General features: G+C 32.4%; 4 protein-coding genes, 1 long non-coding RNA gene and 2 pseudogenes across 5 annotated transcripts; 3 read left to right on the forward strand and 4 right to left on the reverse strand.

The window, feature by feature from the left end:
• Positions 1–8,152: 8,152 nt before the first annotated feature.
• LOC134274377 (uncharacterized) lies at positions 8,153–10,062 on the forward strand (annotated as a pseudogene).
• A 1,610-nt stretch (positions 10,063–11,672) lies between these two features.
• LOC134274378 (uncharacterized) lies at positions 11,673–13,976 on the reverse strand (annotated as a pseudogene).
• Positions 13,977–14,039: 63 nt separating this feature from the next.
• Positions 14,040–31,380, reverse strand: LOC134274379 (uncharacterized). The gene is made up of 9 exons (XM_062756661.1): positions 31,281–31,380; positions 26,438–26,632; positions 24,876–24,983; positions 24,325–24,391; positions 23,990–24,213; positions 19,975–20,028; positions 18,666–18,725; positions 14,390–14,512; positions 14,040–14,233 (listed from the first exon to the last, which is right to left on the reverse strand). The coding sequence occupies exons 2-9, from the start codon at positions 26,628–26,630 to the stop codon at positions 14,040–14,042; spliced, it is 1,023 nt and encodes a 340-aa protein (XP_062612645.1). The 5' UTR covers positions 26,631–26,632; positions 31,281–31,380.
• A 3,069-nt stretch (positions 31,381–34,449) lies between these two features.
• Positions 34,450–36,420, reverse strand: LOC134274371 (uncharacterized). The gene is made up of 4 exons (XM_062756656.1): positions 35,953–36,420; positions 35,681–35,811; positions 35,398–35,587; positions 34,450–35,285 (listed from the first exon to the last, which is right to left on the reverse strand). The coding sequence occupies exons 1-4, from the start codon at positions 36,308–36,310 to the stop codon at positions 34,648–34,650; spliced, it is 1,317 nt and encodes a 438-aa protein (XP_062612640.1). The 5' UTR covers positions 36,311–36,420; the 3' UTR covers positions 34,450–34,647.
• A 5,095-nt stretch (positions 36,421–41,515) lies between these two features.
• On the forward strand, positions 41,516–41,950 carry LOC134274380 (profilin-1-like). Its single transcript, XM_062756662.1, has one exon. The coding sequence runs from the start codon at positions 41,516–41,518 to the stop codon at positions 41,948–41,950; it is 435 nt and encodes a 144-aa protein (XP_062612646.1).
• A 6,024-nt stretch (positions 41,951–47,974) lies between these two features.
• Positions 47,975–54,513, reverse strand: LOC134274381 (mucin-5AC-like). The gene is made up of 5 exons (XM_062756663.1): positions 54,193–54,513; positions 51,579–51,672; positions 50,292–51,161; positions 49,905–50,078; positions 47,975–48,204 (listed from the first exon to the last, which is right to left on the reverse strand). Exons 1-5 carry the CDS (start codon positions 54,511–54,513, stop codon positions 47,975–47,977), a joined length of 1,689 nt encoding a protein of 562 aa, XP_062612647.1.
• An 11,762-nt stretch (positions 54,514–66,275) lies between these two features.
• On the forward strand, positions 66,276–71,248 carry LOC134274372 (uncharacterized). The gene is made up of 2 exons (XR_009993599.1): positions 66,276–66,689; positions 71,003–71,248. It is a non-coding gene; the product is annotated as an uncharacterized LOC134274372 (long non-coding RNA).
• The last annotated feature ends 841 nt before the right edge of the window (positions 71,249–72,089 follow it).

Consider the following 72,089-nt stretch of genomic DNA (forward strand, 5'->3'; position numbering starts at 1 on the left):
ATGGTGGCTTCTATCATTTCCATGCCTTTTTCTCATTTTTAGCTCACCTGAGCCGAAGGCTCAAGTGAGCTTTTCTGATCAAAATTTGTCCGTTGTCTGTCGTTGTTGTCGTCGTCGTCGTAGTCGTTGTCGTTGTAAACTTTTCACATTTTCATCTTCTTCTCAAGAACCACTGGGCCAATTTCAACCACACTTGGTACAATGTATCCTTGGGTGACGGGGATTCAAGTTTGTTCAAATGAAGGGCCAAGACCTCTTCCCAGGGGAGATAATTATGAATTAGAGAAAAATTAATGGCATTTTAAAAAAATTTTCTTCTGAAGAATCACTGGGCCAGGAAAAATGAAACTCATGTGGAATCATCCTCAGGTAGTGTAAATTTAAGTTTGTTCAAATCATGACCCCCGGGGGTAGGGTGGGGCCAAAATGGCCTATTTAAGTTTTACATAGGAATATATTGAAAAAATCTTTACAAATCTTCTTCTCAAGAACCACTGGGCCAGGAAAGATGAAACTCGTGTGAAATCATCCTCAGGTAGTGTAGATTTAAATTTGTACACAGAATAACCCACGGGGGGTAGGGTGGGGCCAAAATGGCCGATCAAAGTTTTACGTAGGAATATATAGAAAAAATCTTTACAAATATTCTTTTCAAGAACCACTGGGCCAGGAAAGATCGAGACAGAAAAGATAAAACTCATGTGAAATCATCCTTAGGTAGTTTAGATTCAATTTTTTTAAATCATGACCCTAGGGGGTAGGGCGGGGCCAAAATGGCCCATCAAAGTTTTACATAGAAATACATAGGGAAATCTTTTAAAAATCTTCTCAAGAACCACTTGGTCAGGAAAGATGAAACTCATGTGGAATCATCCTCATGTAGTGTAGGTTCAAGTTTCTTCAAATCATCACCCCCAGGGGTAGGGTTGGGCCAAAATGGCCGATCAAAGTTTTACATAGAATTATATAGGAAAAATCTTTATAAATCTTCATCTTAAGAACAATCGAGACAGAAAAGATAAAACTCATGTGAAATCATCCTTAGGTAGTTTAGATTCAATTTTTTTAAATCATGACCCTAGGGGGTAGGGCGGGGGCAAAATGGCCCATCAAAGTTTTACATAGGAATATATAGGAAAAAATCTTTTAAAAATCTTCTCAAGAACATCAAATCCATGGTTGGCCATATTTAGATGGAAGCATCCTCAGGTGGTGTAGATTCAAGTTTGTTTAAATCATGACCCCCGGGGGTAGGGTGGGGCCAAAATGACCGGTCAAAGTTTTACATACGAATATATTTAGAAAAATCTTTAAAAATCTGCTCAAGAACTATTGAGACAGGAAAGATAAAACTCATGTGGAATCATCCTTAGGTAGTGTAGATTCAAGTTTGTTCAAATCATGACCCCCGGGGGTAGATTGGGACCAAAATCGCCAATCAAAGTTTTACATAGGAATACATAGAAAAAATCTTCAAAAATCTTCTTCTCAGGGACCACTGTGCCAGGAAACATGAAACTCAAGTGGAATCATCCTCAGGTAGTGTAGATTCATGTTTGCTCAAATCATGACCCCCGAGTGTAGGGTGGGGCCAAAATGGCCCATCAAAATTTTACATAGGAATATATAGGAAAAATCTTTAAAATCTTCCTTTCAAGAACCATTAGGACAGGAAAGATAAAACAAATGTGGAATCATCTCAGGTACTGTATATTCAAGTTTGTTCAAATCATGACCCTAGACCCCCGGGGGAAGGTAGGGGCCAATTAGTCGATCAAAGTTTTTCATAAGAATATATAGGGAAATATTTTTAAATCTCCGTCTCAAGTACTTCAAAGCCATAATTAGTGATATTTATATGAAATCATCCTCATGTAGTGTAGATTCTAGTTTATTCAAATCATGACCCCCTGTGGAGTTGAGATTTAAGCCCCCCTCCAAACTCGGTAAACTTTCATTTCTGATCCTATATTTGCTTTTTCCTAGCTTGTGTGCTCAGGTGAGCGCTGTGGCCCCTGGGCCTCTTGTTTAATTTAGATTTGATTGTTGTCGGATTTTCTGATAACGATCATAAACATTTCACTCTCGATTTTCTGTCGGACATTCTGATAGTTAATCAACAACACGTCTGTTTTTCTATCTTTATTTTTTTTTTAACAAAACAGAAACTGAATCAGAATGGCAAATAATGAAAACCCTGTAGACATAAACAATGCGAGTTTTGGGGAATTGAAAACAATTCCAAACATAGGAAATGAAAGGGCAGGGTTAATTATCAGACTCAGGGGAGAAAAGGGGACACTCTCTGTAGAAGATCTAAAAACACTAACATCAATCCCAAGCACAATATGGGACCCGCTTGTGAGTGAGGGTGTGATTGTCTTTGGAGAGAGTCAGAGACACACAATCAGAAAAAACACAACACCCCAAAATTGAAGATGCTTTAAATGAAATTGCAAAATTACAATCAGATATAGCTTGGCTCACAAAAGACAATGAAAGAAGAAACATACAAATTGTTCAGTCAGAAAAAGACATCACTTCTAGACAACAACAATTAGAAGATTTAGAAAATAAATTATGATCAGAGCATGAACAACAAATGTACAAAAAACTACAACAAAAATTTGAAACAGAGCTAGCAAACACAAAAGCAAACTACGAAAACACAATTAGTAAAAAATTGACGGCAAAGAACGAAGAACTTGCGACATAAGAACAAAAACTTTACGAACAAGACAGCAGAGGGGTAGGTAAGATACAACATTTAGAAAACAAAATTAAGCAACTTGAAGATGAAAAAATCAGCCGAGAAGTAGACAAGTTAGCACCACAGGGAGTTTACAAAAAAAACTTCATCTGCGAACCCTGACACCAATGAGCCAAAGGGACCAAGCCCACCAAAAATGTCCACCTTTGATGGAAAGAGCGACTGGAGACCCTTCTTTACACAGTTTTCTTACATTGTGTCAAGATGCAAATGGTCTGATGAACAAAAACTGGACAAACTTATTGAGAGTCTTCGAGACAAAGCCTTGAAATACTTCAGTTATAGACCAAGTTCAGATCAAAGAAGCTTCAAGAAACTGAGTGCAAAAATGAATGAGAGATTTGGCAAAAAAGACCTGCCTCATATAATACGAAGACAACTTCAAGATATTAAACAAGGCCCTGAGGAAACCGTAGACGAGTTTGCAGATAAGGTTCTGGAAATGACCACAGATGGATAACCAGACACGCCAGAAGACTGTCGACAAAGTGTTGCAATAGATGCATTTTTGAGAGGCTGCACAAATAAACAAGCTGCACTCATTGCCATGGACAAAAACCCAGACACACTAGACATTGCCACACAATACATGAAAAGTGCAATCACAAACCAAAAGCTCATTTTAGGTATAAAAAAAAGTCAGAAACAAGAAGGGTAAAGTTTGAAAGTTCAGAGAGCGATAGTGAGGAAGATGAAGAGAAAGTTGGCAAAGTTAGGTCTATTTACAATAAACAAACAACACCATTCACAGAACAAACAAAAATGTCCAGACTAGAGTCAAGGGTCACAAGATTAGAAGATGACACAAAAGAAATAAAAACAAACATCCAAGATATTCTGAAAATTTTAAAATCTCCAAATCAGAAATACAATTACAGATCAAACAGTAGAGATGGTGCAAGACTTAGATCCCCTTCAAGTAGCCCAAACAGACAAGCTTGTTTTAAGTGTGATCAAGAAGGTTACTTTGCCAAAGACTGTCCTAATCGTAGAAGTAGGTCATCATTTCAGAGTAGGAATAGGTCTCCATCACCCCAGTCTAAGCCTTTAAACTTCAACAGGTTGGAGATGTAGGCCATTCTTCAACCTACTCAGATACATCAGACAGGCCTCGTCCTAAAGTAAAATTTAAATAACAAGAAATTGACCTTTACAATAATGATAGATTGAAAAACACCCTTTATGTCCCTTGTACTGTAAACAAGAGAACAATTGATGCTGTGGTAGATACTGCAGCACAAGTCACTGTTATGAATTGGGAACTTTTCGAAACCCTCAAACCCAAGCCAAAATTAAATAAAGAAATAACTTTGATAGGGGCAGGTAAACATAACATCAAAGCCAAAATAGCGGAAAAGGTTAAGTTGAGAGTAGGGTCAATAGTACAACGGTGGGATGTAGTGGTTGAAGAGATTGCAGACTCAGTATTACTTGGTCTTGATTTTTTGAAAACTCACAATAGCATTATCAGTATGCAAAACTTGACTCTTACTTTGGATCAAACATCAGTACCAATCATTAAGATCAAACAGAGGGTTCTAAGAATGATGTTCAGGTATACAGAATTTCTGTACAGAAAAGGACAGTTATACCACCTCAAACAGTTCAAATTACACCAGTAAAAGCTGTTAGATCATTTGAAGGTTCACTTTGTATTGAGACGGTAAAAAACTTTTCTAAGGGTATTATGCCTCCGAATTCTTTGGTTAAATCAAAACATACAAGCATTTCCTTTAGAAATCCAACAGATTGATTTGTCACTTTAAAAAATGGTGAAAATATAGGTTTTGGAATGGAAATAGATGAAGTGGTTGATATGGAAGATGATGAACAAATATCTGTCAATAAAATTGAAGTAGATCACTCCATTACTAAACCATCGTCAGAAAATTTAAGATCTCAGTTACCACCTCACTTACAAGACCTATATGATATATCAATTACTAACCTAAATAAGGAAGACCATTATGAAGTTTTCTCTTTGTTAAACAGATTTCAACATGTTTTTGCCAAAGATGATTTTGATTTAGGTCTTCTTAATGGGGAGATAACTCATAAAATTAACACTGGTGAAGCAAGACCAATCAAACAGAAGTTGCGTAGAACTCCAATGGGGTTTGAAAATGAAGAGAAAAAACATACTGAACAAATGCTTGAAAAAGGTATAATTCAACCCTATCATTCAGAGTGGGCCTCTCCTCCCGTATTAGTGCGAAAGAAAGATGGGAAAATGAGATTTTGTATAGATTATAGGCCCTTAACAAAGTTACAACAAAAGATGCTTTTCCCATACCAAATATACAAGATTGCATTGACACTTTAGGGGGAGATACTTTTTTCAGTTCACTAGATATGGCTTCAGGTTACTAGCAGGTATTAGTAGATGAACAAGACAGAAGCAAAACAGCATTTACAACTAAGTATGGCATGTATGAACATGTAAGATTACCCTTCGGTTTATGTAACAACCCAGCCACTTTTAGTAGAGTTATCCAACAAGTTCTAAGGGGATTAACATGGCAAGAATGCTTAGCATACTTAGATGATGTTATCTTTCTAGGTAGTGATATGCTGTCCCATACTAGTAATCTTACTGCTTTTATTTCCAGGTTTGAAAAATACAGTCTGAAACTCAAACCCCAAAAGTGTGAATTATACCAAAGAGAAATCAAATTTCTAGGAAAGTTAGTCAATCAAAATGGTGTTTCAGTCAACCCTGAAAGTGTAGATCTTATCAAAACGTGGCCAGTCCCAAAAGATACAAAGCAATTAGAATCATTCTTGGGATTCGCAAACTACCACAGAAATCATGTTAAGGGTTTTGCTGAAATTTCTCATTCATTATACCAACTTGTAAAAACATCAAAAAAGTCAAAATTTGAATGGTGAGAACAACATCAAAATGCATTTGAAATGATCAAACAATGCATCATTCAAGCTTTGACATTAGCGTACCCGAATTCACAAGATACCTTTATTTTAGACACAGATGCATCAGATAATTCAATTGGTGCTGAATTATGTCAAACACAAAATGGTAAAGAACAAATTGTAAGTTTTGCTAGCAAGGTATTAACACCATCCCAAAGAAAATATTGTACCACTCGAAAAGAACTCTTGGCAATTATTACATTTACAAGACAGTTCAGACATTTTGCGTTGGGTAATACCTTTATTCTAAGAACCGACCACAATAGTTTGATATGGCTCTTAAATTTCAAAAACATTGAAGTTCAACTAGCAAGATGGATTGAGGAATTGTCACAATATAACATCATTTTACAACATAGACGAGGGAAAAACCATAGTAATGCAGATGCCCTTTCCAGAATACCAGATAGTGTAGATCTTTGTAATGAATATAGACCTGGAATAGAACTTGGTCAATTATCTTGTGTTGGGTGCCATTTTTGCACTCGAGCAAAGCAACAGTGGGCAACTTTTGAGAATGATATAGATATGTTACTCCTTTGACAATAAGATCAGTTGACAGTGTTGATGAAATTGCTCTCGGTTTGTCAGATATTTTTGACTGAGAGGAATTAAACAAAAATCAAAATGAAGATAGTGATATTTACAAGGTCAAGTCTTGGATAGAGTCTGGGATAAAACCATCTCAGAAAGTGTTTTCATTAAGTAGTCCCAGTGTTAGATATCTTTGGTCAAGTGAATCTCTGTTACACCTAAAAGATGGTCTTCTATATTACTTGTGGGAAGATCATATTAATCCAAGATATTTGTTTGTAGTTCCAAAAAATATGCAACCGGAAATATTGAAACATTGTCATGACTGCAAAACAGCAGGACTTTTAGGTCAAACAAAGACTTATGAAAAATTGAAATAATGCTCAATTTGGTATAGTATGTTACAAGATTCCAAACTTTTTGTTGGAAATTGTAGTGTATGTAACAGGAATAAAAAGCCCAACATCAAAGGTAAGGCTGCTCTAGGTCAATATCATGCAGGTTATCCTCTTCATCGTGTACACATTGACATACTGGGGCCTCTTCCTGTAACCAAAAATGGAAACAAATACATCTTGATGATCATTGATCAATTTACAAAATGGTTAGAAATTGTCCAAATACCAACCAACATTCTGAAACAGTAGCAAAAGCTGTGGTTGATAATTTTATATCTCGGTATGGTTGTCCAACAGAGTTACATTCTGACCAGGGTAAAAATGTTGATGGTGTACTTATGCAAAAATTGTGTCAGCTATTACAAATAGCTAAAACTAGGACAACACCCTACAATCCTCAGTCTAACGGTCAAGTTGAAAGATACAACCGTTTAGAACTACAGAGTATTCGATGTTATTTAAAAGACAAACAACATGAATGGGACCTCAATTTACAACAAATTGCAGGTGCTATTAGAGCTACTGAAAATAGTCAAACTCAGTTTACACCAAATTTTATGTTTTTAGGAAGGGAGACAACCCAACCTATAGACTTGATACTTGGTACATACAACTTGAACAACTCTGAGAAAGAGATCCCTGAATACTTTCAAGATTTGAGGTCTAATATTACAGAATGTCATCAAATTGCAAGAGAAAATATTTGTAAAGCCCAAAATAGACAAAAGCGATACTTTGATACACATTTATACCAAAGTACATACAATGTAGGAGATGTTGTACTGAAAATTGATTCAGCTACAAAACTGGGTCAAAGTTCAAAATTAAAGTCTCCTTGGAAGGGTCCATATATCATAACTGAGGTCAAATCTCCTGTTTTGTTTAAGATCATTGATAAGAAAAACAGAGAATCTGTAATACACCATGACCGTATTAAACTCTGTAAAGATCTAGATCATCCCGGCTGAGTAAAAAAGATTCAGGAATAAATTTTTCAATCAGAATAATGGGTCTTTGAAGCATAGAAATTGTCCTTCCTCAGCTACAACATCTGAATCTGATGATATGATGTCAGATGTTGCAAACCTTTTTGCTAGGGATAATGCGTCGGATGTTCTGATGCATCATCAAAACCCCAATACTGCTTCAACTTCTCTTTCTACAGAACAAGAACAGGTTAAAAGAGGTCAAAGGACAAGACAAAGACCCCTTTACTTATTTGACTATGTTCAAGATTAAATAAGCAGAAGTGTATGTGAATTAATATCTAACATGTTTTATCAACTTTAATAACTGTTTTTAATGTTTTATATATAAATAAAAACAAAACAAAGAAACAAATAATTAAAAGATAAATTAACATTTTTTTAAAGTGTATATTTATTTCATTTTACTGGTTTATGCCTGTATGATAATATATCAAAAATCTACAAGTGTCAGGAAAATTAAAATTTTCATAAATTTATATATTACATGTAAGAGTAACTTGCATTAAATGTAAAGTACAATTGTTTTAGAAATGTCAGACTTAGGAGATCATTTTGTACCTGACTATGAAGAAGAACCAAACCATGTGCAAGGTTCCACTTTAGGTAAAAAAGGGAAAAAGTGCCGGGTTTGTAACTCGAAGTTTACACATGACAGACGACATGTTATTCAAGAACATATTCCTTGGTTTCTTTATCCAAAGACATCATGTTGGACATGTGAATTAGGTTTTGGTCAGGAAAGGTTTTTGAGGCTGCATATAGAAAAAGAACATTTTGATGAACCCACATACTGTAGATATGATACTAACATTCATGGTCAAATTTGGGTTGAAAAAATATCTAATTTAATCAACAGATTCAACAAAGTAAATGTGATATCATTTATAAATTCAAGCGAAAAATTGTCTGCATGTTTAGGAACAATTTAGCAAGAAGATGACCTAGTACAAATAAAATGTTACTTAGATGCAACCCAGCAACATCAGTCATTACCAAAGTCTCCTTATCCTGCTCAAAACTTTACGAGTTTGTTACACTGGAAAATACTGAGTATTCTGTTGGATATAAGCAGCCCTCGTCCTCAGGTTCTACAAAATTGTGAACTTACAAAAAAGAAAGACATACTCATAATAGGATCTTCAATTATTCATTGGGCCCATCAAATATTTCTTGGCATCCACTCTACTGACTTAGGTTTACAAAATTGCAACATTAAGTGGCATGGAATAAGAGGCATGAAATGGTCTTCACTTACAGAAACTCTTCACTCTGCTACAAAAGATATACTGTACAGTAGGTTAAAATCGCGGTCGGAAAAGATCGCGATTTGTCCAATTTCGAGCAAATCGCGGTCGTTTGAATTCGCGGAAAGGAAAAATCATAAATTTCTTAAACAGTACTTGCAAGCATTTTTCTTTAGGTATATATTATGTGAATGAATAATTTACTGTCTCTATCTTACGAAAGTCTGTACATGTATATCACGCATATCAGACAAGAAAGTCAAATCTACATGTATACATTGTGTCTTTTTTGATCCCCATTGAATTATAACGAAACACCAGACTGATCCCGATTTGAAGTCAAAATTATGTTACATGTACGCTCTCAGATTTTTTTTTATTTCCGGGGCCAAATCAGAAAAAAAAATATACCGTAGTCAAAATGTTGAAATTTAATCACATAATTGAAGTTAATTTATTGTCGTTACCCTGTTTACTACGTAAGTGCCTTGATTAAAGGCACGCACGGGAGAAATTAAACAAGCTTGTTGTATTAAATAATTACATCGCACGTCTACTAGATGGCAAAATTAATCGTTAGCAATAGAAATTTATTTAAAAATTAATAAGCTTTAAAAACACCAACAACTACGAGTTTGTAATTGATCCATACATTCGCTTGATTATAAAAACAGTCGATCTATATCTATATTCTCAGAAAATATAAAACTTCAATTTATCTTTAGAAATCTTTAAAAGAATTATTCACTGTATTTTGAATTCGCGGAATTTCTTTTTCCGCGAAAATAGCGAAAATTAACTCCGCGAGTTAATTTCCTGCTGTACAGTAATCCCAAGCATTATTATAATTCAGTTAGGATCTAATGACATCTCTTTTTCAAGTCCTCTTCCTCTCATAACCAAAATGAAAAATGACATTTCTTTATACATGGAGAATTTTCCAGATACAATTTTTATTTATTCTGAACTGTTGTCAAGAAGAGTCTGGGCAAAATTGAAGTCTGGGAGGGAGAAAACAAGAAAACCATAATTAATAGAGAATTAGGATCATTCATGGAAAGAAGAGGAGAGAAAGTGATATTTCATCATAGAATTCATTGGAAAACAGAACACTTTTTAAAAGAGATGGGGTACATTTGACCGGAATTGGAAATGACATTTCACTATCAGACTTCAAAGATGCTTTAAAAATGTAATGTTGATTTTATAGTGTAATTATTTTTAAAATTGTATATATTTGTACAGTATACTGCTTTTATATTTAAATGGCATTAAGTCGGATGTTCTGATTTGAGCCATATCCCGGGACTTATTAAAACGGGGAGGAATGTAGTAATATAGGTTTATAAAATAGTTCGGTATCGGGATTCAAATATTTGAAACGTCAATCAGCTGATTTACTACCATATTAAGCCAGTTGTGATTATACCCTGGATTGACACAGACGTCTGACGACTCTGTCCCGTCCGGAGTCTACAGCTCAGGTGGGTTGTAACCTATTGTTACCCCTCACCATTTTCACGAGTTACATTAACATTATTTAGCGTACTTCCTTTACTAACGCACTTCACAACACCATTGTAATCTTTGGGTATTATTTAGCGAGTATAGTGATCATAGTACTCAAGGCTCTGATTCAAAGAGACCCATTGACGAACAAATGGGGTATTTAAATTGACAAACGTAGAATTTCTGTATGACCCATGTAGATTTTGTTCAATTCCCAATAGCATTAGGTTTCAGAAAAATACAGGTTACAGGACCTAAAAATCTATTTTTAAAGAAAAATAAGAGTAAAAATAATTTCGGTTGTTCCCATAGATTATGTCCCAAAATCTTCCTCCCTATTGTACGCGTGCGCAGAAAAAAAAATAATGTTACCACAGTTACAATGCTCTTAAGTACCCAGGAAAGGCATGTAAGTAGCATTTTGATGCAATCTTTTCAAAAAGTTGTTAGAACATATTTTTATCCTTTGCATGCTCCAGTTGAATGCTGGTTACAAGTTTGAGTTCAAAATAAAAGTGGCGTGACCTTTACATACAAACGAAAACAACGAAACGGTAGATATAACCATAAGTTTCTTCCGGTGTAACGACGAAAAGTGACCTCTGTAGAATATTTACCGGAGAAAAATAGCCCACTTTCTGTAGAAATTATGGCCTCGGGGTTCGTTATTAATTTTATATTAATATGCATTTGTTTTTCTAAGAGCGTAGTTTCAAACTTCTCATTTAAAAAAAGGCTGACGTAGTTTGTAAAGAAATAAATACTCATTTGAATTACGTTGCTTATATCTTATATAAAGCATTTATTATTTTATAATCAGTTGCACTGTTTGATGAAAAACACCAACACGTCGCGCACGATGTTGGTGTTAATTTTGGTAAAGTCAAAGACGTCAAAAAATGCCACGTTTACGCCGTTTTCGTTCATAACGTAATCAATAATATTTAATAAATCATTCACAACATAATGATACTGTCATGCATTTTGTAAAACACAACATATAGATTAATTCAAACTTTTAATTGAATATATTTTGTAATTTCTTTTTTTTTCTAATCCGACACCTGAATAATTCGACACACTGTGAATTCCGACGTCAAATTTCTTTCCCATTTTGCTATTTTCCACATTTTTAACACTGTGCAATCTGACTTCCTGTCCATTCCGACACAAAATTCGTCTCCCAGTGCACGTCGGATTAGACAGGTTTCACTGTATTACCTAATCATGCAAAACAAATCTGAGGGTCACAACAATGAAATGTTTTAATTATAGTTCACTACTGCAATGTCAGTGTTCAATCGCTCACGGCCTGCAATATTGTTAAGTAAATTTCCTTTGTAATATGTAACTCGTCATTGTCAGGGAGAGCATCTGATTCATTTATGATATGCCGGTTTGCGTTTGATTATTTTGTATTCCAATGGAGTATTCTTTGACTGTTCAAAATAATGACCTCGGATAACTTTTGCTCCTTTGCAGTAAGAAGCTCCCCACCTGTCTCCGTGTCTTCTTTTTGTAGAAGAACTGATTTTGCAGTTGCTTTCAGTGTATAATAATCATTTATTTCATCGTCACTGAGTACAGCAAATATGCTGCCTTTTGTTATTATATCAGACAGTATTTGAAATTCATTCTTCTCGTTTTCTGTGTCTGGTGCATTGCTATCTGAGTCTTCCTCCATGAAAGTTATAGGGGTAAATTTACCTAAATTGTTGATAAGATTACAATTTTGCTAAAATTCACCGTCAAGGCAATCTTTGCAGGTGTAACAAGACAGTGGACGAATGTAATTTGTGCCGGAAATAGACGACACAAGGTGGTGAACAGACTTTTTATCCGTTATAGGTTTATAGGATCTTGGCTTTTCATTTAGGATTTCTTCTATATATTTGAAAATTCTACGACAACGTTTGCCGAATAATTTGGGATTTTTAGTTTTTCGTTCGCAAAAAAATACAGACTTATGGCATCCTGTATAAAACAGGTACCCCTGATTACGGAAAGATCCGCCTGATTCTTTAAAAATCCACCCGCTGCATCCTGTGGGTCCTTTGCATGGCTGGTTTCAAAGAAATTTCTGATTAGTTTTGGATAGCTAAATTCTGAAAGAGATGCTGATAAGTCACCGAAACAATGGCGACTTTTATATTGTGCAGCGCAACCATCGCAGAATTCATGCATTGTTTGAACCTGGTAAGATATGGATTTGAAATATTCAGATACCAGTTTTTGACAATGATGAGTGAAGTGTTGGTCATGTTTATCGTCAGGGGATATTACATAGAAATGTTCTTTTATTATTTCTGGTTCTTCTGCTGTACTTTCTACACCGTCCAATTCAAGAACAGCATGTCTGTGAAGTATGCTGACATGAATTGACACTTCAGTTTTTTGGAAATAATTTGACTGTATTTCATTCTTTTCACTACAACGGCAATTTTCAGAAAAGTCATGAAATGTAACGCAGTGATTTTGAGGCAAATTCTGAAGTAAATTTCGTAATTGCCCTTTAGCACCCATGTTGTGTAACGGAAATTTTGTAAGAAGCTTTCTCATGTATACTCAAACAATTCACCGGGTTTGGTGACCTTTTTTACATGTTTCGCCCATTTTCGACTTTATGTTTATGTAATCAAAACACTCCCAAGAAACATCAGGAGAAAGGTCATCAGTTCTTAGTTCCTCATGATTGAACTCAATTTTATGAACCCCACATTCTATGCATGTTCTATCTAAACAGGATTTGTTGTGTAGACCATCGGAATTGGTAGGACAGAGAGTTTGATTACACATTTCATACATGTCATGGTATATTACAGGGTCTGTTACGTAGGTTTTTCTGTAATTCATACATGCTTTAAAGACGTATTTCATTTCAAGATGATATCGACAGCAACAGGTAACCCTATCTTTTGGACGCGCTGCGCGAATGTAGTAAGGTTTACATGCCTCAAAGAGTCTCTGAGAAATTCGAATTTCTCGGTGTTTCGACAGAAAGTCTGCATATACCTCTGTTTGTGTTTTATGTAAGATTTAAAAAACATGAGAAGAATATTGATTTGGACCTATTCTAACCCTTTTCACATCGTTTTTATTGCCAGTTGAGTGCGAAATTTCGGGCAAACACCACAAATTATAAACAAGCTTTCGGATATCATCAGACAGGGCATCAGATCTTGTTTTCCGCTTAGTATACGTAAACGATGATGATTCCGTATGCAAGATTTTTGTGAGAACTTTATACCCTTTAGATATTCTACGAATCGGAAGACCAAGTTTTTTTTTTTTTTTGCTAGTGAAGATTTTGCTCTAGAATTTTTAACATTTTCGCCGCTCACAGAAGCTGTTAAAAATCCATGGCTTCCCTAACTTTGTCGCACCGTTTAAGTTTTAGTTTGGAGACAGATTCCTTGATGTCAGATAGAACGGACGCTTGGAGTGTGACTGATTCTTTTTCCTCTGGAGAGGGAATAATTTTGCAATTTTGGAGTAATTTTACTGAGGGAGAGTTTGTATTTTGTAAAAAGCGGTAATGGTAGCTTCTCTTTTTGTCGGGGATATCAGTCAATTTGATTTCAGTTTTTTCACAGCTCGACATTTTTGCATTTTGTTGCTGAATGATTTGAAGTTGCCATTCCCTGTATTTTCGCTCTGAATTTGACTAATCATGCGTTTCTTTTCGGCGCCATCTCTGTTGTGCTAGGGATTTCCGCCTCTGCTTTACTTCTTCGCGTTCTTTTAATTTAGATTTTCTTTCCATTTCTTTTCTCTTGCTATTCTCAATTTTTTCCCTTTTAATGCGTTCTTTCTCGTGCTGTTTGCGTTTTCTGAGCGTCGCAGCATTTACTGTCTGCTCTGAAATTCAATCGTAAATTTTCAATTTATCATTTAATCTACAATTAAAAAAGTCAATTGTCTTAAAAACGATGATATTTTGTTTTTAGTTATAAGTACATCTAAAGTCCGCGTAAAAATATTACTACTTATTTACTTTCAGGGAATCTGTTTTACCTTTTGTGGTAGAACTCTTTTGTATTTCCTTGACTCTCCTCCTCCATTCACGAGTCTGCTCAACCTTTTTTTGTTTCCTTATTTCTTTGTTTATTTTTATTCGTATTACAGCATTCAAAGACCCTGTTTAATTATCAATTCAAATAAATGTTCACTGCCAAGCCACATTAATGTTTAAAACATCATTTATGCCATTTTGCATCACCCGTGACATAAAAATATTTATAATTATTAATATTTTATTTGTAAAAATCATCTATTAAGATTCGAACTGATTGCATTTTAGGCATTGAGAAGCTAAGGAGAATTTTATTTTTCTTTAATATACTTTATTCATATGTGATTTTTTAAAAAATCCTTTTTATAAAATAATGTATTTAGTATTTCTGTTTTCACTATAAGTTCTTTTTTAACGAAAAACGTACACGACCGTATGACGTTAAATGCGTCATTGCGTCATTTGATATGTACAGTAAGTGTGACATTAATGTTGACTTTATTTTATTTGTAAAAATCAATTATTTTTATTCGTAATACTTGCTCATTTGGCAAAAAAATGTTCGTGGAGAAATGCACATTTCAAACATGAATTTATTTTTGGGAAAGTTCTTTCCTAGTTTTATAGAGGAATGTCTAAATTCAGTATTATTTCAAATTCTTATTTGATTTATGTGTTTTTATGAAAGCGTTACATTCGTATTGACATTTTAAAATGTCTCTGATATGAACATTAGCAAATATATATGCCTCTTTTTAAAGAATATATCACCTTTAAAAATTCACATTCTGAAACTATTTTAATATTATGAAAAAAGGCTATGATTTCAGTATAATGAGCATACCATTTGTGATCACCATGCTACGCATGACGTTCGGATGTTAAAATTTCTCCTTTGAGACACGTGTCTTTTAAAAATGTTAATAGTTAAACAATCTCCTGCGTAATAGTTTTTATGAATAAATGCTTTAAAATGAAAAATTAAACGGAAGATATTTATATATTTAATATTTTTTATCATTTCCATCAAGATGTTATCAGTAAAACACCAATAAGTTGCTATACACAACATGATATTTTATCTTCGATTTGGCAAAAATATTGAAATTAAGAAATATACTTGTTTTGTGACGCCTTCTGTCTTCTATCGTTTTTGAACTTAAATTCAAAGAAAATAAACTATTCTCAATAATTTACTTTGAAATTTTACACAGTATCCATTTTCTCTGTTTACAAATTAAAAACAAATTATTAGATAACTGTAAGTACATACATTTTCATAAATTATAATAAATACTGTGGTAATTTACCTGATTCTGAGGTGGCCATTTTCGATTTTTGTCCCTTATCTACAGGTTCATACTGAGAATTCTTTGACCCGGCGTTGATTCCTGGCATTGGTTACGTCAACAATGTTATGACGTATATATTTAACATCATCACAATAATTAGTCCGCCAAATATTTTCCCCCAAAATGAAATTTCGCTGAGATATTGTAATTTATTTGAAATGTGTATTTTGCATCTGTTACCTATCTACATGGCATTTTGGGCAAATTTTGCGGGTTTTATCACTGATTTCTCAAATTTATTTTTTTAATTGCAATTTATAGTATATTTTATTGAAGTCCACGATCCTATTAACAGATTGATATGTAATATAGCATATATCTTTATTATTTTTTATTGAAAAGTAGTCTAACTGTCAGCGCGCACTGCGAGAAAAGATTTTAACACCAACATCGTGCGCGACGTTCCAGTGTATCTTTAGTGTTTGTTGTTATATATTTTGAAAGGAGCGTATTTCATTGCATGAACTGTCCATGTTTCATTCGCGAAAACCTTTTGTTCACTTTACACAATACCTAAAAATGTCAGCCTATTAAGTTATTTTACTTGATATATTTCTTTATAGAGAAACGATTACCCATAAATAAGATTTTTGTGTTTGCAAGTATGCATGGACAAAACTATAATGGACTCTAAGTTTTATGCATTTTTTTTGTTTCTGTGGGTGTATTAAAGATAGGAAGATACGAAATCAAAGCAAAATAAATGGTTCACGGCGATTAATATTCGCAACTTGAACTAGGTCACAAGACTCGCGAATATTTCTTACGAATAAAAGTTGGTTTACAGTAGATTTTTTTATTAGCTGTTGGCTGAAAAGTTTAATTTATTTTTTAATATGATGGTTTTACTTTTTTTATATTATCCACGTTCTATTTCTGAAAGTTAAATAAAATTAGATGTCCTAGCTTTAAACTTTTCGATTTTCTTGTTTTCGATAGTTCTCTTTTATCTTTTGGGTTGAGTAGTTTGATTTCTTCACATGAAAAAAAATTATCGACCTGCTTAAACGTTTAAAAATCTTAAAAATACATCTGCTGCAACATATATTACACGGACATTTTTTTTTAATGTTTGCATATGCCTCTATTAAAGCCCTCTTCGAATCAGTGGGAAATTGTTTTTGACAATGAGAAAATTCTATATTCAGAAATGCCAATTATTAACTTTTCTTTACTATTTTCAATGTACAGAAAATGTCTTTTAACCCCAGGAAAAAATGGTCTAAGATAATAAAATATCAATGAACCAAAGCGGCTATTTACTTCAATAAAATAAAATACATGTGAATATATGAGGGTTGTCCCAAAATGTCGTAAACAATGTTTATAATGTTTTTAACACGCAACCAATACTAACCAAATTTTGCATAGACATACTGTAATATATTCAATGTTTTTTAAAATTGTGAATTTTTAAGTGTATATCTTTCATATTAATAATAATTGGACGATTTATATGAAAGTCGATAAGGCCTGTCGGCGCACGAACAAAATTCGGAATAATTTACACAATAAACGATTATATTTGCTTTTATTTCTTTAGTACTATGTAATACATTAAACTCAAATTTTAACCAATGAAAGCAGAATTAACATCCTAATAATATGTCAAAGTTTCATATGAATTGCTTTAGAAACAGACAATTGTTGTCATGATTTTCATAGTAATAGAGTTGGATGAAAATGACGTCGTCAAACGCGTAACCGGCGCACAGGGGTGTAATAAATTGTGTTTGATATATGGTTTTGTATATCAAAGACGGAAAAGAGTACAAAAGTAACATTACACACGCGATTTTTATAAAGGAGTTAATTTTAAATGGTACGATATTTAATGAGAGTTTTACCTCTATACCGAAAATAGTTACGGCATGTAATAAGTAGATTACTGTTTGTTAACCGCATACAATTGTAAACAATCTTGATCGCAAACGACGTCAATAAATGTGTATTCTCTGCTCCTACAATGTAAGGCGATCTCTCCACTAAATTTCGACTGAAATTTGAATCTGATTAAAAAAAAAACAAATAAAAAAACAAACGGACATTAGTGAATTTTGTTAAGTTCCTTTTGTCAAGAGTGGTCTTTCACTTTAAAAAATATATTGAATGTTAATTTACGCGAGTGAGACAGACAAAGAGATCATGATATTATATGATACGTAATAAACGTTTGCTTTCTTGCGCCGTTTTACACTTACATTCTTTCTTTATTTTTACATATTTTCTTATTAAATGTGTTTTCATCATGAAATCTGAAATGCATAATCATAAAATGTTACTGTTTGCTATGACAAGGAAAGAGATTTATCAAGCAAAGAGAAACTTAACTGTTTTCCATGTCTACGACTTTTTGGGACAACCCTCGTAGTGTTCATTAACTTTATCTTGGCCCTTCAAAATGTAATGGATACCTCATTTGATTATTTTTTTTCTTTAAGTTGAGAAATACACAGTGGACTTCAATTTATCTGAAATCAGATTAAAGGTTCACTCTAACTGCAGTTAAATACCAAAGATTAAAAATATTTACTGTGCAGTGAAAAGAAAGTTCTTAAGAATTTACAAAACGTACCAAGCCAAGTCTGTACAACAAAGCATAGAAAACAGCATACCCGGCATCATGACATATCTTAAGCTGAAGTTCAAATCTTTTTTTTTTTTTTCAAGACTAGAATGTTTGCAGATTTTGATTCTGTTATCAAAATCAACTATATGCGAGCTACTAGACTAGTTTTTTCTTAATATATCCACATGTACTGAAATTCTAAATTTTATGTATATTTTCTGATTAGTTATATTCTTGATGGCTCGAAATCTGACAAAGATGAAGTTATTTCAAAATATCTTGAGTCCTTAACTACGAGTATTTGGTTTGCTTTAAAGGTAATTTTGTAATTAGCAAATTAAATTTGAATACTACTACCTTCTGCATTACTTTCTTTCATTAGCTCATCTTTCCAGTTGAGTGGATTATTATCTTCATCTAAAAAAATAATGTATTTGCCTCCTTAATGTTATTAAAAATATTACATCTGCTGCTATAACTAAGGCATATTGTAAATTTGTTCCTTGGTATAATTTGCACTTATTATCTAATAGAGTTTAAAAGAAATACCAAAGTAAGTATATGCACATCTTTAAATTTCCAATAAATACGACATGAAATCTACTGAAAAAAAGTCTGTACAACAAAGCATAGAAAACAGCATACCCGGCATCATGACATATCTTAAGCTGAAGTTGAAATCTTTTTTTTCTCAAGACTAGAATGTTGCAGTAAGCACATCAAAATTATTTTTTAACAAAATTGTCATTGTATGCAGATATTACATAATTTCAATCCAATAATTAAACTTCTTATTCTCAGTTCTCGGTTTTATGAATACAAAATGAATGTTTTATAAGAACACAACACATGTGCATCCTTTCTAATTCACTGGGCGAAGATTAAGGAATAAATGTACATAATGTATAAGAGACATTTTTTTCAAGTCCATTTCTTAGCAATAGTGCAACATTTAAAATATTTTCTTCCAACATCTTTTGTATAATTGTTTTTCCCTATTTTGTTTACTAGTATTAGATGTTAATAAATTGTATTATGTTTGTACTTTTTTGCATCATGTGAGGCCTTCAGTGAAAAAAAAGATTCAAAAACAAAATACCATAACAATTGTGTGCATTTCAGAACTTATTTCTCGATTACGCAAAAGCAGCAATTACACAGACAGTGGTAATTCCAATCCACCCAGATGACTTCAAATAATTAGACTTCCAAATTCAGGGTTATTTTATATTTTCAAAACTGTATCCTTAGGACTTTGCTTTTCATTGTACTTTTTTGAAAAGTTTGTCAATTCCACTCATCAGAGGATACTCATGAAAAATTCTCTGTCACTTTCTGCATTCACGTTTTGGACAATTCAATGTTTACTGGGCGTCAGAGTGTTAGGATGAAGTAATGTCTACAGTGATGAATTTTCCAAATAGATCTATATATAGTGCTGCAATCGACTCACTTTATGAGATTTGGAACCCGATTCTTCCTAATTCGTTAATATTTTTTTTTAATATTATCTAATAGATACATGTACTTCTAATTCAGTAAAAAAAAAAAATTAGGATAATATCACTAGCATCATTATCTTGTTTAGAATAGAAATGACTACTAGTACAAAGTACCTGGCATTTAATTTCTTTACAGTAACTAAAATGGATAAGATTAATATTACCTTTTGGGTTATCTTCACTCCCATTTAACAAAGTTACCCTTTCTCTCTCTTCATCTCAAAAGGTAATATTTGAGGATAATTAAAGGATGATTAAAATACAAGAACATCTATCCCAAAGCTGGGGGAAGTGTAAATCTGTTCTAATTTAATTTGTTTTGTTTTTCTATATCACAATTTAAAAAAAAAAAAAGTACACATATGTGTCCATGTACACTGTATCCCTTAATTCTTGGAATCAAAATCCAATGCATACGTCATACCGTTTGCAAAAATATAGTCTTAATATTTGTAATGCATCCACTTACATGTAGATGTACGAAAGGTACTGACGACCCATTTTCTTCGTATTTATTAATTAGATGAAGTCGCCTACTTTCATACATGTTTCTTTAAAAAAAAACAAGGCTATCAAGTAAAATGGCATTTATGTTTTGAGGAGAGTAATCCTATATACCTTGTCTCTGAAAACGAAATTGTATAGTAGGAAACGAAAGCACTCTGACTCAACTTTATTTTGATATACAAAATGTAAAGACGAATGAACGGCGGGCGGGCCGCCCTCCTCCTCCCCTGTTTGAAAATGTTTGTATATAAAAAGTATCTGTCCATTTCCTAAAATAAATGAAAAAATCTCTTATTTTAAGATTTTACCAGCTACAGGGGGCTTCTTTCCTCGAACCCCTAAAAGGACCTTGTCTTATACCAAGTGGGGGTATCAGTGAAGCCACAAGCCCCTCTTGCCTTCTACTGCCCCCCCCCCCCCCGTTACGAAATTTCTTGACCCGCCACTGAACTGGGAAGAGGTTGATAGTTTATTAATTGAAATAATGACAGGACAATTGTGTGCATAAAGTGAACATAGCTTTCATATAGGGACAGTCTAGGTATCGCGTTTCAGGTAGACGATTTACAAAAACTCCAAAGACAGCTTTATTCACAATTTGTTAAGCATAAAAGTTCATGTTCTGTAATATCAGAAATATCTCTGCTAAAAAATAATCCCTCTTTTGAAATAAGGGATGTCAATAGAATATAAAATAGCCCATCTATAAAATGCAACACGTTCCGAACTTCCGACTTATATTCGCCCCATGGGGATCCTGGTTAGAATAGGTCCTCCGTACCCCCTTGCTTGTCGTAAAAGGCGACTAAATGGGGCGGTCCTTCGGATGAGACCGTATAAACCGAGGTCCCGTGTCACAGCAGGTGTGGCCCGATAAAGATCCATCCCTGCCCAAAGGCCCTGAGTGCCGAGCATAGGCCTAAATTTGCAGCTCTTCACCGGCAATAGTGACGTCTCCATATCAGTGAAATATTCTGGAGAAGGACGGTAAACAGTATACAAGCAATCAATCAATCAATCAATCAATCAATCCGACTTTTATTCACGTTTTCAAAAATTATCCATCTTCTTATTTCCATTTTTTGAAGTAAGCTCTTTTTTTTCATATGTGTTCAAGAAGACAAAAAATGTTTTAAAAGAAAATTAGAAAAGGAATATACATTATTTCTGATTATTTTTGCAGTTCACACCTTCTGCAGAAAAATACGAAATTATTAAAATCTTAAGTATGCAGTAAAAAGAGAGGTCTTAAGATTTTATTAAACGTACAAAGCCACGTGTTTGCACTGCTTTCAATTCTGTGATAAAGATCAACTATATTCAATCTATGAGACAAAGTTTTTTCTTTATTTTCTTAAAACATCAACATGTACTGAAATTCTTGATTTTGTTTATTTTCTGTAAAGTTGTAGTTTTTAATGCTAGAAATCTGACAAAGATAAAGTTATTTCATAATATAATGTCCTAACAGACCCGTGGGGATCCGGGTTAGAATAGGTCCTCCGTACCCCCTTGCTTGTCGTAAAAGGCGACTAAATGGGGCGGTCCTTCGGTTGAGACTGTGTTAACAGAGGCCCCGTGTCTAAGCAGGTGTGGCACGATAAAGATCCCTCCCTGCCCAAAGGCCGTAAGTGCCGAGCATAGGCTAAATTTGCAGCCCTTCACCGGCAATGGTGACGTCTCCATATCAGTGAAATATTCTGGAATGGGATGTTAAACAGTACACAATCAATCAATCAGTTCTTATATATAACTTGACTACGAGTATGTGGTTTGCTTCTACAGAAACTTTAAATTTGTAATTAGCAAACTGGAACACTAGTACGTTCCGTATTACTTTCTTTCAATAGCTCTTGATCATCGTTTAAGTTGAGTGGTTAATTTCTTCATCTAAAAAGAATTGTATATGCCTGCTTAATTTTATAAAAAATACCACATCTGCTGCTATAACTTGGGCATATTGTAAATTTGTTTCTTCGTATAATTTACATTTATTTCTACCAGAACTTTAGAAAAAGAACAAAAATAAGTTTTTGCACATTTCTGTGATCGATATTCAATTCATATTATTTACCAAAAATATTGTCTTAAATTTTGTCAGTATTTTTTTGTCCTTATACATCAAACTGCACAGATTGTTTTTAGATATCCAACAAATAAGACATGAACTCTACTGAAAGTCTTTTTAACAAAACATAGAAAACAGCTGGCCTGGCATCAAGAATATCTTAAGCTAGCGTTGAATTTTTTTTCAATATTTGAATGTTGTAGAAGTCAAGCAGATCAAATTTTTTAACAACATTTTTGTTGTATGCAGACAAACATTATTTTAATCTAAAAATTAAGCTTCTCTTTCCCAGTTCTCATTTTTATGAATGCAAAAAATTGTTTGATAATACATGTGCATCATTTGAAATTAATTTGGCGAGGTACAAAGGAATAAATGTAACTTGCTTCATACGTAATATATCAAATAGATATTTTTTTTTTCATGTCAATTTTTTTGCAATGGTGCAACATTTGAAATATTACATTCCAACATCTTTTGTATATATGTCTGTTTCTATTTTGTTGATTATTATTAGATGTAAATGTTAATCAATTGTATTATACTTGTACCTTTTTTGCATCACGTGAGACCTTGAGTGAAAAAAATCAAATTTTCAAAGACATTATACTACCACAATTTTGTGCATTTCAGAACCAATTTATCGATGACACGATTGCAGCAATTAGACAGATAGGTGCAATTCCCAATCCACCCGGATGACTTCATATTATTATTTTTAAAAATTGGGAGATTATTTTTTCATTCATAAAAATGTACACATCGAACTTAGCTAATTATCGCATCTATTTGAAAAAGTTTATCAGTTCCGTTCAGTGGATACTCATGAAAAAATTTCTGTCACTAATACTACATTCACGTTTTGGACGATTCAGTGTTAATCTGGCGTCCTAGCTCGCGTCGCCTGCGTGACGTAGTGGTTAGAGCGTCTGCTCTAGAGTTGCGAAGTAAGGAGTCAATCCTTACGTCGCGGGTTCGAATCCCACTGTGGGATGTGGAGACCGGTCCTTCGGATGAGACCGTATAAACCGAGGTCCCGTGTCGCAGTAGGTGTTGGCACGAAAAAGATCCCTCCCTGCTCAATGGTCCTAAGTGCCGAGCATAGGAAAACATTTGCAGTTCTCCACCGGCAATATGAGTGAAAAATTCTCGAGAGGGACGTTAAACAATATACAATCAATCAATCCTACCTCGCCAGAATTTTTGATACATTTCTGACTACAGATAAATCTTCAAATTACATCTAAAAAATAGTGCTGCACACGACTTTAATCACTTTTGAGGGTTGGTCGTTTCTGCCAAATTCGTTGAAAAAGAAAGATGAAGGATTATATTACGAGTTTCTCTTGTTTAGAAGAAAAATTACTACAAGTACAAAATATCTGGCATTTCTTTTGCAGTAAGTAAAATAGAAATTACAACTACCTCTAAAATTATCTTTGCTTCTTTTCATCAAAGGAACACATTCTCTTTCTTCATCTGAAAAAGTTGTAATAGCCTTCATGAGCACCTTTAAAATAATAGTACCGCAACCCTAAATCTAAGGAGGGGAATGTAAATTTTACAGCAATTTTAATTTTACATTAACATATATGTGCATGCACCTCGTTTTCCTTTTTTCTTCTTATACAAGTATATCATGTATATAGAGAAAAGCATAGCAAGTGTCATAAACGATGCTATAGTAATGGCCGCTACTGCTCCTGCAGGAATTTGACCAGTTTCTGTTATTTCTGTTGTATTTGAAAAAGCAAGTGTTGTTGCAGAGTTGTTCATCGTTGCATTGGAGGCCACAAATGCACTTTTTCTTGTTGTCATCTCTGTATCTCTATCAAAAAAATTTTTTAAATTTTTCTTAAACAGATGGATCTGTTTCATTTTCATGTACTATTTCAAATAATTGAATTATGAATTTTAAGCTATCTATCGTTCTTCTTACATCTTGGGACATTTCGGATCAGCACAAAAACACTGCTCTTTTCTGTTTATTTGATGACATGCTGGATCTATTTAAATATATAACTCAAGGAAAATTAATAGGAATCCTCACAATTTGAAAATAATTCGATTTTGAAATGAAAAATTACTACATGTAACAAGATTGGGCATAGTCTCCCGCTGAAAGTGGGGAATATAAATTTCCGTCTGTCTCTCTGTCCGTTTGTCTGTAATTCTATATGTGTGTAACACTTTCTTTTCCCCTATTGATTTTGAGGCCAAAGGGTTAAAAATCAAGGTTGTTTATTCATATTTTTTTGTCTTTATGTAAAACCTACTTTTTTCCGGGCTTGTTATCTCGAAAAACTTTTGAGTTTTTGCAATTATATTTATAACATAAATTCCTATGGCCCGACCTTCTTAAAGTGCCTTCTCCCTAGACCCAGGTATGTTTTTCTTTCAACATTACGCGATGGATACAGATTCTCTGGTTTAGCTTGTTAAGAACATAAAACATCAGTACACGTTCATTTTTCTTTAAAATGTACCCACACTTATAAAGATCAGAACTCTTGAAGTGTGTTGCTGTACAGCCCTCTGTGAAGCTACGGCAGCTGACGTCATCTACAATTCCTTCATCATTTACAACCAAACAGGAACCTGTTATAACAAAGATAAAGACTGTATAAGAAAAAATGGAATATTGCTTTTGGTTTCTTTATCTGTAAAAAACAAACATATACGTCTTATTTGTTCAATAATAATAGAACATTTTATATATTTGAATCTTATTTTATGAAATAAATTCAACAGTGACCTTTCATCATATACGTGTAACAATTGCATGAAATATTACTACACATGCATTTTGACTGTAAGATATTTCCTGCAACGTTACACTCAAAACTTACAACTCCTTTTCATACAATTAATATAACAAAGCATTTTTTTTATCGAATTTCCAAATTTATCTGACAAAGTTTTTGTATGTAAATAAATATGTTTTCCCATATAAAATTAGAAAACCATTCCAGTAAAATAAAGTTTTGATATTTGAATTTTTTCAATCATATATAAATGTATGTTAATTCAAATAAGTTTCAACACGAATTTCAACAATTTTTATAGTAAAATGTAAAATATTTATTCTCTTGTTATCAGTAGATATTTGTTCTTTGCTTGAATACCGCACACTGTACGTCACGGTATTGCATTTACATTACACAAGTTTTTGCATACTGGGGTATAAAGTACATGAAAATAAATTGCATTCAAAACATCGAAACAAGTAAAGGGGTTTAAAACGCTAAAGCATGTGTTTTATTCAGTTTAAGTAAAACGTCATTTGCGAAAATCAATAATCATTCTGTCATTGACCAGAATTTGTTACATCGGTTCCTCTATTAACTGCAGCTTTCACGAAGAATAATACATACGTTTTGAAATATGAATAACATTTGCACTCATGGCAGAGAATTGAAAATGTATACAAACAATGGATTATTTTTTGGAAAAAAGATAAAGTCTCAAAACTGCAAGGGTATATACAAACAAATTGAGTATCGCGTGTTTGCACACACTCTTGCTGTTATTAGACTATAAATTTCTCAAAAACTAATGATTCATTGCTGAAATATACATATACTACAGTGCAGGGAACTAATTTTGTTACATAAACCAGCATCAGGATCAGCATAAGTAGGATCAGGATAGAACTAGCATTAGCATCAGCATTTTAAAAATCAGCATTACTTGGATCAGCATCAGCAAGCAAAGGATAGAACTAGCATTGACCAAAGTGAAAACAGATAAAGGAAAGTCATTTAATACAAATTACAAATAAAAATTACCCCAAAATTATTTTTAATGGCTTAAAATAGCGATGCTGTTTTTTAATTATCCACTTCCGGCAGGATAATCCTACTTCCGGTAGCATTACTAGCATTGACCTAATTTCAAACCAGCATCAGGATAAGGATCAAACCAGGATCAGGATAAGGATAACTAGCATCAAAATCAGCAAGTAAAGGAAGCATCAAAATCAGCAAGCATAGGAAGCACCAAAATCAGCATTGATGCTGTAACAAAATTATTTCCCTGCACTGTACACAAACCTGGCATTTGAAGTCCCACAATGCCTTTGTAACAGTACTCAACAATGGCTGTCTTCTTGAAGTTAGGAACACAAAGGTACTGACTATTCCCGAATTTGTCCACGCCACACTTGAGTCTGGAAGCTGCTTCATTTTGTCCCGTTAGGTTAACAGGGCACGATCCCACAACATATCCGAAGCCAAGATAGTCCATATCTGGTTATAATAAAAGTAATATTTGATTCCACTCAGTGATTGTATGTAAAATATTTTTTTTACAAAAGTTAACAAAATAGAAGTTAAGTCAAGAATAAGTTATATACTGAAAGGAAAAAGAAACGCATGATAGCATAATAGCGAAAATATTAAACTATGTGGCCGAAAATTATGAAAATTGGTCAGATGTGTATTTTGGTTACTGTGCACTAAAATCGCTGGTCAAAATTACTCAACCATGAAATGTATGGTGTCATGTAAGGGAAGTGATAAAATGCCAAATTCACGTGCATTTTGATGATGACAATTTTTTATCACATTCTGTAGTGCCAAAAGATGCATTAGAGTTATAGACATCGTTTTCCGATATTTGCAGTCAGTATAAATTTCTTGCAATCATGGTATGGCTGATGGAAGTTACATTGGGTCTAGTAATTGAGTTGCATAAGTGAATAAAAAGGCAACAACATGTTGCTGTGCAGTTTGTTTTTAACTTTTCAACCAAAAAAGTTTTTTCGGTTGTCAGAGAGTAACTTAAAAGGTTTCCAACCATGAGGGTGACGTTGGCGCGTAACAATGTCATATCAAGATAGGGCTTTTCATCATGCTACCTCGGTTATTATCATGTCATTATCACTGAAACCGATATTTTACAGCAGGCAATCCTAGTCATATTTTCACCCTAATACTGACAGAAACTCTCTGCTCTAATTTGGTACGCAAGCTTGACAACATTACGACGATTTTACTCTCACACGCGCAGGTACATGCCGTATGCGTAATGTTTTTAGCATGTTCACATTGGGAAAATGTAGCTAGTGTTTGTCGATACTTCCTTACAAACATTCACATATACCAAATCAGCTACATTCTGTAAATTCTATCCTAAATCGAAAATTCGTGGGATTCATTGGGCGGAGGGATTTGTTGGCTACGGAGTAATACAGCTACTGTCAACCATTAAGAGTACCGTTGGAAGGCTTGAATGATAATCCTATGAGAAATATAAATGCTTTGGTGAACTCAATGCACAAGAAAATCAAGGTTGTTACTGATGCGCAAGGGATACTATGAGAATTTTTATTTTAATTTTTGGGGGTATCGACATATCAATTTTAATAACTCAGAAATTATCAGTCAAAGTCACACAAGATTTCGGTTACTTGTTGTTGAATTAAAATGTTTGATAACAATACTGGAAAACATATTGGAGTCCTTAGAATTGAAATCCTTACAGACAGAATTACATACAGACAGACCCGACAGACAGACCGAAATTAATATCCTCGACTTTCAGAGGGCACAATTAAGTAACAATTAGTATGAAAATTATCAGTAAGCAGTTGACATATAATATCATACATTATATATTAGAACAAGGTCAGTGTGACGACTATAAATACATGCTAAAAGGTTGAATTAAAAAAAACGACTATTGAAATCCTTGTTATATTAACGTGCTTATCAATAGCTTGCCTACTTTAAGAAATTGCTTGTACAAAGATCATCCTGGGGGCTATCGAAGCAACCGCCACACATAAAGTCTAAATGCAGATATAACATATGTTAATACATAAATAATGGAAGTTTGTCAATAGCTTGCTCAGTTTTAGAAATTTAACATACATATACACTGGGATTGGGTTACCTAAAACATGAACTTACTGGGTAACATCCAGTAAGCATAACTTTAAAAACAAGTGTGCAATTATCATTATGAATACTAGCATGGTTAGCAAAAAGCCAATATATGCAGTATCTATCATTTAAAATATCTGTGTCAAATTATTCCTTTCAAATCCTATACAAATTGTTAATATGTTGACGGTGCGACCGTTAGAGCGAGCGCAAACTCTTCTATTGATTTACTTTCGATCGGGCTCGTCAAACCGCTCGTGACATTTGGTGCGTCTAGACTCTGACGTCACATGACGTCATATGTAAGTTGCAATACCAAGAAAAACTTGAACAGTGCTGAAAGTTAATGAAGAACGTTTTTTTTTCTATTTATCTTCAATATATATCCATTAAATCAAGGCGAGTAAACTTTTTGTTGAACATTTGCTGTGATTCTCGCGAGAACGTAGCTAAAACAAGTGATGCATTGTGGGTCTAAAATCGGCATCAAAAAATTCTATCGAATGAATGTGCAGAAGTCCGAATTTTCTCTTCGCACAGGCGTTGCTTTAAGAGCTCGCTATGCGAGCGGCGCTTCGCGCCGCCTCGCTGCGCTCGCTATTAAATCTGTTGTTCATTCTTATAAAGTCACTCAGATGTGAAAATTATATGTGAAAAAATTTAAGATGCGTCTATAATCTACCAGGTTCGGCGAATTTCATTTGACTAGGTTACCTAAAAATGAGAGAGACGATAAAATCTCCGTCATTTGAGACAGAATAATTATCCTTTGTATGGAAGTGAAAAAAGATTGTATCTTTATTCTATAGTCCTTATATTTCTAATTTATTTCTTCATCTATTTTGTGCCCGTGGGGATCCGGGTTAGAATAGGTCCTCAGTACCCCCTTGCTTGTCGTAAAAGGCGACTAAATGGGGTGGTCCTTCGGATGAGACCGTATAAACCGAGGCCCCGTGTCACAGCAAGTGTGACACGATAAAGAGCCCTCCATGCTCAAAAGCCGTAAGTGCCGAGCATAGGCCTAAATTTTGCAGCTCTTCACCAGCAATGGTGACGTCTCCATATCAGTGAAATACTCTAGAGAGGGACGTTAAACAGTATACAATCATTCAATCAATCATCCATTTTGTAATTAAAAGTACATCCTTGGCTTAAGAACATCATCATTAAAGTAAACCATACTATGGAAAAGTAGTAAATCTTAAATAATTTTCAAGACATTTGTATAAGAATTTGTACTTTACGTTTTCTTATTGAATATAAATCAGTTACATGTAGTATATGTACATTTTTGTAATAAAGATTATACATATCCAGGCTTTTGAAGCAAATTAAATGATTATTAAACGTATGCGGTACTTTATTATCATATATTTATTTCGACCATTTTAAAATGAAAAGTGTACATGTATATAGCCTTTCCTATCTTTGCAAAGTCAACACTATATTAATTTAATTTCGTATAAATTTTGTTTCTTTAAATATGTAATTTTACAAATACTTTGATTGTAAGCAATTATTAGCTTTTTATAACGCTGTTTCTAAGAACTTCTCAAAAATCTTGAAACACATAATGGGGCATAAAATAAAAATTGCTGCATTAAAAGATTTTAAATTAAAGCTTCATTTTGAGACTATTCAAATTGAATTTCAAATTATAGAGTTATCCTTCCTGGCTGAGGTTGGAATATCCTTAACAATCGCTTTATGATTGATGATTGACTGATATGATTACTGTTTAACGTCCCTCTCCAGATTATTTCACGGTCTCATCCGAAGGACCGCCCCATTTAGTCGCCTTTTACGACAAGCAAGGGGTACTGAGGACCTATTCTTACCCGGATCCCCACGGGGAAAATCGCTTTATGTGTTGCTTTATTATATATGTATATATCGAACAATTATCAATCTCAAAAGATCATATACAGTGTACAATGTATAATGAACCAATATAAACTGAAAATTAAGCAAACACAGATCTCTATATTAAGCATCAAAGGTTAGATCATGTGTCATAGTGGAGTAAGGATCTCCTGTCGCCAGGTCACTCCTGTTGTGTACTCTCAATTTTTAAATTGGGTAATAGGGAAAATGGTAAACAATTCATTGAGTAAATAATGACCTTACATTAAGTATGATAAAACGTAATAGTAATTTAAGCATTCTACATAATGACAAAGATCGTATTTTCTACAAAAGAAGTGATTTATCGACCATACAACTTGAGAAAGGTTGTTTTCAAACAAGAATCAAGATTGTTTTGTTTTGTACCAATATTTTGTCTCATTTTAAAACTTCTTTGTACCCAGTGCATCCTCGTGTATATCAATATAACTTTGAATAATAAATTCCATATAAAAGCAGGTAAAATGCATTGGTTTCTTGTAAAATATTAAATAATGCAATATGACAAGGCTAACTTTTACAGTTGTACCAGTTAAATAACACAAAATATGGATTTAACGATGGTTAGGTCTACAAATTGTAAAAGTTAAACTTGGATCTCGATTCAACAATGTTTTCTGCTCACAATTCACGGATGATGCTTACGATTGTCACAGACACGAAGTATCAGTATCACTATTTTTTAAACATAAAAGTTCATTGACAGTCCGGTTGGCCTATCAAACATTTACGGTTGCAGTATTGTCAATAAGGGTACTAGTAATTTAGTGTTTGAGTAAAAGAATTGGTACTGGAAGAAGTTGGAACCTAGCCCCGCCCCTCCTCCACCTCACTGACTACCTTCCTTGTTAAAGTTTTTTTTTAAGTAAATTGATTTTCTCGGTTGATGAAAATTATAGTTTAGCATAAATTATATTAGTGATCTCAATTAAATACATAGCTTATGCATCACAAAGCACCTTTTTTACGTTGGAAAAACAATGTTTATCGAAAACCTTACTTCCGTTTTAAGAGGAGTTTGCAATTAGGTAAATTCGTTAATACTTAATATATATATATATGAAAACTCATCTGTAAGAGATATAGAAGAATATCAGAATATTACCTGATTAAGCATCAGGGTCGTTGATTGCAGGTAAAGATCATAATGTCTTCAATGGCGCTTCCTCCTTCTTCCCCATATTTCATTCACCTTGATATTTTTCATGGTTGCGTAGATTTCTACGAAAGCCGGATGGGTTCATTTCTGAGAAGATAAAAAAAAATTAACTCGTTATAACGAGTTAGTATCTCGTTATAACGAGTAAGTATCTCGTTATAACGACTTAATTATCTCGTTATAACGAATTAGTTATCTCGTTATAACGAGTTAATTATCTCGTTATAACGAGTTAGTATCTCGTTATAACGACTTAGTTATCTTGTTATAACGACTTAATTATCTCGTTATAACGAATAAGTTATCTCGTTATAACGAGTTAATTATCTCGTTATAACGAGTTAGTATCTCGTTATAACGACTTAGTTATCTTGTTATAACGACTTAGTTATCTCGTTATAACGACTTAGTTATCTCGTTATAACGAATTAGTAATCTCGTTATAACGAGTTAATTATTTAAGAAATAAGGTATCATTTTTAAACATCTATCGGGATATAAATACGGGCCCAAAGGGCTTTATGATGAATTTAATCTCGTACCGACCCGTATTTATAGCCCGATAGATGTTTTAAAATGATACCTTATTACTTATATTTACATTTGTGATTAATTCATACTTTATATTTGCATAATTGTGACTTTTAACATGTGAAATGCATTAGTATCTCGTTATAACGATTAGTTATCTTGTTATAACGACTTAGTTATCTCGTTATAACGACTTAGTTATCTCGTTATAACGAATTAGTATCGGGATATCTATCGGGATATAAATACGGGTCGGTCACGAGATTAAATTCCATAAAGCCCAAAGGCTTTATGATGAATTTAATCTCGTACCGACCCGTATTTATAGCCCGATAGATGTTTTAAAATGATACCTTATTACTTATATTTACATTTGTGACTAATTCATACTTTATATTTGCATAATTGTGACTTTTAACGTGTGAAATGCATTAGTATCTCGTTATAACGACTTAGTTATCTTGTTATAACGACTTAGTTATCTCGTTATAACGACTTAGTTATCTCGTTATAACGAATTAGTAATCTCGTTATAACGAGTTAATTATTTAAGAAATAAGGTATCATTTTTAAACATCTATCGGGATATAAATACGGGTCGGTCACGAGATTAAATTCCATAAAGCCCAAAGGGCTTTAAGATGAATTTAATCTCGTACCGACCCGTATTTATAGCCCGATAGATGTTTTAAAATGATACCTTATTACTTATATTTACATTTGTGACTAATTCATACTTTATATTTGCATAATTGTGACTTTTAACGTGTGAAATGCATTATTTTTCAAACCCAACGGCATGTATGTAATTCACTGAACGCGCGTTGACCCTTTATGACGTCACTGAGAAATTACGTCAAACGATTATCCAAACGCACATCTATGACCTCTTGACCCCATACCTGTATTTATACAGTTATAGATACGCATTCCTTTCAGTAGTGTTATATAAAGGAAAACATTTGCAAATGTAAATATCTCGTTATAACGACTTAGTTATCTCGTTATAACGAATTAATTTTCTCGTTATAACGAATTAGTTATCTCGTTATAACGAGAAAATTAACTCGTTATAATGAGATAATTTTCTCGTCATAACGAGTTAATTTTTCTCGTTATAACGAGTTAAAAACTGATCTAAAGTTGATATATCTAAGTGATAGGAAGTATAGTAGTATTGCAGATAAAACCGAGTTTGTTAAGTTTGTTTATAGTGTGTATGATTAAGATTTTTATTGAAAAACAGCAAACTAGTTTGTTTTTTTCGAGGGGTTGTGCCTTTGATTGTATTCTGTTTATGTATAAACGATGCAGTTGATTTGTATTGTATACTTAAAAGACCGAAGACAAATACATGTACATGTATACGGAAACTTATGACTGGCTCTTGATGTTGTGTTATGAGTGGGCAGTAGCCCCCGAATTTTACGCCCATGGCCTCATTGCTGATGTTTCCATATCCCCCTTCTTCAAAACATTTCTGACTCTCAAAATAATATATATCACACTGTAAGTGTATATAATATATGTTGCATTAACGCCTGCGTTAGCTTCCTATTATAATGTATTAATTTAGGTACTAAGACATTGGTTATGAAAGCTAATAAGTCATCCAAAACATATCAGAAAAATTAGTGTCTTTTATCGGAGAAAGTTGTCATAAATAAATTGCCAAACTTTGAAGCAAGTACATTTGGTCATAGATTTTTTTTCATATTGTGTCCTTGAAGACGTTCACGTATAAATGTGTAAATAAAGATTGCTATACTTATCAAATTGTGATTATTGACATCAAGATAGTTCAGGATTAATATTATTTAAACAATATCGCAAATTAAAATTGCAACTTTTTATCAATTTTAAAGTGAAGTATGACTGATAATTATCAATTAAACATCAATGGCATTAAAACTACAGCCATTTTTAATTTATAACTAACTCGTTATATCGAGATAATTTAATCGTTATAACGAGATAACTAAGTCGTTATAACGAGATAACTAACTCGTTATAACGAGATAATTAACTCGTTATAACGAGATAACTAAGTCGTTATAACGAGATAACTAACTCGTTATAACGAGATAACTAAGTCGTTATTATACAAATATGGACTCAATGTAGGTCAATATGCATTTATAATGACCCAGGATGACAGATATTGACCTCAGATACATGTAGTATATCGACCGAGGGCGCTAGCCCGAGGTCGATATACTTCATGTATCTGAGGTCAATATCTGTCATCCTGGGTCATTATAAATGCATATTGGCCTACATTGAGTCCATATTTATTATATTATATAATTTCTCAAATTTATTAGGCCTAGTACAATGCATATCTTTTTAATGTTTACAGAGATATTGATATGCAGTTGTTGTAATCCATTAATAAGTTAAATGTAAATGTTTCAGAATTTAATAAATTTTCACATAAAAAACTAACAATAACAACCAGAGTTTCCTTCATTGAACAACAGTCCTTATAATGTATCTTTAAACAGAATTCTTAACATTTAACAATAACAATAATTTTAAATTATCACATAGATAACAAATAATAAATAAAAAATAGATATCACAGATGTATTTCATATAGGCAATAAAAATGCCATTATTTTTAACCTTAAAACATATTATGACAATGTGCAACAATTAAAACAATAATAACAAAACATGTAACAAAATTAAAAATAATAACAGTAACATCACTGAAGTTATTATTCTTGAGTTCATGAACTCTTTCACTGATTTCACCAAAATACTAGGACATGTACTTGGTCTACTGATTATTCTTAAAACTGATATTGTAGGTGACTGTTACATTTGAACAATTGTACATGGTTGGTAAAACAGGAACATTTGGCAGGGGAATATTTGCATAAATATTGTCTAAACCATCATTCAAGGTTGCTTCATCATTGCAAGTTGTCGAAGTTGGAGAACATGGCTTTGGCAAAGGGAAACCAATTTCAAAATTTGCATTGGTAGGTAATTGAGCCTGGGTAATGGTGGATGATGCGTTAGACTTTGAATTTGATGACACGACTCCTGAACGTGCACTTAAAGTTTCTGACATTAAACGTTTTGTACTTTCGGTTGTTTGACCCGAGTAAGTTTTTAAAGAACTTTCCGATTTGTGCCCTGTGACACTCATGATATGTCTACTCGGCACACGTGCTTCGTCTAGAATGTGGACGGTGGTTGCTCGAAGGGAATGGTTGGTGTATCGCCTTGACAAGGAGGCTGCTTCACTGATGGCACTCATCATGTTTCCAATCTTGTTGTGCCCCAACACTACATTATTGAAGTATACGTTATCTTTTGGTGCTGCACGCGGCTGTTGAAATAAAAATGGGCACAGTGGGTTCAATCTTCGGATAAGTTTCACAAAGCTCCTCAAAGGACATCGGTCACTATCTTTAAAAGAAAAATAATAATAGTCATTAACATTTTTTTCCCCAATGTTCTAACACTTTTAAGAAAACACTGTTATTTTTGTGAACTTATATAGTACTGTATTAGAACATACCTTTAATTTCATACATTCTGCCTTCTGCTTTGCAGCTGTCGTCTTGATGATTCTTTGTTTGTTCATCTCGAATTTTCTCCACATACATACATCCCTCTCCATCAGTACTAACAGAAAAGTCTGATCGTCGTAGAGTTCTTAAATTTTCTCGGCCTCTTCTACCAAAGTGCATCATGATGTCCACAAAGACCTACCAAATATCAAAATAAAGTATTAATAACTTTAGGCTTGTTACATGTTATCTAATATATGACTATTTGCTTTTATCAATTTTAAAATTTACCTTGTGTTGCAACACCTGGGCTGAGTCAGAGCTTGAAAGGTAGTCATACATTTTTATCAAGTCAGCATCAGATACAGGAGGATGGTGGTCTATGTTAGCCTGCCCCTGCCTCTTCAATTCCATTGTCATCCCTTTTTTTTGTTTGAAAATAAATAAATTCTCAATCCTCTAAATACATTTCATAAACAAATACCAAAATAATCAGTAAGCTCATTAACTAGATAATTCGTGATAGAAGCCGTTAGTCCATTTATGAAAATCTTGAGTCTTACCTTTGAAAAACTTGTTTGACTCTCGGAAGAGAGGTCCCTTGATAATGTCAACATCTGGACGAATAGATTGCAGAAATCTCTGTATACCCTGACGATATGATAAGAGAGTGGTTTTTTTGTACATTTCCCCTTTGTTATTACGGAGTTCCACATAAAATCTCCCCAGCAGACTATCGAGTTCCTCGCACGCTAGGCCTTCGAATTCGGGACTTATTTCTTTAGAACGTAAATATTCACGAAATACGTTGACTGAAATTCTTGTTAATCTTTTAGTATTATCTGATTCCGAGTTATTTACTATCTCCTTTAAGTCCTCTTCGCTATAGCTCGCAAACTTGCGAGCTTTCGTGGAATCCATATTTTGATTGAAGCGAAAGTGAAAACGAGGCAGCTCGTGCGAGTCATTATTCGCTTTCAGCGGTCGTTATTAAAAAATAAGTACTTCGTATTGACCAATCAGAATATCGGATTTCACAAAGTTATATAATATAACGAGATAACTAACACGTTATAACGAGATAACTAATTCGTTATAACGAGATAATTAACTCGTTATAACGAGATAACGAAGTCGTTATAACGAGATAACTAACTCGTTATAACGAGATGATTAACTTGTTATAACGAGAAAACTAACTCGTTATAACGAGATACTAACTCGTTATAACGAGATAAGTAATTCGTAATAACGAGATAAAACTAAGTCGTTATAACGAGATAATTAAGTCGTTATAACGCGATAATTAACTCGTTATAACGAGATACTAACTCGTTATAACGAGATAACTAAGTCGTTATAACGAGATAATTAACTCGTTATAACGAGTTAAATATTTTTTTGTCTTTTCAGAAACGAGCCTATCCGGCTTTCGTAGATTTCAACAGTGACTTCACCTGATTTCTTAATCCACCATATACCTTATTTAAAGGGGTATTCAGATTTCAGATTACGCGGAAAAATGTGTTTTCTGTAAAGAGAGCTTTTTGAAAAGGCATTGTCACAAGCAGTACAGTATATGTAATAGGATATCAGAAATTTTTGTCGAATAATGAAATAAAATCGTAAAACTTTTTTTTCCGCTTAGTCTAAAAAGTATAATTCACATTAATCTGTTCACATACATGTACATGTGTAGGTGTTCTTTCACACAAAATCTGTTTTTTTTTTTTGTTTTTTTTTTTTTTGTTTTTTTTTTTTTTTTCATTTTAAACCAGGTAGGAAAGAAATGCATTTTTTGTTACCGAAAAGGTTGTATTGGAGGCAATTGAGCATAATTATGATTATTAACATATTAATAGATTAGGCCATTTTCTGAAATATCATTTAATATATATCAACATTATTGATTTGTTCATATCAATTATAATTTTGAAAATTATTTTCAAATACATAGTAGCACAAAACCAATTGAACTTATCTTAAGATATAAACATAATTAATGCGAGGATGTAAATTTGTTGGTGGGTTTTTTTTAAATTTATTTTTGGGTGAGGGGGGTCCCTTTAAATTATTTCAAGATCCCCATCTACATTCAGCTCCGATATTTACACTCGAGACCTCAGTACGGATATAAAAATACAGCGACTTATAAATATTTGTGTCAAATTATTCATAAAACACCCTATACAAATTGTAATTATATCTGCTGTTCGTTGTTATAAAGTCACTCAGATGTGAAAATAATACGTGAAAGAATTAAACAAGACTCTATAAATTACAAGGTTTAGCGAATTTCATCTGACTAGGTTACCTAAAAAAGACGACGGTGTAATCTCTGTCGTTTGACACAGAATTCTTTTCCTTTGTATAGAAGTCATAAAAGATTGTATCTTTATACTACTACCCTATCACCTTTATATTTTTTTGATTTAATAGTTCTTTCACATTTCAAACAGATTAAAAGTGCATAGGTGGAATTAGCAGTTTGATCCAAATGAATACTTTTAATGTCTGTGCTTCTCTCAATATTTCATTTATTTTTGTATAGCACATTGAATGGAAAGATTTATTTTTTTGACCACATTTCTTTCTTTAATTCGGTTAAAAATCAAAATCTTGCATTATTTATTTTCTTAAATTTGCTCTAATAATATCTTTGTTTACTTAAAAAAAAAACAAATTAGAGAAAGCAAAATAATGCCATTTTCTAAAACGGAACAAACGGGAAAAAGATTGGTTAAAACAAGATGTGTTTGTAAAACACTGATAATGCCCCCGTATGGCAACATAGCAAAGATTAAGCTTTTCTTAAGTGCAAATTTAATTAATTGGTACCAAAAGTAGGGTATTCTCACTGGAAAACAATTGTGAAATTTAAAAGTAAGCTAATGTTAAAGTTTTTTAATAATTACAAAAATCTCCAAGGTAAAGGTCAAAAGGTCAATGTAATTAGTATCAAATGAAAGGTCTTGCCACATAAAATACTTTTGTAGAGCATGAAAGCCCTAGCCCTAACCGTTTAGAAGGTATGGTCAACGTTCAATTTCTAAAAAAAGTAGGTCAAACTCCAAGGTCAAGGTCAAAGTTATTGTTATCAAATGAAAGGTTTTGTCATAATGATCAAATATGTAAAGTATGAAAGCACTAGCCCTAACTCTTTAAAAGTTATGGTCAAGGTTTGCTTTTTTAAAGTAGGTCAATCTCAAAAGTCAAGGTCAAAGTGTCGAAGTTCTTGGTATCTAACGAAGGGTCTCTCACAAGGATTACATGTATGAAGTACATGTATGAAAGCCCTATCTCTTACCGTTCAAAAGTTATGGCCAAGGATTACGTTTTTTTTTAACAAGTAAGGAAATCTACAAGGTCAAAGGGTCAAAGTTGTTGTTATCCAGTGAAATGTCTTTTAACATACATTATATATGTGAAGTATAAATGTCTTGGTTTCTACTGTTCAAAAGATATGGCCAAAGTAAAATTTTAAATTTTTCATGTAAGAGTGGGTCAAACTCCAAGGTCAAGGTCAAAAGGTCAAATTTGGTGGTACCCAAAGAAAGGTCTTGTCACATGGAATACACATATGAAATATGAAAGTCAAAGCTCCACTAAATCAAAAGTTATGGGCAAGGTTAAAGTTTTTGCGGACAAACAGACAAACAGACAGAGAGATAGACAGACGGACGGACGGACACGACAAAAACTATATGCCCCCGAAACTTCGTTTACGGAAGTATAATAATGAATAAGATTTTTAACTAAAGCAAGCTGAGAACTCAATGCGTTACATGTGCCGATAGGCTAATTGAAACAGGTAGTTAAAATTGGGAATTTGAATATAAATGCCCAAACATTTAAAATGGCCACTCCTCACTGACACTGGTTAAAAAATAAAAGTTAAAATTAAATGAAAAAAATCTGTTTTATCAACTTTCTTGATATCTAGGTATTTTCAATGTAATGTTATTTTATCTTTAATAAAGTGAAGGTTTCGTCAAAGGTCAACATGTTTAACAAAATTATCTTTACTATAGCTCCAAAACTACAGTGTATGTGTGGTATATATTCAAAACGTTTATAGTTTATAAATATAATTTATATATATTATTTGTACCAATGATTAATAGATAGGAAGTATCACTTGATAACAAATGTTTTAAAAAAGATATTTTATTGAGAAAAATTTTATCAGAAAAAGTGCATACTTAAAGAAAAATGCACCTGCTTAATTCTGTCCTTTTTGTGAAAAACAACACAGTAGAAATAATATATGTTTATCACTGAAGGGCAAGTTGGACGTGAATGGTCTCTGAAAGCGTGTTATTGAAAGCATGACATGTATAAAGACAAGACTCCTATAGAATCCGCTATTTGTAATGTTCTTTCACTTTCTCGTCTTAACATTTGGACAAAATAAACAGGGAAAACAACTTTCCAGAGGCTATCCAAGTCCAACTTGCCCTTCATTGATAAACATATTTTGTTTCTGCAATGATGTTTTTCACTAAGAGCACGGAATGAATAAGGTGTATTTTTTTAACATATATGCATTTTTAAAAAGAATTGTTCTCAATTAATATTATTCCAAGTACTTTTTTATCAAGTGATACTTTCTATCTGTTAATCAATGAAAAATTTATGAACTGTAAAAGTTTTAACTATATCCCTCACAAAGTTTTGGGGCTATCGTAAAAAAACATTTTTGGACATGCTGACCTTTGACGAAACCTTAATTTCATAGCACTGGCTTAATATTTTTTAATCATAATTTACAATATTATATTAATGTTCTATTAGAAATAGTTGAGGACAGTATTCTTGTTAATTTTAGCCCTCCTGCTGAAACACATGACATTTCCGTCATTATTTCCCGAAATTCTCCGTTTCCTTCCTACAAGAATTTGTCTTGTTACAGAAGGATCGCACTAAGTGGTGAGTTTTAGAGGTGAAAAAAACTCAGTTTTTTTTTTAAACAAATTTAGACATGCTTTCTACTAGATATACTCTTTGTATTTTTGTCTAAATCAAAAGATCAAAAGAAACGGATTTATTTACGTTTGCATAAGTATTTTTTGTATTCATTATCATTTATCACAGATTTATCTTTTTTCTGTGTAAATTTACACTTAAGACATGGCTTTACATTAAGGGAAAAGGCATGTGGGACGCTTCGTTTTAATTTTTCACTTTCATAGTATACAATAGACAATATAGCTTAACTACAGTTGTATCATATACGGCTATTTTGCTTTACATGTGTAGCAGTGGTACATGTATAGTACACTGTATTTATAAAATACATAGCTTAGCTGTGTTATGTCTATGCCTTTCAAGACCTGATAACATTTTATTTTCAATTTTTCTGCTTGTCAAGAATATGTTGTTGAATACTTGTTGGAAAAAGTTTGAAACTGAAAACGATTCTTTGCACCCCCCCCCCTCCAAAAAAATGAAATTTGCTTCCAGCGGGTCTGTAAAATATATTTTTATCTTACATGTATCAGTCTACCTGATCTTGCTACTAGAATCCATTGTCTCTCACCATTACTTGAATTCTTGATTTTCTGTCATACTTATAGATTCTTTTTTTAAATAAGCATTTTAAAAATTAAAATTATTAGCATTTTGTACGATTTCATCCTATTTCTTGTCTTCATGGAATTCTAAAGAATCGTAACAGGTAATAAACAAACCAATAACAAAAACTCCTCGTAAATTCCGTCTTCCTATTTTAGAAAATGAAAGAACATAATATCAATTTCCGTTGAGATACATGGGGCCGCTATCATTAAAACACCGATCAGGTACATATTCTTTCAAAATTTTTGTCCAGCTAAAACGCAACATATTCATGTACAGAATAACAATACTGAACCCACAGAAGAATCTAATATGCAAATGTATCAATATTTGTCCGTAAAATCTGTAATTGTATAACATCGCATAAAATTAACGCTTGTATTAAAACATTTATAAAAATACATTTATTTTTTTACAATTTATTTCGGATTAAAAAAAACTATTTCTTTTTATTCTCTATCCTTTGTGATATAACTTGGAATTTTGCTATTTTAAATTGATTTTTTCAATAATTTCATCTGCCTCCAGCTTCAGCATTATTTATTCATCATGTCATCATCTTGGTCTACATGGGTCGAGCGCTTCATGGCAGATAAAACTAACATGGAGAAATGTGGAATCTATGGAAAAACAAACGGAGAACCTTGGGCCGTATCGGAAGGAATGGCGGCAACTCCCGAGGAGGTCCAACATATCAGTTCCAACTATGACGACAACGACATATTTTTCACCGAGGGATGTCGAATCGAGGGAAAGAAATTCAATTTCCTGAGAAAAGTGGAAGAAGTCCTGGTTTTCAAGAAGAGTAAGGAGGACCAAAACGAGGCTACCGGAAGTGAAAAAGCAGACATGCCATTTTTACTGGCGATGAATACCATTCAAGCGTGTCTGATAGGAATCTCAAAGGGAGACGAGGAGAGCAAGTTTAAGGCGATACGGTTGATGGAAACTATTGCCGAGGAACTGAAAAAGACAAAGTATTAAAGAAAATCAAATCAATACTTAACAGTTTAATTCCTTCCACTGTTTAGCGTATCATTTAAACTTTCAAAAAAATATTTAATTTTTTTTTCTCTTTTATGTACATCATGTGACATACACGAACATGATAAAACGTTAAATAATACATGTGTATCTTCTTATTTTTTCATTTCCTATTCATTCTTTATTTAAGACTTGCTCTTCAACTTAATTGTTTATCATTATTGGATAAATTTCTCATACACTTTCATGAACATACCAATAAAATTAAGTGTGACGTTCTATATACTTATATGATATTATATGTTTTATACATATACAAGGTTAGCTTATATAAATATAAACTATAGAAAAGGGTTATACGCTTTTATATGCTCATTCTGGCTTTTTTTACTTTAATGCAAGGCGAGTTTCTATGAATATAAACTAGAGAAAAAGGTTATACTCTTTAATATACTTATTTGATTTATACAAGGCTAACTTGTATAATAAAAAGATGAACTAGAGAAAAGGGTTATACTCTTTCATATACTCATATGTTTTACACTTTTATACAAAGCTAGCTTATTCAATTCATTTTTTAAAATATTAATTGTTTTATATTTATAGCATTGTAAATAAATATTAAGTATCTAAGTCATTCAAAATAGCGTGGAGGAGTTTTATTTAATGAACAACGTTGATATCATTTAAAAACTCTCATCTGAGCAATGTTTTGTGATCGTTGTTTTCGATAAAGAGTAAATATAGCAAATCTTTAGTTGCATTTATAACGACTCCCTCCCCCAAGAAAAATAGTGATGCACAGTCATAATAAATGAATATGTTGGCATATTTCTGTCCCCTATATGCATGATATCAACATGCAAGAAAATTATATCAACATTCAAAATGATTATGTTGATATGCAAGATAATTATGTTGCATCTTGAGATAATAAATCTTACATGTAGGGGACAGAAATATGTCACCATAAATGAAAGATCAAAAAGCACATATACAGTGTATCAAGTTTGAATCCTTAGTAAAGTATGGTTGTACATTTTTGCAAAATAAATCATGTTAACATGAAAAGAAATTATGTAAACATCTGACTTATTTATGTCTACATGCAAAATAATTATATTAACATTAAAGTAACCATTCTCCTAAGAGAATGTGATTTCAATGTTGATAAATGTTTGTTTACGTTATTTCACAACATCACACAAGCAATATGCAGCAGTATTATGTTCATATGCGACTTATTTCTCTTCAAATGCAAGATAAGTGTGTTAACTTGAATTTATCCGCCATATTTACTGACCTTGATAGATTTTATTTTGGGACAGCCAATAAGAATTTAGAATCTATAGGAGCGGATCTTTTAGGAATTCCCTTATTTTAAGCATACATATCGCTGTTTGCTTAAAAATAACACTTGAAATGGTTTTATATATCGATATTTTTGTGATACATTTCAGCACAGTCGTTTATAAACATTGACATTTGCTTTATTAAGCTGTTCTAAATTTCAAGCGAAAATCTCAGTACGTCACGCGTGAACTGTCATGGCTGCTGCTGGTAAACATGCAGATATATTTTACATGGTTTTCGAGTTTAGCGGGCTATGTTGTTGACAGTGAATAAAAATTCCGTCTTATAAGAAGTAAGTTGAATGTAAAAATAATTTATTTTGCCTTCAATCGCCCGTATTTAAAAAATATATTTGCACCATTACGGAGATGCGATGGAATTGTAGCCCTCTCCAGAAAACATCAGATGAAAAAACAAGAGGCCCATGGGCCACATCGCTCACCTGAGAAGCTTTGACCATTCTGTTCTTTACTAGATTTCCCCCTTGTAATACATATTGTGACCCCACCCTACTGATCATAATTTAGACAATTTGAAATCTACACTACCCCAGGATGCTTCCACACAAGTTTCAGCTTTTCAAAGATTGTCCAATATAATTCTATGTAAAACTTTGATTCCCCACTGTGTCCCCCCCCCCCCCGGTCATGATTTGAACAATTTAGAATCTACACTACTCCAGGATGCTTCCACATAAGTTTCAGCTTTTCTGGCCCAGTGGTTATTAAGAAGAAGGTTTTCAAAGATTTTTCCTATATATTTCTATGTAAAACTTGGATTCCCCATTGTGGCCCCGCCCAACCCCAGGGGTCATGATTTGTACAATTTAGAATCTACACTATTACAGGATGCTTCCACATAAGTTTCAGCTTTTCTGGCTCAGTGGTTCTTGAGAAGAAGATTTTAAAGATTTTTCCTATATATTTCTATGTAAAACTTGGATTCCCCATTGTGGCCCCGCGCTACCCCCGGGGGTCATGATTTGAACAATTTAGAATCTACACTACCCCAGGATGCTTCCACATAAGTTTCAGCTTTTCTGGCACAGTGGTTCTTGAGAAGAAGATTTTTAAAAAATTTTTCTATATATTTCTATATAAAACTTAGATTCCCCATTGTGGCCCCGCCCTACCCCCGGGGGTCATGATTTGAACAATTTAAAATTTACACTACTCAAAGATGCTTTCACATAAGTTTCAGCTTTTCTGGCCCAGTGGTTATTAAGAAGAAGATTTTCAAAGATTTTTCCTATATATTTCTATGTAAAACTTAGATTCCCCATTGTGGCCCCGCCCTACCCCCGGGGGTCATGATTTGAACAATTTGAAATCTACACTGCTCAAAGATGCTTTCAGATAAGTTTCAGCTTTTCTGGCACAGTGGTTCTTGAGAAGAAGATTTTTAAAGATTTTTCCTATGTATTTCTATGTAAAATTTAGATTCCCCATTGTGGACCCGCCCAATCCCCGGGGGTCATGATTTGAACAATTTAGAATCTACACTACCCTAGGATGCTTCCACATAAGTTTCAGCTTTTCTGGCCCCGTGGTTCTTGAGAAGAAGATTTTTTAATGAACCCACCCTATTTTTGTCTTTTCTTGATTATCTCCCCTTGTTAAAGGATTTGGCCCTTCATTTTAACAATTTAAATTCCCCTTCACCCAAGGATGCTTTGTATTAAGTTTGGTCAAAATTGGCCCAGTGGTTCTTGAGAAGAAGTCGAAAATGTAAAAAGTTTACGGACGGACAGACGGACGACGGACACAATGTGATCAGAAAAGCTCACTTGAGCCTTCGGCTCAGGTGAGCTAAAAATCGGAGAGGGCTACATTATTGCAACTACATTCAAGATAATTGATATTTTAAAACATGCAATTTATATTTAAAACATCCTACAAAATGTAGATATATAATATGTTGATATGCAACTTATTGTCTTGCGTGATGACATAAATCAGTCGCATTTCGACATAAATAAGTTACATGTTAGCATAAATGAGATTCATGGTAGCATAACTAAGTTGCATATTGGCATATACTGTACAATCATAAATCTTCAAGAGGTCAAAAGAACGAGGGCGCTTTTGATCGGTATTCGGCATGAATCTGGGCGTTATTGAAAAGGGAAAATTTTATCGACATGTTACATGAAATTTTAACATCTTTTTTTAATTTAGAGGCCAGGGTTCCTGTGCAACAGGAGAGGAATATTTTCCCGAAATTGAGCTTTGAGTTGCTAAAAAATAACTTAAAAATTGGCCAGATCAGACATTTGGTACAAAATGGTACATTTTTAAACACGTTTTTCTAAAAATTTTCTATCTCTGGGTCTTCTCTCCATGATTTTTAAAAGTTATGTGTGTATATTTTAATTCAATGAAACGAATACACATTTTTAAAAAATGGAGAGAGAACCCAGAGACCACGAAAAAATCAACTTTTCCCCAAAAAAATCCAAATGTGTGAATGTGGTGCTTCTTTGTCCTTTTAAAATCATCTTTATATGTGTAGCGTTGATAGATCAGTAAGTTCGGCTACCTGTTCAGTGCAGTCGAAAAGAAAAGTTTTTGTATGGCCGTTATTTTTTTTCCCATGCAAACAACCATTTATTTTGTCAGTTTCGTTTATGTACTGATCTATTGAAAAACTGAACCAAAAAAAAAAATTGGTTCAGTTTGGTTCTCGAGCGAAATAAATTCCAATCTTCTATTCTATAATGTACGTGTACACGTACTGTAGATTCCTTATTTTACGCGAGTACTTATTATCGCGATATGGCGATTTAACGTCAAATCGCTAGAATATATATTCGCGAATGGGCGGTTGATAAAGAGAATTTACATGGATTTCCGCACCATAAAAATAAAAGCGAGAAATTTTATTTCGCGAGTGATGCTTCTCGCGGAATTACGAGATAATAAATTCCTCGCGTTTAATTAGCAATTTACAGTATCATGCATCTATGATATTATTATTATGATATGATATAAATATTTTAGGTGTTTATTTTTGTGAAACATTACTATGTTGTAGTACCCCCTAGGAAAAACGGATATAAATGTTACAATCTCACAAAGTCTTCAAACTAAATGAAAAAAAATCTATAGACATGTTTGTAAAATCTGACCAGCTATGTTCAGCCAACCAAATCATGGACATTTAAACCATAAATGTTTCGTACAAATGATTCCTGCAGATCACACGCCAAATCTGCCCATCTTCTTTCGTGGTTTGAGAAAAATACATTGGTTCATTAGGATTTGATTTCGTGGTTGAAGAATTGTTTAATAGTAATTACCGGTATATAATGTGAACATTGCCTTTGGAGGTGGATATCGTCATACCTTGAAAACAACGAAAATTAAACCCCACGAAAATGAATGATTTTACGGTAAATCATATAATTATTGGCATAAATTTTTATAAGTAAACATATAATATATACATTTATCACGCTATCTATTTTCACACAAAATTTGAATTATAAATTGATTTCAGATTCAAAAATACATTAATAAGTAAATCATACGAGGGTTGTCCAGGAAAAACGCGAACATTTTGAATATTTCAAATACTATTCAACCGAAACTAATAATATTTTGCAAGCTGTTGGAAAATGATGTTTAGTTATTTTGACAAAATATTATAGGTCTCTGATGTCATATGAATATAAAAGAAGCATTTAAATGTCGATGGTGGAGCACGACAATTTTATGACTTTAGCAAACTGCATTGTCACTGAGTGCATCAGACTATAAAGAAATACATTGTTAAAATATGTACCCTAGATAGCTACTCAATAATATGATATACTCGTTTTCTAAAAATTCATTTTATTTGACGTAATTAATGACAAATATATGAGGATATGTTCTTTAAGCAATTTGACCAGTTAGGTTTATGATCGGGATTGTGAAATTATTTTAATCTGTTAAAAGAATTAACTCGGCAATCTTTTGGTAACATTAGTATTAAAAATGTATAACTTGGTAACTATAAGAAAACTAAATACAGTGTCGAATTTAATGGTTAAATAAATTTTATCACAGAAACAAATTCAAAAACAAAATCACAAACATTAGGAGCTATGTTTTGACGTCACCAGTGTTGCGCCGACCGCTGATTTGTTAGATATATTGACATGAGAGGAAAATGTTACATAGAGAGATATTTCATTGAAAGTTTTGGGCATTTTTCAAAAAATACTAATCATATATACAAAATTTTTGACTTTATAGTGTAGGTGAAACACAAGATATTGAGGATGCTTGCAATATCTGGGACAACCCTCATAATGCTTGGTAAGACATGAAATCATACCATACTAAACACTAACGGGAAAGGTGTTGATATTGGAGATATATTACCTTTAAATGTATAAATAATTTTATTTAATAAAAATACCGATATTGAGAAATTCTCAATAACATTCTTTATAAGTTATTTAATTGAAATAGATAAGGTGATAGACTTTGGAATATTCTTAGCTTTATAATAAAGAAGTTATTGAAATTAGCCTATATTGGTGAATATTGGCTCTCCTTGGCAGAACAATGCACTCCAACACAAGCTCGTGCAATTGTAAAACCAACCTGTGCCAATATTCACCAATATGAATTCAATAACCCAATAATTTCAGGGCGTCAATATATAGCATTTCATATCAGGCATTCAGTTTGGTATTTCACAAAGAGACGGGCGATTAATGGTACACTTGTAATAATGTAGGAGGCCAATATCGTCCCATATCAGGCAATCGCCAGGTTTGTCTGGGATATTGTAAAATACAAGGAACGCCTGGTCCACGTTCATCCCGCTTATCCACTTCCATGTTCCCGCCAAGTCGTTGAAATGTCCCCCGATAAAGTATTGATGATAATTCAAATATCCCATACCGTAATCTGGAAAGAAAATTGAGTTTATAAGATTTTTTTTTCGGAAATGATTTTGTGTTTTGTACTTGTGAATATATATTTAACTATTTTACCTCGTGGTACAAATTTAATATACAACCTCTTTATTATGTTTACAGGTATGCCAGGGTTGTTCGGAATGCTTGAGGACCATTCCAACCTTTGTTTTTCTACCGTATAAGCAGAAATTTTAACCAGGGTTTAATTTAGGCATCTTTAGCGATGGTATTGAGAAAATGTAAACTTACTATTCATTCAGCATTTAAGGTTACGGTCTTTGTATTAAATCAATACATCCGTTAAATTGCACTTATCGGTGTCTTTGAGAAATTTAAAATGAAGCAGGTGTAAATATATCTTATGTATGGAAAGTCACGGGAGAAATCCAAAATAAACATATTATATAGATATCATCAAACATGAGTTTTCAACACATGAATTAAATACATCTATTAGGGTGCACCATGGGGTCAGTACAATCTGCGAAAAAACCTTTAGACCTATTAAGGGTTTGTATTTGTGCATATGCCCAAAGATACATATTCTGAAAACCAAAATTATCATATATATATCTTGACGTAACATGATTTCCCTAGCAAGCATTGCATTTATAAAATATCTTTGCATATGCCAAAAGATAAATATTCTGAAAACCAAAATCATCGTTTATATATCTTAACGTACCATGATTTTCCTAGCAAGCATTGCATTTAGAAAATATAAATAAAGATAATTAAAACGTATCATATTCTACTGCCATGGTGTTTTATTAACCTTTCGCAAAAAGCACTGGCTTTTACAGTTGACAGCTTATTTAAATTCGTGATTGATAATCAATAAGAAAATATTAATAGTAGATATAGTTATGGTATTAGTGACGTTAACATTATTTACCAACATCAGAGATTATTGAGTTATTATAAGAAAGCATCTTCTTTTATTTTATTTTTCTAAAACAAGAAAAAACTTTTAAAAACAAATCTTAAAAGAGTTGGGCGAAGAGAATTTATCCCCTTTTAGACAACGTAGCATGTGCTTATGTGCCTTAAAAAAATCCGCAATATTTCCATTTCTATTTGTTTTTTCCTTTGATAACTCTTTAAAAGTCAGTGGGGTTGATTTCTTTATTATTCTTCAGGAGTGAAAATAAGGCTAATCGATAGGCCAGGGACTAAGGAGACCTAATGTGAAGGTAAATCTCGTGCGCATCTTTGTTTCAGACGCTAAGGGGGCCTAATATGCATGTAAATCTCGTGCAGCTGTCGCTGTGTTTGATGTCAGTGAGCGAGGACTATTGAAATTGACATGGGAGGCTTCGTGGAATTTAAAACGATTATAGTCTGCATTTTTGAAATATAAATTTACAATTTTATTTCACAATAAAATGGAAATATAAGGAATCACTGTCTAGTTAGCAGAGTATGCCAGGGACATCAATGATACTTGGGATCGTTGGAATATTTATGCAAAGTTATGCAAATTATCCCACGTTTCCAACTATCGTTGATGTCCTGACATACTGTATTAACTAAACAGTGATTCCTTGAATATTCTCTGTTAAGCTAAATATTCATATCGCAAAAGAGCTGCGTAATATTTTCTTCGTGTAGAAAGTTAGCGCTTTGCGCAAAAGTATTTTCAGAGTACTTATACGTTTACAAGATTTTTAGTGTACGTTTTAAACTGACCATTTAAGACGCTATTGATTTTATCATGTGTGTCCAGTATAGCCAGTCTTGCTCCAGAGCCCATGCCTTGGCAAGTGTTTTTGGCCTGTATCCAACTCAGACTATTCTCATTGTTATAATAACAAAGATTTTCAGCAGGTTTCCAGATAAACGGCGGTGGACAGCTCCATGAACCTGTTTATAAGGAAAATGAGAATTACGAACATTTTTAATGAAAACCTTTCAAAATAAATTTTGAAAAAAATGAATGTTTAATATTATAAATAAATAAATCAAATCAGAGATACATCAAGCATCATTTAATTCGAGAAAATAATAAAATGAACAAAAAATATATACATCTAAAAAGATTCTAAGATGAACATCAATGTTCTTGTGTACATGTACCTGTTGTTGAAATCGTCGATGTAGTTGTTGTTGTAGTGGGGAACTGTGACGTCATTCCTGTTGTTGGTGCAGATGGAGGATAGGTAGTTGTGGTTGTTGGGAACTGTGACGTCATTCCTGTTGTTGGTGTTGGTGGAGGATACGTAGTTGTGGTTGTGGGGAACTGTGACGTCATTCCTGTTGTTGGTGTTGGTGGAGGATAGGTAGTTGTGGTTGTGGGGAACTGTGACGTCATTCCTGTTGTTGGTGCAGGTGGAGGATACGTAGTTGTCGTTGTTGGGAACTGTGACGTCAGTCCTGTTGTTGGTATTGGTGGAGGATACGTAGTTGTGGTTGTGGGGAACTGTGACGTCATTCCTGTTGTTGGTGCAGATGGAGGATATGTAGTTGTGGTTGTAGGGAACTGTGACGTCATTCCTGTTGTTGGTACAGGTGGAGAATACGTAGTTGTGGTTGTGGGGAACTGTGATGTCATTCCTGTTGTTGGTGCAGATGGAGAATACGTAGTTGTGGTTGTGGGGAACTGTGACGTCATTCCTGTTGTTGGTGGAGGATACGTTGTTGTGGTTGTGGGGAACTGTGACGTCATTCCTGTTGTTGGTACAGGTGGAGAATACGTAGTTGTGGTTGTGGGGAACTGTGATGTCATTCCTGTTGTTGGTGCAGGTGGAGGATACGTAGTTGTAGTTGTTGGGAACTGTGACGTCATTCCTGTTGTTGGTGCAGGTGGAGGATACGTAGTTGTGGTTGTGGGGAACTGTGACGTCGTACCTGTCATTGGTGCAGGTGGAGGATACATAGTTGTAGTTGTGGGGAACTGTGACGTCGCTATTTGGCTTGTTGGGTTGGTCACAGGCACCTGTATTCCACCTACCAAGAAATATTAAAGAAAATATAATAAAACAATGAGAACCATTTTATGAGTAGTTTTCAAACAGGGAAATGTGACCATGTTATCTGCAACTACCCGTTGTATTGACCTAATGAAGGTAATATAATACCGGTATTCGGTCAATTTTTTAAAAATGCTTCTTGCATGTATTCCAACGTTCTAAAAGGCATTGTGACGTCATGTATATTGCAATGTTTATGCTATTGCTTAAAGTTTCAACTGCAGAGTTGTGTCTTAATCGGGCTGAAAATAGATCAATTCGGAGATCAGATGTAAAGATATTTTACAGGATAAACAAAATGCATGGGTACTGGCTTAAAAATATTCAGTGGGTGTAAATATTTTCAGAATTAATGAGTAACATATCTTAGCTATTTAAATTTTGGAAAACTAACCACTGACAACATGAGTACATGATGTGGCTCCACTGGATAGCTGTGTACATTTAAATGGACACACAGAGGACTGGCACGATCCCATGGCGAGTTCCTGAAACAAAAATAACAATAGGACTGACCTCAAATAATTTTCTACGAGAAATAATACTATGGTTCAGTTATTGGTTCTGGTGTTTTTTAAAATCTGAATGAAATCAGGTGTTTGTAACATAAAGCGTGTTAATGTTTTTATTAATTAAGTAGATCGAGTCATTAGAAAATATTAAAGCACAGTCTAATACTCGATCTACATGTAGTATATATCTAAGTAATATTTGAGGGGATGTTTTTGCTGTAATGATATCAAACAGAATTAAGCGGGGTCTAAAAAAAAAGTCAATTTATGGTACATGTACTCCTCAGGTTCTGAAAATCATAATTCTTCAAACTTCTTCTACAAAGTTAATGATATTATACCTGCATAGGAAAATTTATATTTTCCAATTGAAATTTGACATTTTAGAAATAAAAATGAGTGTAGGTGTTCAGGTTTTAGAGGAGATTACAAACATATAAGGTGCTTTAGTTTCTGTTATTTACTTCAATCATTTCACAATGCACAGTTTATAAAGATTTTTCTATCATAATTGCAAAACGCCATTAATCGCTTTTTATTTCATATCAAGTTAATAAACATTGGTACCTTCTACTAGATTAAAAGAATCCCGATTTCTTTAAATATGTATTTTTAAGATACTTTTATAGGGTAAATATGCCAACTTTTGATCATAATTGCAAAACGCCATTAATCGCTTTTTATTTCATATCAAGTTAATAAACATTGGTACCTTCTGCTAGATTAAAAGAATCCCGATTTCTTTAAATATGTATTTTTAAGATACTTTTATAGGGTAAATATGCCAACTTTTGATCATAATTGCAAAACGCCATTAATCGCTTTTTATTTCATATCAAGTTAATAAACATTGGTACCTTCTGCTAGATTAAAAGAATCCCGATTCCTTTAAATATGTATTTTTAAGATACTTTCATAGGGTAAATATGCCAACTTTTGATAAGACCTTTCTGAGAAGTTCAAAGAACCTTGACGCACATTGAGAGGTAAAATTGTTCCATGAAAAGATTTAATTTTCAGGCTTCATTTTGAGACTTTTTGAATTGAAATTTAAATTATAAAAGATTAAAGAGTTATTCTTTCTGACTGAGGATCGGAGTACCTTAATTTGAGTTAAATTTGGGATCAAGTTAACGCACTTTGATACAAAAATATTTCTTTTCAAAGTTCGTTAATATATTTGAATTGTTCCGTATTAATGTCACTTAATAATCTAAGATCTAGATGTTCTTAATTTATTAGCAGTTGTCATGTTCCCAAATGTTCTCATAAACGTTAAAAATAAAAGGTAAAAGGGGGGAATTTTTGTTGTTTTTTTTTTAAGGATTATAAATGTTTATCTAATGGCACAGTTCTATCCAATCTGTAATAAGTTTCGTAGATATAGGGGATGATAAGTGTCTTAAAGTATGGGGTAGGAAAATGGGGCAATTATTATTTTTTTAATACCATGAACATTTTCTCTCACCCCCTCCTTTCAAGCAATCTATATCTTCCTTGATACACTGTCTACCTATCAATCTGTTCATCAATCTATCTACTGTCGTATTGAGACTGTTTAGATTCCAAATGACATAATAACTTTGGCGTCTTTTTTTTTTTTTTTTTTTTTTTTTTTTTTTTTTTTTTTTTTTTTGTTGTTGTTGTTGTTGAAACAATATCAGAAAAATGCCTCGAGTAGATATTTTGATTTAGTATGAAACAGTTTTATTATTAACTAAGTTTTTAACTTTTTATGCTTGCATTCTGCATAGGACCTCGGCGCTTTTTGAACGTAAAAGTCAACAACCGAGTGTTAATTAGTTAATTCCGAAGGAAGAAAATTATTACTATTACCAAAATACAAACTAATTTAGAATTTAAAGGGAATTCGAAATACAAATTTTGAAAAGATCGTTATAAAATGAAATAAATAAACAAATTTATTTAAATTTCTTCAACGCTGTTTCATTTAACGTGTTCATGTATCGATCATACTTTTATTAAAACAATTATTTAGAAAAGAATACATCAATCTTTTATACGTTTTGTTATTAAAACGAATTTTAATTGAGCTGTACTAAATTTTTTTTTTTTTTTTTTTTTTTTTTTTTTGGTGAGTTGGTTTAATTTGGACAAGTACTTGTCATTTCTTAATAAAAATGAAGTTACTTCTTTGTCACTACATATTGCATTATCATGTATATATCAGTGGATTCTATTATATTACTTATGTGTTTATCTGCATTGATAATTTTTACCTTTATTAGTCATGTATTATTCGTACTGCATGGCATTTTTTTTTCAAATGTACAAGTTGCTAATAGATAGCATTTTGAGTTCATAAAAATTTCAAATATATACACATAAAGAAATATACGAAAGCTTTCCAATCATTACTTCTTGATATGGATTTGATTGATTGTTTTTGTTATAAACACATTAGAAATTTTGTAAAGTTTCTCTAAAAGTTTGAATAAAAATATAAATACATACATTTTCAGAGAAAAAATTTACCTGTGGTTGTGTTGCTTTCTCCAGGTAAATACACCCGTGGTCCGGAAGAAGCCCGACCCCCGGGCCGACAGTGGCGGGGTTGAGCTGACATCGGAGTAGAAACCTGCAGTAGTTCACGGACTCACATCCCCCCTCCTTTAGACACTCTCGGACACACTGTTGCTGTCCTATATAGGTCAGTATAGGACCACTGATGTTAAGTCTCTGTCCAAACTGAGTTATGGTCAGAATTACACCATTCGTGCAATTGATAGAAATCAAATACACCAAAATTAACACTGCACGTGAAAACACGTGCAGCTTAATCTTCATTTTTACCATCATTGCGGGAAGGAAAAAGATCACAATAACCTGAAGATATTGATTTGTTGCTTTATTTCTTTTATTTGGTCAAGTCGTATAGCCTTAATATCTAAAGAAAGTAAACGGGGTCATTTCTAATTATTTAGCTACTCTTCGAAAATATCGAAGTCTTAAACAATGTGTCTTATTTGATATTTGGGTTTACTAAATAATTCTGTTATATAAGGGCAGGTTCAGTGTAAATCAAATTATGTCAAAATACAGAATGTGTAAAAAGAACATTTATAATTCACTCAATAAATCAATTAAAACCCTGTTGCGTTCTCTGGAGAATAATCATTGGTATTTAAATGTTCGAAAAATGTTTTTAAAATTATTACAAATGGAAACGGTTTTATGCAGATGAAATATTCTTTAATTTTTCTGAAAAATATTAATTTTATTTTTCCTGACTTTTTCTTTTCAGGGGTTATCTTTCTTGTGGTATAGTAGGTACTCTTCACTATCGGAAAATTTGGGGCATTGTAAAAACTGTAGGCCTAAAGAAATTAATAAAAGAACATTCATGTAACCATCAATTGTCCCCAGGGGAAAGAAATGAAATAAACAATGGAAATGAATCTTGATCATCAAACTGCTTCGTTTCGATACATGTGTGTGTGAAAAAGAAATGCGTCTGAGTGATGGAGACGATAGTCGATAAGATTTTGGAAACTTACAGTCGGATGAAAATCGAACAAAAATGATACCCTTTTAAACTTTATCAATTCCTCAAATAAATTTTAGATGCATAAAATATAAATTAAAATCATGCATCAACTATTTTCAAAAATATATTTCACATAAAGACTGTAAAACACGAATTGTGTAAGGTACGGTTTTAAACCCCTGTCACACCAGGGTTGCGTCCTCACGGCGACTGCACGGCGTCCTCAAAAAATGCAAAACGCCGAGGTATATTTTCCTACAGCGCCGTGACAACGCGGCGAGAATACTGAACGCCGTAGGCTCGCGTCGGGTCTCCTAGAACGCCAGGGGACGGCGATCACTTTGGGCATGCACAAAGTAAGCGCCGTGTGATCGCGGTCTGATAAAAACGCAGTAGAAACGTAGTATGATCGCCGTAGCAGCGCGGTGAGATCTCCAACAACGTAGTAGGAGCTCCGTACGAACGCCGTGAAGACGCACATGATCGCGGCACGAACGCAGTGATAGTAGACTGCACTTCCACGGGGTCCTCACGGAGATGTCGCGGAGTCCTTGGAGATGTCACTGCGTTTCTATCGCGTTTTTACGGCGCCTCTAATGAGATTATCGTCTATTGATTTTTTCGATTGCGGTTACACGGCGACAGCACGGAGTTGTCACTGCGATCATTGCGCTCCCATGGCGTTTCTACAGCGTCCGTTGGCGATCACAATGCGCTTTCACGGCGTTGTTAGAGCGTTGTTAGCCAGCTCACAAAACAAGAGCAATAGGATCATATTTGATCAGCAATAATTCCAACGTATTTGTAAAACAAGTTGCATTTTAGTGAAAAAAAATGGAAGAGAAAATTAACCCTAACTTGTTCTGTTGTTTCATTTAAATTTTGTAGAAAACTTTTCAGTGTGTTTATTTTATTTTATTTTATTTATTTTATTTTTTTTGCATTCATAATAAATCAAAGAAAATCTAACAGCACATCTGAACCGATAAAATTAAAAAAAAAAAGAATTTAATCTTAAAACTATTAATAATTCAGTAATAAATTATTTAAATAGAACATTTTTAATTATTAAGAATATTTCTTGGCATGATTAGAGTCTTTTCATCGTGTAACTTGAATCTTTAAACAAAAATGTTTTACATTCCTTCTGAATATATATCAATGAGTATAGAACGCGTTGTGAACGTATTGTGAACGCAGCCAGCGCAGTGACAACGCCGTGAACACGAGGTGAAAACTCCTAACGCGCCGTGAAAACTCCGCGGAAGCGCAATCAATCGCCGAGAGATCTCCGTAGGAACGCAGTAGAACGCCGTGAGATCGCCGTAGAATCGCGTCCGTCGCCGTAGGGACGCCGTGACATCTTACAGAAAATTGTGAAATTTTCCTGCGATTCCACGGCGATTTTAAAAAATTAACAACGCAGTTATGACTCCGTGTGAACGCAGCTTGGTGTGACAGGGCCTTTATGCGATAAGTAAAATCCACTGTTCTTAAAAAAAAGGGGGGGCTGTCGTTTTTTTAATAGTAAATGATAAGTAACTTTACATATCAAATATGAAAAACATATTTATTTTCAAAAATTCACTTTATAAAAGTACAATGTAAATACATTGTGTATCTCGTAATTCACAAAGGTAAAGAACATTTTGATGTATAATCTTTTTAATGTTTAGGAAACCTTTACTTCTGAATAACTTCTCCCACCTCAATTCCGTGCACCAAAACTTAAACTTACATGTATAGAGCAGCCCGGTCCTCTGGGCTGCAATAACTCATTTTCTTCTTCGTTTCCCTCCTCCGAAAATACAAGTATCAAAGTATATTTTTTAGGGGGATAAGGGGGATGATCTGTCAAGAAACTTTACAAAACTTTACGGTGCAAAGTGCAAATATATATTTTTTTATCTCATCATCTCATTATGTGAAGCCTAAGGTGGGATATGTTCTTACCAAAATTGACACATTATTTGTTAATTTTGGTATACAATACGTTTAAAACAAGTTAAATTGATGAAAGCATAAAAAAGTTTCAAAAATAATTCATTTTAGAAGCGGAAAACTTTTTGCAAGAAGGGGGTTATAAAGGAAAAGTTTAAGATAAAAATATTACAAATACAAAAATTGACAAAACACGGACCTCCAAAAAATCATAGGTGGAGTCAGTGGTTTGCACCACGCATTGTACATTTCTATTTGAGAAAGTTCCATCGCTCTACATTTTCGGTGCAATTTTTTAATACCTTCATATTAAGTTTGGTGATCAAACAATGTTTTCATGGAACTAAATGTACTCTATACGGATTGATTTATATTCAGGAAACAAAACAAATAACACCTAAATAATAGTCATATTTAAACTACAACATTTTATAGACCACAAGACAAGTTCTGGATAAGGACACTTGGCATTGCATTTCCGTTTGGGTGCAACAACCACATAAATAATTTAGAGAGAATCTTATTTTTCAAGCCCACATTGTGCCCATGTGTTTTTACAACACACCTGAAGGAAGGTGTGGTTATGGACATCGATCATAAAATAGACTCATACACATGATGTCTCTTTTGATTCAGTTTTTCCTTTCCTAGTCAACAATTAGGTCATCATCACAACTGAGCTAAATTTTACTTGATTCTCTTGTAACTCTAGTTAGCACGTGCACATTAGAACAAGCTAAAGTACATGTAAGTACGTTCATGGAATCTTTAATCAAAATATATTTAAGAGATTTAAATTTTGGATGTTGGGTAAAATAGACTCTTACGTGAGTTAGAAATTATTATTTTGATCAAATCATCTGTCGGTTCTTCAATTAATATTTTCCCACAAAGGTAACAAAGGCAGTGAAGATTTGTAAAAAAAAAAAAAAATAATAATAATAATAATAATAAATGAAATTTATGGATATAACGAACAGAATTCAAGCTCAAAAGTCCATTCAAAAAAACAAAATAGGAGCAGAGCAAACACGGACCCCCGACCCAACAGAGATGGGATCGGCATGGAGGAGTGAGCATCCCCTGTAGCATATATCGTCGGGTCCCATTTTACATAATCATATAGTATATACTAGTATTTCAACCTGACGTCTACACCCTACATTTTATTCATGCATATATTCAAATCTCAATTATAACCAAATCTTATAGTTTCCCCTTTTTGAATATCTAAAAAAAAAAAACCTGATTTCTTCATTCAACAAAAGTTCCAGCCATATAAAGACGTTATAACCGTACCTTTTTTTTTTATAAAACTGAGAATCATCTTTAAAAAATACAGAGAGTTTGCATCATGCTTAGATCTATTTGCGCCAGCAGTTTATGTATGTTATGAATACTGTTGTATGTAGATTAAAACAAACATTTGACTTAATATATGAAGGTAAGACATGAAGGCATTCACAACATAAATAATTTTTTTGAAAATTTGAAAAAAAGTTAAAAACTTTCACAGCATCACTACAGTCCTATTGCAGAGGCCTGAGTCGGTAAAATAAGGAACATTTAATTTGATTTTCAAAGAAAATTTTCTTGGCTATTTAAAAATTATGCTGGAAGTGGATTAAGAAAGCAATTATTTTGCTATCTCTGCTCCAAGAAAAAATTGGGAGGTCAACATTACCGCTGACATTGCCAAAAATTGCAACTCATTACCGCAACATTTTTTCAGATTATCGGCCAATCATTACCGCTACATTTTTCCGCGGTCGAAAACAACTCATTACCGCTACATATTGAATCAGCCAAAAGCAACTCATTACCGCTACATATCGATTTAGTCAGGAATGGTGAAAGTTTTCACAGAGAGTTCGACACAATGTTTTACAGTTCTCATACGAGCATTTTTGATTTTTTTGGCCAAGATTCAGTCAGTCCAGACACAAAGTTATTTGAAAATGCGTGCTGCAAGAAACAGGATTCTCCCAGGACGAAAGGAGAATAACAACACAGCACAAAAAAGGGAACTGAAAGCTAAATACGACAGTGGGGAAATGACAAGGCAACAATATGTCAAGCAAATGGCTTTCAAGACTTTACCAATAGTGTAAAAAACATTTCACAAAACTTAAGGTTTTAACTATGTACAGTGCTTGATTTTAATTTTTTGGTGTTTTATGAAATAAAATTGATGTTAATAAAAAGACATCCTGCTCAAAGTCCTACTTTCACCTACCCGTGGTGAGCAAGGGAAACAAGACTTGTGCATGTATAGGTTGGCTAACAATGTAGCGGTAATGTATACTTTTTATGTAACGGTAATGTAATGTTTTTTGTAGCGGTAATGACTATGTAGCGGTAATGAAAATTTCGAAAATGTAGCGGTAATGATAAGCACCCAAAGAATTTAATCTTATAAAAAATTATCGTAATAAAGTCACTGCCAGCAGGTATAACCACATTCCTTTAAAGTTGATTTATTGTCTATAGTTCATACTTTAAACGTTGATTAAGAGTTATACTCTATGCTTGGTAATTGGTGGTTTAGATTTCATAGATCCAGTATAGATTGCACTCATCTTGTTTGATTGGAATGTTGAAAATATTAAAAACAGATATATGATTTTGAAGAACCTTATTCTTTAAAAATGAATTGTGAGTGTAAAAAATGTCCAGATCAATACAAACACAATGTAAAAGTTCTTTATACAACCAAAGACGATATTGTTACATGACTCAACTACTTATACCGTAATATTTCGTGTCCAATATTTTTTTTTTTATCAAAACACTTAGTGAAAATAGAAGGATATATACTGGTCGTGTGAAATATATGGAGATGACAAACAGTATTCAAGCTCAAAAGTCCATAAAACAATACAAAATAGGAACACAGCAAACACGGACTTCCAAAACATCAGAGGTGAGATCTGGTGCTATGGAGGAGTGAGCATCTCCTGCAGATCGGTCACACCCGCTGTGTGCTCCTTGTCATGATCGGGAAATAACTGGAAAATCGTCAATTCCGTGTATAAATAATAGACCAACAATTAGTATGAAAAACGTCGGTCAGCATTTGACTCATACTGCCCGCAAACCTACACAATTCAAAAACATTTCATTTATTTTGTGAATGTGTTTAGGCCATTCCCTTTATTTTTGCCATATGTTTGTTATAATATACAACAGTATTCATAACAGATATAAACTGCTTCCGCAAATGGAATGGTGGAAGCTCATTGTGAATAACTTGTACAAATGCTTTAAATTGTAAGACTCAATTAATCTAACAATTATTCCCTACCATGCATGCATGGCATAATTCCTGCTAAGGCAAACAAATAAAGAGGATGTCAATCAAACCAAATCTATTTAATAGACTTGAAGTCTTCTTGAAACTATCAAACATAAAACATAATACGTGCAATTTTTTATTTACAAATTGAGTAATACTTTTGTGTAATTTTTTTTTATGTGCATGCCTATCAAATTTAAATCTTATCATATTCAAGGATGTATAACAAAATCATACAAAGGGTAAACTGGTTAAACTTTGATGTTTATATTTATAGAAATGGAAATGAACTAATTGACATGAAAATAATAATTATAAAATTTGAATTTTATATAATAGCTTATAATAAGTGTAAATTAAAAGAAAAATAGTGTTTATCAGGTAAGCAGTTTTTAATAATGTACATATGCTATATAAAATTCCTTTCTTAAAAATTAAGTTTAAGAAATTTTATTTTTAAATTCATTACAAACTTACTAGTACCAGATGATATCTGACAGATTGCAAACCTCGTAAGCTTCTGGGTGTATTTTTTTTTCTTTTTGCATTCAATTAAACAACAAAATGCTTTCTTTGTTTGTTATTACTGGAATTAACGGAAGCAGCTGTTGCAGAAAAAATACATTTTTTCTGCAATAGATGCGACCGTTAAAGTAATAACAAACAAAGACAGACATTTTATTGTTTATATTTATAACTGTTTAAATAATCATTTAAAGTACGATTTAAAAGATTAATTATTGTATTAATGATGCGAACGTCTTTATACGTACATTGATGGAACAGCCACTGATCAAGAAATCTGAACAGGCGACATGCCAAATGTAGTTCATGCAGTGATTAACGCAATGGGTTTTCTTAAAAAATAAAGGAGAAAAAATATTCAGTGGATGTAAATATAAAGAAATATTTCACTTTGCCTGGCTGAAGTTTGGGCGAATTGATCAGAAAAAAAACACAGGGGCGATTTTTTTTTTCATTTTTCTTATTTCATGTATTTAGTATATTTTGTTTTCCTAGATACACGACTGCTTTGTTTTCTCTTTATTTGTTTACTTGTTGAAGCAGTATAAGTAGATGTATATATATATATATATACTTTACTCCGGCCTACTCCTCTCCTATCATACAGGTTCAAGGTATCAATAAACCTTATTTGTCCTTGGGTCTGTCCATCATTCCCATAAACCTGGTACTTAACTTGACCTCCCACAGTTTTCCGAGCAAATAAGACATAAATATATGCAATTTACTGAAGGTCACTTCCCTAAACCCTAAAATAACTTCGCTTTATAAATATTTTCCCCCAAAAACTATTAACACAGATAAAAAAAAAATTGGTGTGTAATACAGCAAGAACAGATTGTTTTTGCATGTACGTGTTTTAACAATATACTGCTTTTTACATCATGTATGTTTGTGTCTGTTTTCTTGAGTGCAGGTGACCGGAGAAGGCCGTTGTTGTAAATAACTAAATAACCACCAGAACACGTCAATTTTACATAACAGTTCCTATGAATCTTGTCAGAAATAAACAGCTTCTCCCACGCAGTACATTTATATTTATACTAACACCGTGTTCACTGTTTTTGGAATCAAGCCAACTATTTGACTTGTTTCACGAGGGATTTTTTTGCATCCACAGCATAATTCATTCATTTTTCTGTTTCTATCTTTTTTACATACAACATTTTGTAGAACGTTCTCAAATGTTGCGTTTTTTTATGGGAGGTGATCAAATATCGTGTAAAAAAGATAAACCAATGCATTTCTAAACAATGAGCTTCACATGGTTTTATTTAAAGATTTTTGATAATACTAGTACTAAAACAATTAAGTTCAAATGATTTCTTATGCTAATATCTGTTCAAATTTAATTCATTATTTTGGTATTCAATGTCAACAAGTTCTACAAAATCAAAGGACAGACTATCGCATAGATAGATAGATAAAAATGATATAATTTAGTAAAATGTTATTTATAAATTTGACCTGGCTTAAAGACGGTGATACACATAAAAAATGAACACCTGGATTGGTATATATTTTGATATCTTTTATATCTTTTTTATGCAAATGATGCACATTATGAATTTAAAATGTTTTAAGAAAAAATCAAATTTATATTTCTCTGAGGCTCAAAGTCCAAATTTTCGGCAACTTATTTTAGAATAATTACAAATTTGTCACCTCAGATCCCATAATTGGGAAATTAAAAACTACGCGGTTAAACTTTGTTGTGTTACTTACATAAAACATAAAATAAAAATAAACCTAAATTAATTGTTATTTTCAAATGTTTTCATCAAAGTGTAATTTTTAATCATCTGCCCTTCAACTACTTCAAGAAGATAAGATGAATTTCATATCGATCTGACATATGTTAAACAAGCATAACACATAAATAATATTTTTGACTTATCAATCAATTAATATCAACTTGGAAAATATTTGAAATATACAATAATGACAAAATAAAAATCAAAAGAAGAACAATTAAAACACACAAATTATTGTTCAGGTGTTAGCACTAGTCTCTATTTTCACTAATAGGAAAAGTTTTCAGAAATTTTGTAACTGATACATTGTATCTACATGTAATATAAACTAGTAGCACAAAAAAGTCTGATTTGGTTCAAAAATCATTTTCATGTATCTAGTAAAAAATCTTAACAGACCTCTAAGACTTATTACGTATCTAATTCGAATAAGAAAAAAGAAATTCTGTGATGTATTTTCACTGTTTTTATAAAAGCAATAAGAGTGTGTTATCTTCTATATAAATCGTTCCCTGTATTTACACACTGAATTGACGAGGAATTTTCCCGTTATTTCCTGATCATGACAAAGTAGCACACAGAGGTGTGACCAGTCGGCAGGGGATGCTCACTCTTCACCTGATTCCACTCTCATATTTTGGATGTCTGTGTTTGCTCTCCTTCTAATTTGTAATGTTAAATGGACTTTTGAGCTTGAATATTGTTCTTTATCTCCATATATTTCATTCACTTTAGATTCAAAACGTATTTCAATATTTTTCTTTATCCTTGAACTTTTGAAATATTATGCAATTTCGTGCACATTTAGCGGTAGCTGAATAAACGCCAGATGCTTGTTTACCATAGACGACAATCAAAATTTATTAAATCAAGTGCACAGTTTAGCAACATTTGTCTTCGTATGAAGGCAATATTCTTTGATGTTGATTAATTTACGGTGAATTTCATTGCAAGTTCAAGGTGAAAACCAGCATGATTTCTGAATATTGAAGTTAATCTTATTCATCCTTTAGAAGATCCTAAAGAAATCTGATTGGTAAAGACATTTACAAAAGGTTAATGCTATAAAAATATGTCACATCACAATATTGTAAATCATAACCTACATTTCAATCTTGTTGAAAATGAAGCAAAGACAAACTTCTCACTAAATAATTTTGAAAGTCTATATAGAGATTAAATGAGTATCAGTTGAAAAACATTCTGTGTTTATTTGTTGTTTATACAGTTTACCTTTTTGTCTTCCCTATTTTTTTTCTCTAAATTCAGGGCCTTGATTATCTTAATAACTTATTTTCTTCTTCAGTACATTAACGGCAAAATTACAATTTAAGTTTAATATTATGCTTTTAATTTTAAAAAAAAAACCCTTCAAACTTCAGTGCTTTTGGTCAACAAAAAATACAATTCAAATTTGAATTAAAAATTTATATTCAAGCATTGTTCCCCATTTTTTGTACACGTTGAACGTTAGAAAACAAGCACTCCACTGTAAGCCCTGGGCTGTCTTTCCATGTGATTGACACAAAGGGAAAAGTAAACAACACGTATAAACTAATAAGGAAGTGTCACTTTTCCTTTAACCTGCAATTATATACTCTCCTCTGGTCAAAAAAGTGCAAATAAACTCATAACTCTTACACATCAAAGTCAGAGGAGACCAGCATTTATATTTCACGAGACTTGAATATTATCATAAATTTTGTACTTAGATTGATCATATCATATTAAGATTTTCGTGCTTTAAGAAAACAAAAAGGACATAATCATGACAGTTTTGCATATAGAATTATTTTAATTATACTGTTGGAATAAACTAAAGAAAATAATGTAAAGAAACGCTGAAAGTTTGATTTAAGTTTTCGTCATGTGCTTTACTTAACGAATAGGAATTGAAAATAAGACCCAAAAAAAAACAAGCCTTTTTTTTCAATACTTAAACCTGAAAATTCAATTGAAATTAATATCATTTTTTTTAAAAAAAAAAAAAGAGAGAGAACATCCATATTTAAAAAAAAAGAGAATGATATCTTAAAGGTATCTCTTTCCAACTAAAGACATTTTTTTCATTCAAGCTTAAAAAATCTGCTGAATAAGTTACTACAATTTTTGTACTTTTCCGCAATTTTCAGAGATATTAAAGCACAAATAACCTAAGGATTACACATTTTTTGCTTTGCTGGATTCCACATCTAACAAATTTGATATGCTAGGTGAAAAATTAATAATGCAACTTACAGTACTAAAAGAATGACCTATTATTAATCAATATATCACTTTTGGCCAAATCGTGTTACAGTTGATTTGATTTATGTTAATAAACCTCTTTTCAAATTAATTTGACAAGTAATTGATCTATTTTGAAAACAAGGTAAGATATTTTAACTAAAATCGACACTACTTTTTGAATATATTAGTTTACAGTTATATATTATCACTTTCTCTATAAATATTTCAATACATGTTTTGATAAATAATTTATACATAATAATGTTATTTTTCTTTCCGTATATAGTAACATTTACAAACATTTTCAATGAACCATTCACATGTGCATCCAACAAGAGTATTATTCTTTATTTTTAATTTACACATCAAACAAGAATGCTCCATACAGTTCTTGACATTTTTAAACACTGTGCATAATGTGAATATCTTATATTAAATGTTCGTAGCATGTGACCAGTGCCTTATGAAAATGAAATTATTTTACTTTCAGCAATCTTTTTTCACTTCTAAATCGCTTTTTAGGCCAGTCCTTATTAATCATATAATTTTGAACAAATTATGGTGCATCTGCACATAGATAATTATATGACCATTTCTTTTTCATTTACAAAAAAAAAATATGGAAATGTAATTTGCATGCCATCTGAAATCTTTTTCTTTGTAAAACTATTTTTGTTTGATAATTTTATAAAGACAAAGATTTGCCAAAAAATACGATAATTTATATGAAAATGAGACTAGAAAAAGAAATAAAATTAAATGGTTACAATTTATATTTCTGAAGTAAATTCTTTTAAAAATGCGCAAAATTTTTGGTCGAAATTTAATAAGTCAAAAAAATACCTGAATGCAAACATAATGTAGCTTCTATGCCATGTGTAAGTCTATCACCTGGAAGAGGTCGCTCAAAAGGTAGGTTTGTTGTTTGTTTTGATTGCAATCAAAACAACAATATTGCGGTTGTTATCATTCAGTAGAGGCTGTTTTTTCCTTGTTTTTTTGTTATTCACATTTTAGACGCCGCGACGGAAATCGACCCCAAAATATGACCGGGCTCTTTTAAGGATTATTTGAAAACAACATTGGTGAAATTGGCGTGTAACTTGTTTACAAAATATTTTGCATTCCATACCATGCATCATTTGGAGTCAAAGGATCATAGTTTTGTGGTTAGAATTTTTATACCGTGTTCAAAACCACGTTTTAAAGCATTTTGATTAAATTTTATAACTGCGGAAACTTTGAAATAAAAAAAATCTGATATTCAAAAATTAAATTTTTACAGATATTTGAAAATTTAAATAAATAAATAAATAATTAATAAAATGTTAATGATGTATTTATATTTAAAAATTATTTTCATTTTTTCTAAACATTTAATAAATTCAGGCCCAAAATTTTATGATCAACCAAAAAAATTCCAAAACATGAAATGTGAATGCACTCTCATGGTCCATTGACTCGCTTAATAAGTTGTGGGCAGGGCGAAAAAGTCCCTGCGTTGTATAAGTAATCCACAAAAGCTTCACCGACTCTCGATTCGCAATGCCTGTCGTCAAACCATTCCGCCAGTGTTTTCTTTCTTGTGTTTTTCTCTTGTTTTTCCTACATTCTGGACTCTGTTGTAAAGGTTCTGTGTTCTTAAACTCTCTAAGTATTATTTCGGAATGTAGAAGTCAGATGATGGATATACTCTCAATAATGTGCGGGTTTCCCTCTTTTATGGATTTTTTTCCCGCCGGTAAGTCTTTGCTTTCTTCTACATTAAAACTTTATTGGACCAGTTAATACTCTTTCATTGTAATATTTTGTTTTTATTAAAAAGACAATGTTAGAAGATTTCTTTCCTTGTCACAAATTTGATTGAATTTGAACTTTCCTCAATCTACAATTGAGCTCTTTAATAATATTTTTTTCAAACGATGACAAATCATAAAATATTCATTCAAGAATTCACAATCGGTCGAAAATTCTTCATGTGTGAGCTAAAAAAAGAATTTTATCGATAACACAAACTCGTAAGCAATGTACCCTCCATTTATGCAAATAGTAGATATTTTTAAAACAAGCATGAAATTTTCAAAAGGGGGTCTTAAAAATTAAAAAGAAAATGCTTTATCAATCGAATTACCTGCCTTTGAAGGAATATAAAATGAATGAGACTGCTATTTTTTTTTTTATACTTTTACCTTGATTAGTTAAAGGTATGAAAACAGAAATGATTTTATTCGTAAATACTATTTGATTGTTACATATTTCACATATGTAAAAAAAAAAAATATTTCTTTAGAAATTATATACTCTATGAAATATATACGCTTCTAATTTAGAAACTAAAATTTTGCAAAACAAGACTAATTACTTGAAGTACAAATATTGACAATTTAATATAATCGGATAGTAAGTGATTCTATTTGTTGATTATACCTGTCGTCAGGTACTGATAGTCATGCATGCTAAGTGGGTCCCAATTTCCATTGGATATTTATATTCTTTGAATAGTGTGATTGAACAATCATTAAAAAAATCAATTTACAGTTCAATTTCATACAACAGATAATGAAGTGCATCTAGTCGTTTATTTGTCATTTACTTTAATGCATTTTCTTTTGAATGGTTGAAGAAAAATCTAAAGTAAAAATCCTAAATATAATGATACAAATATAAAAAGATATGAATAATACGTTAACCTTTATCATTTGATGCATCAGTTTTATTATTGAATACTGTAATAAAGCCATTAGTTTTTAAAATATAATAAACTCCTACTATACTTTTCGATTTAGGAAAGTTTTATTTTACTGATAAATTGCACTGTGCTTCGTTATAATTTTTTTTAAACATGTGAGAAAAATACCAGTTTTTGAACTTTTTGGATAACAACGACATAAAGAATACATTTTTTGATCTTAACTGTAGCATTGTAGCTATCTAAAAATGTTAATAAGCGGAGAGCTGCAGTGCCAACCATTTAAAAAATGTTTTAACTGATCATAACTGTGTTCAGTTTTAGATTTAACTCTTTTAATTTTTCCCTGAACTGCACTTAGACCTTTCCCAATAACTTTGGAGCTAACATCAGTGTGAAGCGCTGGACGAAATTGACTTGCCATCAAAAAATTGGCAGAATAAAGATACAAATTCTTAGAAGCTCAGAATTCTTTCACTAAGAAATGTTTTAGAAAAAAAAACAAGGATAGTTAATTTTTAAGACGGACTTTTAAATATATTGAAAAATATTTTTTTTAAAAAAGTGTATATCTCTGTACGCTATAGTTCTTATTTAAAAAAAGTATTAAAATATCTAATTAATGTGAAAACACAACTTGAATTAAGTTATTTTAATGGATAATATCCATAGGCTTAACTGATGATGTTGGGATGGTTCCATCTACAAATTTCAGATATTAAAAAAAACTGAGAAATACATATACTTGTTCCACACAAAGGAAGTTCCGGTATGCTGTCCCCATAAAAGCTTTCCCCTTTATTTGTATGTTTCAAAAGATGTATACAGTAAAATTATTTTTTTTAAATCAACCACATTTACTATTTTTTACTTTTCATTATTCATTTAAATATAAGGTACAAAAGACAAACAATATAGATCGTTAATATTTAACAATTATGAGACGTTTACATGCAATTCGTTTAATGTTCTGACTATTCACACAAGTAACGTTTTGATAATAAGTTTTCTTTTTAAGCATACCTCTTAAATCCCAATCATATTGTTGATACAAAGACTGTTTTTTTTTTATCTTTGAATATATATTTTTAACATGGTTATATTTTTAATGAATTTTTTTAATACGTTGACACTGTCTATTTTCATAGCATCTGGGTTTTTTAATTTAATTTATTTATTTATTTATTTATTTCAAATTACCATTTCTAAAAAACAACTTTGAATTAAGTTATTTTAATGGACAATATGAAGTTAAGGCTATAATATTCGACTTATGTATTTTAATAGCATTTCACACAAAAATTTTTAAAAAGATTTATTAAAAAAAATTTTTTTTTTTTTGGCGCGAAATACATATACCTGTCCCACACAAATTTTAACTTTATTCTTAATCCTTAGGAAAAGTGACATTCTTTTTGTGTATTAATGGAAAATATTAATTCTATAATCCAGAAAATTCAGTGTAGACATTTTAAAAAATACAAATGCACAATATATTTTTAGTTTTTCATTATTGATTTAAATATAAGGTGAACCAAAACACAAACAATAACAGAGCTCTAATATTTAACATTTACAAAAACTGTGTACATAACAATGTGCTTAATGTTGCTAAACTCTGTACACACAAGTAACGTTTTGATAATAAATTTTCTTTTTAACATTTAACTTTGCTAAAATTATTTTGTTGATACAAATTTTAATGTTTCTTATTTATACAATATATATTTTTAACATGTTTATATTTTTGATGATTTTTTTGTGAAAGTGACAAGGATTTTCATAGCGCCAAAAAATTTTTTAATTTTATTTATTTCTTTATTTATTTCAAATTACCATTTCTATGAAACAAACTTCATAGATTTTCTTGTCCCTGGCTTTAAAATTTACAAATGTGTTCTGACAATTATTGAATATTATTCATTAGATTGAAGGTTTTCACGTACATAATAAACGTATACACGATGTATTCACGAGACAATCATAAAATACTTCAAAAAAGCACTGTCAATTTGCATTTTTAAACATGTATGTTTGTATTGTTTTTAAAAATCTTAGATAAGCAATAGTCAATGAAAGCATTAAAAGAGTTTAATAATTATTTTAATATTAATTCAAGAGGTGACTTTACAACTAAATGTTTATGCTGAAATATCCTATATAATCTTCATTCGACTTGAATGCATATTTAGTATACTTTAACCCATTAGTTAATTAGAATATAAGATATAATGCCATTTTATATTATTATACACTGTAAGTTTCTATATGCAGTCTTATACAAACAAATGCAATATATTTGATAAATAATTACCTGACATCATTCCCATCGGTAGCACAGCCCTTTGACTAAACTTTTGCGTTCACCATATATTAATAAACCTTTCATTTAAATTTACCTCAATATTTTCTCTTTTCAACAATTTTCCTTTTTTGTGTTTCTCCAGAAATGGATGAAAACAATTTTATGTTATTTAAAGATACTTAAATTAAACCCCTAGGTTTTTACTAACGCTAATTTACGCTTTATCTATTATAAAGACAGCAGCATAAAATACGCATCAATTAGACGACTTTCAATTATATTCCCTTTTGCTTCGCCCAACCGAACATTAAATTTCTTATTCTTTTAACACTTACATGTTTAAAGCTAAAACAACAAAAAATTGATTAAATATATTTCAATCATCGGACAAGTTTCTAAGAAACTTCGAAGCGTTATGCAACAAATTCAATAGTTTCTCTGGTAAAGGTTATCCCTATCTTTGTTAATCATCTTATGTAAGTTAAAATCGGGAAGTGGAGACGACATTTTGCGGTTATTAGCTTCTCCTTGTATTGATGTTGTTTACACAATGTTTCACATATGAAAAATGACATATACTACGAGGGAAACATTAGCAGGCGTACCTCGTCAATTTCATTGCTATTACCTGTTACAATAACTCAGCAAGTCCTGTCCTGAAGAATAATTAAATTCTTCGTTTTCTATAAATATGTCGACAGTTGGTTGGTAGATATTTTTTTCCAAGGTTAAGCCAGATTGCTTAATATACAAAATCTTAATTTATGAGAACTTTACCAGGACTAACGTGACATAGTATTGACAGAAGTTTAATCTTGTACACAAGTGGATTCGTTTTCATTCTTAATTAATTAAAAAATTCATTTAATCAAAGTACAATCCTGAAACTTTGCATATAATTATAATGATCTAATAATTCATTAAGTTCATACTTATCTCATCAGGTATTAAAAAAAAAACGGTTCTCTACTTATTTATGTGTTGTGACATTGTTAATAATTTTTTACTTAAGTCTAAGACTTCGTGTCTTGTGCTTAAACGATTTAATCTTTATTTCTAGGGGATGCCTCTTCTTCTACTCAGCAGTTAACAATGGACGATTTAGAGTGTGAATGCTGCTTTCGATCATGTTTTCCCAGTGACTTCACCAAGTATTGCCATTTATATAAAAAGTGACATAAGAAACAAGATTCCGAGGAGAATAAAAACTGTTGTGAATATCTGAATTTACCTTACCTTCCGACGGTGATTGTTGAACTTTTAATGATGTTGTTAAGTTTTAAATATAAAATGTATTTTAAAATAATGCAGCTTTAGTTTTTATTCATATATAAAAAAGATATATTTCATTTTCCATAGAGGGTTGTGCAAGGGTTTTTTAATGTGAAAATAAAAGTATAAAAATACTTTCTTATTGAGAACGATTTGATGTGGATTGATTGGGGGTTTTTTTTGTTTGTTAACATCCCTGGCAATAATATTTCATTCAAATTAGAATTCAACATGTACCGGAGAAGATCATCAAGTATATACAGCTCCTCGTACTTATTAAAACTACCTGTTTTTCGCACAAATTAACGTCACTTTGTTGCAATGCAAATTGTGTAACTAGGCAACAAAAGATATTTTGTGTGATTGTTGAACTTAATATCATTCAATTCCATTGGCTTAAACACCTTCCACACAAAACAGTTGGTAAGACCTTGACCTGATTTTGGCTGATGAAATGTATGGAGATAACGAACAGTATTCAAGCTCAAAATCCATTAAACGATACAAAACAAGAGAGAGCAACCATGGACCTTCAAAACATCAGAGGTGGGATCAGATACCATATAGGAGTGAGCTTCCCCTGACGACCGAACACGCCTGATACATTATAACAATATTTTTAAAGCAGTCTTTGGCCCTGCCTTAATACAGAAATAGTGCAACTCATTTGACTTCTCTATGTTCTGCACACCTGCAATTGTTACATGACTCTAAAGCGCAACTGGATAGGATTGATGAAAGACGCATTTAAGAATCGCTAAATGTTATGCAACCTGAGCCATGGAATAATATCATGGGGATTTTACTTCAACAGACATGCAAGAAAATGGACTTACAATTAAGTCAATATTGCAATCTCGGTATAACAGTATTTC

Source organism: Saccostrea cucullata, unplaced genomic scaffold (assembly GCF_032062105.1).
Source record: "Saccostrea cucullata isolate Sc308-1 unplaced genomic scaffold, CSIRO_AGI_Scuc_v1 ctg343, whole genome shotgun sequence".
Classification (NCBI taxonomy): Eukaryota; Metazoa; Mollusca; class Bivalvia; order Ostreida; family Ostreidae; genus Saccostrea; species Saccostrea cuccullata.

Bases quoted from the DNA above. Each gene is read 5' to 3' on its own strand.
- LOC134274371 (XM_062756656.1), bottom strand. From the start codon at position 36,310: ATGGATTCCACGAAAGCTCGCAAGTTTGCGAGCTATAGCGAAGAGGAC. The intron at 35,812-35,952 runs GTAAGACTCAAG...AACAAAAAAAAG, and splicing joins GTCAAACAAGTTTTTCAAAG to GGATGACAATGGAATTGAAG. The intron at 35,588-35,680 runs GTAAATTTTAAA...GATATTTGGTAG, and splicing joins CCCAGGTGTTGCAACACAAG to GTCTTTGTGGACATCATGAT.
- LOC134274379 (XM_062756661.1), bottom strand. From the start codon at position 26,630: ATGGACTATCTTGGCTTCGGATATGTTGTGGGATCGTGCCCTGTTAAC. The intron at 24,214-24,324 runs GTAAGAAGAACG...TTTTTTTGATAG, and splicing joins GATCCGAAATGTCCCAAGAT to AGATACAGAGATGACAACAA. The intron at 18,726-19,974 runs GTAATATTAATC...TTATTTTTTTAG, and splicing joins GAGTGAAGATAACCCAAAAG to ATGAAGATAATAATCCACTC.
- LOC134274380 (XM_062756662.1), top strand. From the start codon at position 41,516: ATGTCATCATCTTGGTCTACATGGGTCGAGCGCTTCATGGCAGATAAA.
- LOC134274381 (XM_062756663.1), bottom strand. From the start codon at position 54,513: ATGGTAAAAATGAAGATTAAGCTGCACGTGTTTTCACGTGCAGTGTTA. The intron at 50,079-50,291 runs GTACATGTACAC...CCTTATAAACAG, and splicing joins ATCGACGATTTCAACAACAG to GTTCATGGAGCTGTCCACCG. The intron at 48,205-49,904 runs GTCAGTTTAAAA...TTTTCTTTCCAG, and splicing joins AATCAATAGCGTCTTAAATG to ATTACGGTATGGGATATTTG.